The 69,569-nt window shown below is 44.3% G+C and overlaps 4 protein-coding genes across 9 annotated transcripts in view; 2 read left to right on the forward strand and 2 right to left on the reverse strand.

Annotated features, from left to right (window-relative positions):
- The first annotated feature begins 5,185 nt into the window (after window positions 1-5,185).
- On the forward strand, window positions 5,186-11,236 carry LOC104051008 (opsin-5). The gene is made up of 4 exons (XM_009511964.2): window positions 5,186-5,264; window positions 8,522-8,815; window positions 9,420-9,751; window positions 10,565-11,236. Exons 1-4 carry the CDS (start codon window positions 5,192-5,194, stop codon window positions 10,910-10,912), a joined length of 1,047 nt encoding a protein of 348 aa, XP_009510259.1. The 5' UTR covers window positions 5,186-5,191; the 3' UTR covers window positions 10,913-11,236.
- Window positions 11,237-17,283: 6,047 nt separating this feature from the next.
- Window positions 17,284-41,472, reverse strand: MMUT (methylmalonyl-CoA mutase). Of its 3 annotated transcripts, none has more exons than XM_064448217.1 (13): window positions 41,385-41,472; window positions 39,013-39,424; window positions 36,502-36,869; window positions 35,562-35,719; window positions 34,015-34,186; window positions 31,525-31,773; window positions 30,950-31,061; window positions 29,538-29,653; window positions 28,767-28,882; window positions 21,947-22,078; window positions 19,302-19,449; window positions 19,019-19,186; window positions 17,284-17,717 (listed from the first exon to the last, which is right to left on the reverse strand). In XM_064448217.1, the coding sequence occupies exons 2-13, from the start codon at window positions 39,389-39,391 to the stop codon at window positions 17,589-17,591; spliced, it is 2,247 nt and encodes a 748-aa protein (XP_064304287.1). In that variant the 5' UTR covers window positions 39,392-39,424; window positions 41,385-41,472; the 3' UTR covers window positions 17,284-17,588. The 3 variants fall into 3 exon arrangements, with proteins under 3 accessions (XP_064304287.1, XP_064304288.1, XP_064304286.1); XM_064448218.1 differs by lacking the exon at window positions 41,385-41,472 and adding an exon at window positions 41,190-41,372; XM_064448216.1 differs by lacking the exon at window positions 41,385-41,472 and adding an exon at window positions 41,084-41,182.
- On the forward strand, window positions 41,436-50,071 carry CENPQ (centromere protein Q). Of its 4 annotated transcripts, none has more exons than XM_064448219.1 (9): window positions 41,436-41,564; window positions 42,660-42,815; window positions 43,527-43,584; window positions 44,295-44,409; window positions 45,251-45,319; window positions 46,586-46,715; window positions 46,996-47,115; window positions 47,380-47,457; window positions 47,891-50,071. In XM_064448219.1, the coding sequence occupies exons 1-9, from the start codon at window positions 41,478-41,480 to the stop codon at window positions 48,017-48,019; spliced, it is 942 nt and encodes a 313-aa protein (XP_064304289.1). In that variant the 5' UTR covers window positions 41,436-41,477; the 3' UTR covers window positions 48,020-50,071. The 4 variants fall into 4 exon arrangements, with proteins under 4 accessions (XP_064304289.1, XP_064304290.1, XP_064304291.1 ...); XM_064448220.1 differs by having other exon boundaries at window positions 43,530-43,584; XM_064448221.1 differs by lacking the exon at window positions 41,436-41,564 and adding an exon at window positions 41,853-41,953.
- A 12,242-nt stretch (window positions 50,072-62,313) lies between these two features.
- The window catches only part of LOC135312689 (cytochrome P450 2K6-like), an 8,128-nt gene continuing 872 nt past the window's right edge, over window positions 62,314-69,569 (reverse strand). Inside the window, exons 2-9 of the mRNA XM_064448223.1 lie at window positions 68,584-68,752; window positions 67,102-67,251; window positions 65,847-66,007; window positions 65,009-65,182; window positions 64,412-64,553; window positions 64,056-64,240; window positions 63,685-63,826; window positions 62,314-63,466 (exon numbers count right to left, since the gene is read on the reverse strand). Of these exons, the coding sequence (XP_064304293.1) occupies window positions 63,291-63,466; window positions 63,685-63,826; window positions 64,056-64,240; window positions 64,412-64,553; window positions 65,009-65,182; window positions 65,847-66,007; window positions 67,102-67,251; window positions 68,584-68,752 (1,299 nt within the window). The 3' untranslated portion in view covers window positions 62,314-63,290. The remainder of the gene's footprint in view (window positions 63,467-63,684; window positions 63,827-64,055; window positions 64,241-64,411; window positions 64,554-65,008; window positions 65,183-65,846; window positions 66,008-67,101; window positions 67,252-68,583; window positions 68,753-69,569) is intronic.

Here is a 69,569-nt window from a genome sequence, read left to right on the forward strand (position 1 = left end):
AGCTCAGTTAGAGGTCTCAGCTCAAAGATGAGCTTCCAAAATTAAGACTGCAGAAACAGCCTGATAGTTAAATGGAAGGAAGTTGTAGGAATTCCTGGAGAATATGATGAAGTTGTCTCCTCCAAGGAGTGTGAAAAAGGTGGGATTTTTTAATGAAAAATCTTGAGCGTGCATCACGGCAGACTTGTTTTGAAGCAAGGAGAAGGGGCTCAAAAGGGACTGCCCAAATAGACTGTCTGCAGTACTCTGCTCAGCTTGAAACCTTGGAGTCCTCACAGAAGAGAAGATCTGGACAGCGCAGCCAGAGATAAACAGGATAGCGAAGCCATGCTCCTTTTCTAAATAGTACATGGCTATTTTTTGTAGACATGAATTCTGTGCAGATATGGACATAGATTCATAGCCTTCTCCAGGTATCAGGAGATATAAATGATATTGATGTACGATACCAAACCCAACCCAATATTCTTGGCAGAAACAGCTCCAAACATTGAGACATTTTATCTCTGCAAAATGAACTACAACATCCTGGCACACTGATAATTCAGAATGATTCCTTTGCTCCTACAGATTCAGAGCCTTTCAGGCTTTCAGAATACTCTTTTTACCTTTTTTTTTTTGTTTTCCTGTGGAAAGGAAGAATGAAGTTGTAGGATGTTCTAACTTGGTAGCTTTGAGTAATTAGTCAGCCCATACCTTGTTTTTACATAAACAATAGGAACTTGGTCTATATACATGTATATATATTTACATCAAAAACGTATGTATGTATGATTTCATGGTGAGTTCAGTGTTTGTTTGAAGTTTCACATAACCTGTCTGAATTGAGTAGGTAGCGACTTTATTCTTCCGTCTGTTTAATTTAAAGAGTACTTCCTTAAATTGAAGGCAGATTTCACAAAACAATTCTACAATATGATCTCCAAAAATCATGTCTGTCAAGATGTGTAAAATTTGACTGTGCTTTGGTTGTAAACAGATGATCTAGATTGATCTGAAGTGCAGAAAGATAATGCTGGGCACAACTTGCTATTGTTAAACGATACATGAATAATGCACTGGGTTTGGGATCAGTCAACTCTTCTGGTTTTAATCATTTATTTTCTTTTCTTCCATTTCATAACTGAACTGTTGATGTAATCCCGCTCCATGTGAATGCTAAGTTCAGGGTTTCACAATAAATGAAATGCCATCTAAACCAGCATGAAATATCCACACAGTGTAATCTAAGGTGCCCACAAAAGTTGGAAGAGGCCTAGGCTCCTGATGTAGCCAATGGGGTCTCCAGGGAGTAATTAAATTCTCAGCAAAAAGTTTTAATCTTGCCTCTGGTTTGTCTTTGCTTGCCTGAAGAAATTTAATATCTTATTTCAGTAGTGAGAGGATAGACCATGCGACAAGTGGGAAAGCAGGAGATCTGTCTTGGATTGAGTGACATCAGGCTCCTTGGACTGAGCCCTCTGTTGTGTTTTCACTGAGAAAGGCCAAAAAGACATGATAGGTGAGCTGACTGCATAGCACAGGCCAGGAATCTTTCCAAAGAATTTCCTTTCTCAGAATTATAAGCTCTATTTGAGCACTAACGATCCTTTAAAACAGTCACTTCTCATCTAACAACTGTACCTTCAGAATCTCAACTAAATGTTTGCACCCGTGATAAGAGCAAAACACTGGGCAACATCTCTATCAGGGAACTAAGCAGTGTCACTTTGTCTTCAAAATCAATGGCCTTACTGCCTACTGGGCATGGTCATGAGCCTGTTTTAGCCGACCTGTGCCTGGGAATGACTTAGGACAGTGCTAGTTGGCCCAGCCCAAAACACTGCCAGCAACTGTTCTGTGAATTTAACAAGGTGAACAGTTGAATTCCAGCATCTTTGTGGTGATCTGGCATTGTTTGATGTACCAATATTATGGTTTTGTGTGCACTGTACTGGATTAATTGCCAGAATGCAGCAATATTTTACTTTCTGTTACAGAATTTACTGTGTCTTTTGCTGACTCTAGCAGACATTTCTTCCCCAAATGGGATCAAATGGTAACCTTTTTTTTTTTCTTGAACAGACTATACTGATTTGATCAAGCTATTTAAGACTCTCGTTATTAGGCATGTTTTTGAGACATCGTATCTGCCCCTTTTTAGCCTTTTCTGGTATAAGAACTTAATTTTATAATAAATATTGTATGTATCCTACCTTTCTAGTCCAAACGGATATTCATTTGCTTATACACCCAAGGCTTGAGAGGCATTACAGCAAACACACACATTCAGCTGACTATCCACTGCCAAGGAACAGAGTTTGAAGGTGAAGGTGAAGGACATCTGCACTGAACAGCTAATAAGTAGGTGCTTGATTTCTTGAGTTAGGTGGTGTCATTGTGCAAAAACCATATGAGACTTTGAATGAGACCACAGAGGGGCACTGGAACAAGTTGCCCACAGAGGAGCTCCACCTATTGTGAAGTCTCCATCCTTAGACATATACAAAACCCAAGTGGACACAGCCTTGAGCAACCTGCTGTAGCTGATCCTGTTCTGAGCAGCGGGCTTGGACTAGATGATCTTCAGAGGTGCCTTCCAGCCTCAGTGATTCTGTGATTCTGTGTCCTCTTTTCATTGGGTTGAGGTTTGGAACATCAGTCTCTCTTCACCCAGATAATAGTCAAAGTCCCTCCTTATCCTTTGGTCTTCCCTCTGCTCATAACTCATCCCTTCCTAGATGTCCAGTGTAAACAGGAACTTTGCAATCTTTTTGTCTTCTCTGCTCAGATTTCTCAGACCAGCAATTTCTGTCATTGAATTAGAATTTTATAAGCTCTGGAGAAGAACTGGTGGACTGTTCTATCTCCTAGTACTTAATCTATGCCACGAATACATGCAGACTCTGTTGAGCTTCTACTGACTTTGGAGCAACACGAGATGGGTTGGGGGAGTTTTTCAGAAACACTCGGGCTGACTACACATAAGCCAGCCTCAGTCAAGAAGTAGTTTAGCACAGGAAAATGGTTTCTGAGGATGGGAATCACTAGGCTGCAGCATCTCTTGAAACCACTCTGATAAAACTAGGAGGTACCGTATCTATTCTCTGATAGAAAAATAGGCATTCCCTCTAGGCTCTCCTCTGCCATATCTTGCCTACATCCAGCTCCTGGCAGCAGGACTTGGGAACTGGAGCATTGCTATGGGCTAATGAAGCCACCAAACTCTTAGTAGTGCTCACTCTCCTTTAAAAAAAAAGTTTGTGTTTGTGACAGCAGAATTAGTTCTGAATTTTGTATCCAAGTTCTCTCTTCGGTGCTGGAGGCAGATTTAGTAAGAACAAAACTCGTAAGACCCAGCATGCTGACAATGGGGAACCCTGATGTGGGGCCACGGCCCCAGATACAGGGATTTTATTTCCCAGAAGTGGTAATTATACCCTGAGCAACACCTCTGTAAGACTGGCTCACTTTGAAGCTGTAGCCAGTGGCCAATACTGATCGTCATTACCCCCACATATTTCTTTATGCTATAGCTGTTCATTGGAAAATATATTAACAACTTTTGGAGCAAGAGCTCCCCTCAGCATCAGAGAGTGAGATACCATTCGTTTTCTCTCCCTCTAATGAGACTTAGGTGTGGTGCAATCCAGCTTCAAGTGGAGAGGAAAGCACCTTTCTCTAATGGCATTTTTCTCACCCTAATGCATCTATAAACTGCAGAATAAAATACTTTTGCAGGAAAAACAGGTGTTCAAGTCTCTGAAACCAGAGGAGGGAACCGATTTCTCCATTTCAAGGAGGATGGCTAAGCTTTTAGGATAAAAGTGCTCTGAGAAGGCTGTGAGTGCTACTGGGCCCCGTGCTATATGTGTGTTGCTGCATGTACTTGGTTGCTGAATTAAACTCCTCAAAGCCTTCAGTGCGGGGATCCCTGGTGTGTAAGTCCCAGACAGCGTCAGCAGGGAACAAGCACAGAGACATGCAGCAAAGCTGAGGTGGCAGTGTATCTGTGCACGGCCAGTTTTGCTTTCTGGTGAAACTCAAAGCTTTTAAAGCCTCTCAGATTCCTAAGGATTTCAGAATTTAGGCTGGTACTGCTATACTTAAGTGCCTAAATTCCACCTAGGCTGCGCATGAGATGCCTACGTGCTCTTGGGGATCTTAAAATTCCCAACGTCTGACCAGAGTAAAACAGGCCAAGCAGAGAATGATGCTAATGCAGCTTAGCATATGCAGGTACCAGAATTTAATAATTTAGAAGAGATCAGCTCTTCAATGTGCTGGTTGGGTGCTGCCCAGGCTAAAAGCCAAGTTAGTGGCATTGCAACTACAGAGCTGTAAACTCTGTGCACCAAAATCAAGACCTGCATATGTAAATTGATAGATGAGCCTGTAACACATATTTGGAGCCTGGAGCAAAACTTAGCATTGTTTATAAAGACCGAGAGAACATTTTGATGATTTTAGGCTCAGATATTGTAAGGAGAATGTAAACTTGGATGTGAGGTGTTGCTCGTGTTGCTTGCCAAGTAAAAATACTGGAGTGTCACTAGAGTGAGCAGAGCTTGGTTCTGCTGTGCGCAGCGGACTGAGCATCCTCCAGTTCTGCCCTGGAGCAGCTCTGCACTCCTGCCTTCGGTGGTGCGACTTTGACCCATCTGAGCCCCTGCAGCAAACAGCTTTCCTCTGATACTTCAACACAGAGATCCCCCCACCCCAAACTTGTATTTCCCATACGCAGCCATAAAGCTGGAAAACAAAACTCCCAACCTTCCTTCCCCTGCCTGGATTTATTTTCCAAGGCTGCTGATGGTTGAGCGACAATTGTTTTTGCTCAGCAATGGTAGTCTGAAGGGATTTGCATTGTGAAGTTGCTTGACAAGCCAAGGAGCAGAGTGGTGTGAGAGGAGGGAGTGGGTGGAGAGATGCTCTGCCAGCCAGGCAGCCGGGCAGGCGGGATCGCTCTGGCAGTGGCTCTGCCTAGCTTTCACTCTGCCTCCCCAGGGACGGAGCTTTTCTCTCACTCCAGGCTTCTCCCCTGCCACACAGAGGGAGGGAGAGAGGGAGAAAGCAGAAGGGTCCTTTCGCACAGACAGCACCCGACTGCCTGCCTCCCATCTGCAGCAGGCAAGCCTCGAGGAAGGGTCTCGTTGCCCCTACGGTCACTTCGCCTTTGATTTAAAACTTTCACCCACTTCCACAAGGGACAATGGAGGAGCAATACATTTCCAAACTCCACCCGGTAGTGGATTATGGGGCTGGAGTCTTTCTTCTGATCATAGGTGAGTTCTGCCTTCTCAACCTGCTTGTTTGCTTCAAGCCTAGGAGTGGACACACCGGGGCTGCCCTGTCTGTGCTGTGGTCAGCACCAGCAGCCCCAGAGGAAGCCGGAGGGAAACGACAGAAAATCTATTTCCACACAGGTTCCTGCTTACCGCCTTCGAGTCGGTTGGATGCCAGGATTAATCTCCACTCTCAGATTTGCAATGTTTTGTTTTGATGCTGAAGGCTTGCCAGCATAAGGTTGCCTCTGCGGCATCACAAGTACTCAAAATAAGTTGTCTGTGCTTATGTGCTTATCCTGGCATCGCAGCCCTGTGAATTGAGAGATGAGGCAGCCCGTTTCGTGAGACTGATCAGGGGAGAGCAACTTTGGTTTGGCCCTTGCAGGGGGGATGGTCATTAGGCATGGAGAGCAGCTGTGTGTTGGTAGGATAAACTGGTGTAAAATAGCAAAGGGTTTCCAAACTGCAGTTTGGTTTTTCCTAATGGCATGTTTGCCCTGCTGAAGGCAGATTTGCAATGAAATATAAGTGGGGATATGTACCAGGCTGCTCCAGCGTGGCTTTAGCAAAGCATTTTCTTCCTTGACTGTTGCATGTACCCAGGTGATTTGTTTACCATCGGTGTAGGTTTGGAGAGGAGCTGAATTGGTTTAGGCGTGCAGTCCAACTGAATTTTGCTAAGATGCAAGTACCTTCCTCCCCTCAGCTGATTTGAAAACGCTGGTTGAGATGCATTTAAGAAAGACAAGCATATATTTTTATGTGCTTTAATAGAGAGGCTTTGGGCAGCAATGCTGGGCTTTAGCATTTCACATCTCGCCCCTGTCCCTGCACACTCTTCCCTGCACTGACTGCACTGCAGAGCACTGTGCTGTCCCCTCAGTTGTGCTGGCAGCAGAGAGTGCGACTCAGGGTGAGGAAAGTCACTATCTGCAAAACAATGAAGGGTTTTGCTTTTAATCCATGTCAGCATGCCGGCTCCTTTCTCACACAAATGTAAATATGTAGATGCCATTAAGGCGATGGGATGGGGCAGCAACAAAGGGCTGGAGGCTGGGGCTCCCCTTGCTGACATTGCTCTTGTGCCACCATGCAACAGCATCACACCTCTCCTAAAGGGCTTTTAGGCACCTAAGCTTCAGGCATAGCTTCCAGCATCGGATCAAGGGCCCCGTGTGGCAGCCAGGCTTGCTACATCCCATATATGAAGCAGTGAGCTTAACTGGAAACCGTGTTGTGTTTATCCTTAGCTTTGCCGCCTCACTGTGGGCTGCAGCAAGGCCTGTTTGTCCCTTGAAATTATGTTTTATTAGGAAACAAGGCCAGGGCATGGGCTGCAGCACTCACCATGAGTCTCTCCACTATTAGATTACTAGCCCACTCTTGCACAGCTTCGTCCCGCACCATCCAGCAGCCTCGCAGGCAGTGGGATGGAAGGGAATAGTGTCTGTCAGTGTAAAGGAGTGGGTGGGCCTGGATGTCCGCCCCTGATGGTAAGAATAAGAGCTACTTCCCCCCTCTTGTGTAGCCATTAGGGCTCTCAGAAGAAAGTGAACTGGGTTCATTTTCCTCCTGAAGCCGGAGGATGTCCCAGCCTGCGGCTGTCGTTTGGCAGGAGGGTGCTCTTCCCACCCAGCCACAGGTCACTCTCTGTCAGCAAGCGGTCCCGTGCCAAGCCACCGTGGGCGCCTCCGTGCCTGCTGGCACACAGCTCTTGAGAGCCCAGGGAACTCTTCAAGCGTATCCAGAGGTGACAAGTGAACGCGTGTGGTTAGGAAGTGAGTGAATGAGGAACGTGGGGTCTCTGATTTGTACCTTTGTCCTGTTTAAGGCTTTCTCTTGGCACATCTGCCCATCCTTGGATTTACGCCAATGTATTTATTCCATTTTGTTGCATGTGCCTTTATTAATTCCTCTCTGGGCACTTTATTATGGGCTATCTGAGAGCAAATGCAACCTGTCTGCTTTCACAGTGACAAAGGAACATGCGAGAATCTTTTTCTGTTTCCCTACTTCACTTCTGACTCCAGAGGACACCTTCTCGGGAAAACCTTTGACCAAAACGTAGCTCCAGCACAACGTTCTCTTGAAAGAAAAGAGAAAATGGGTTGTTTGATTCGTGTACTTTTGACACCGTGGTCATGAATGCTTCGAAGCCATATGGCGTATCTGAATAATGTACATCTGACAGGTCCTTTTGCCAAGCAATCTCTGGTCTGTTGCACGCCTCTGGCTACACAATTTCTATGGTCTGTCTCGCTGCTCTCAGAGACCACCGGAGCAGCGCGCGTGCCTGAGCGGCGGCACATAGGGATTCTCAGCCGCTTGACCAGGCAGGACCCTGAGCTGCCCAGCCAGCACATGCCAACTCTCAAGGCAGCTCAGAGCCCAGGAGGCTTGTGCTGGGCTCCAGTGGAAGATACACGGCGAAGAGGGAAGGCTTTGGGAAGTGGAGGGCACCAGATGAGAGGAGAGGACAAGCAGGCGGGACAGCTGCGGTTCTTCAGTAGGAAGGAGAAGTAAGTGGGGCTACTACCAGAGAAAAATGAAGGTGGATAGGCCCATTTTACTTGATGGTGTGTGTGCAAGATACTGTAAGAGAGTGGAGCAAACGGGTGTGGGCTACTCACATGATGGCAGCCTCAGGGAAATGGGTGGGATATAGTGCTTGGAGAGGGGGGTGTGACATGGAAGTGAAGATCTAAGGTGTGGTGATAGCAAGCGGCAAGATATGGTCTACTATTAATATGACAAAATTTCCCAGTCGGCGAGGCTGGCCAGCACTGCAGGGGGCTGTGAACAGAAATCTGAAGCGCTCTTTCCATTAGCAGGTCCACAGTGGAAGCACAGCCTGACTGGGAAATCCCTGTCTAGCAGGGAGGCAGGAAGTGAAACCCAAGAGCTGGCTGAAGCAAAACAGCGGATGCGGTGGGGAGGATGCTGAGCTGTGTAGCAGCTCTTAGAATTGGTATTTCCCACCTGCAATCTAAAAGAACAAGTTTCATCAACAGCAGAAGGACAAGGTTTCATAGCAGGGCATAGCAGATACACACCTGTGTGTTTTCAAAGCATCAGCACAGTACTGTGTTGGTCTGGGAGATGCTGAATTCTGGCTAGTCTCCCTGCCTGTCCTGTCTTCTGGACTTCAGTCCCAGGCTAACGACTGGCATTTTTCACACCCTTTTTATATATAAGCATTTCACAGGTGTGCTAACCATTTGATATCATTGTCTGTGCTGATTCTTCTCTTCCAGCCATCCTGACAATCCTCGGAAATTCAGCCGTCCTTGCTACAGCTGTGAAGCGCTCTTCCCTCCTGAAGTCACCGGAGCTGCTTACAGTCAACCTGGCGGTAGCAGATATTGGAATGGCAATCAGCATGTATCCGCTGGCCATTGCATCCGCCTGGAACCACGCCTGGCTGGGAGGAGATGCGTCCTGCATATATTATGCCCTGATGGGTTTCCTTTTTGGTGTCTGCAGCATGATGACCCTGTGTGCCATGGCCGTGATCCGATTCCTTGTCACCAATTCATCCAAATCTAATAGTAAGTAATTAGGTTTCTGGTAGCCTTGTAGTGGTGCGTTTGGGCTGTTGTGTTTCAGAGGGGTACTTTGCCAAATATGGCGTGGAGTATCAGTTCAATAACTGTAGGAATAAGCCTCAACTTTTACTCCAATATCAAACCTCTAATGTTCCTAGAAGGATCTGATTAAAATCCTTATTGAACAGTGAGGTTTCTCACTTCTCAGGAGTACCACTGAAACTACCTGAGGGTGCAGAGCCCAGATTTTTTGCTGGACCAGACTGTCCTATCTTCCCATTTGTGTGCAAGCAGACATACTGAAACTTGAGAGGAAGGAGTGTCCTCCTGGCATTCCTGGGCTGGGAACACGGTCCATATTGGGTCAACTTGATCTTGTAAAGCTGCCTGATTTATCAAACTTTAGATCAGCACTGAGGGCTGGACTCAGGTGTCACCCAACCCATGGACCCTCTCTGTTACGTTTCTCAAGAAGACCAAAGATTTGGGAACTGCAGCAGCAGCCCAGGCATATTTGTAGCCACCATCCTTCTGTTGGAGAAGTTATGGCAAAAAACACGTTGCTGAGATGATGTCCATATATGCTTGCTCTTCCTCTTTGTTGCAGGTAACAAAATCACCAAGAACACTATTCGTGTCTTGATTACTTTCATCTGGCTCTACTCCTTGCTCTGGGCCATCCTGCCCTTGGTAGGCTGGGGCTACTATGGTCCTGAGCCATTTGGCATCTCCTGTACAATAGCCTGGAGCAAGTTCCACAGTTCCTCCAACGGCTTTTCATTCATCCTGAGCATGTTCCTCCTGTGCACAGTCCTGCCTGCGCTGACCATCGTTGCCTGTTACCTGGGAATTGCCTGGAAGGTTCATAAAGCGTACCAAGAGATCCAGAACATTGACAGGATCCCTAATGCGGCTAAACTGGAGAAGAAGCTGACACTGGTGAGTTATCCCAGTGACGAGAAGAGTCTGCAGTAGTCAGGAGCTTGCAGAGAATGGGCTCTGCTCATGCGTGGTTCGTGATGACCCTTTATTGCTTTTGTCTGGTATTGACCAAAGGTGGAGATGTGTTTCCAGTCTCACCCATACTCCGCACTCCTCAGCGGAGCAGGGCGCTCCTGGAAACCTTGTCGTTTCAGTAGCTTGATCAGGATTATATGTTGTAGGTACAACACAGCTTGCTGAACCTTCTTTAGACAGTTGCACCCATGATTTTCATTAACACAGAGATTTCCATTCATGCTGGAATAGCTGTTGAATCCATTCATGCTGTAGCTGGGGTGAAGGTCTTGTTCTGTCATCCTATGTATATTGAATTGATTGAGTGGCTATTCTGAGTGAGAGCAACACAGACGTTCTGTATGGAAACGGGATTTTTTAATATAACAATTTTTCAAATGAGCACTTCAGTTGCTCATTTCTTGTGGGAAAGCAGAATCGACCCGAGCTTTCTACAGGCCAGTCTATTGGTTGCTGTACTTCCTGGCTGGTCTGTGTGTCTCCCATGACATATTGCAGCCAGCGTCAGGGAAGGAGATGAAATCGACTGCTGCCTGATAAGAAACGCACAGCGTGGATCTGCTAGGTGGGAATAAAAGCATAGATGCACTGTCTAGCGTTACCTGTGCTCCTGTCACAGCATAGCAAGCATACAGTTTCAGGTATTTCAGCTGTTTCAGGTGTGGTTTCACCCACACACCATGAATCAGACCCAGCCAGTGCAAGGTGAGAACTGAAGCCCTGTTTCCCTTTCAGATGGCTGTGCTCATCTCGGTCGGCTTCCTGAGCTCGTGGACACCGTACGCAGCAGCCAGCTTCTGGTCCATATTTAACTCCAGCGATTCCCTGCAGCCCATTGTTACGCTGCTGCCCTGTCTGTTTGCCAAATCTTCAACGGCGTATAACCCTTTTATTTACTACATCTTCAGCAAAACTTTCCGTCGCGAAATTAAACAGTTGCAGTGCTGCTGTGGCTGGCGAGTTCATTTCTTCAGCACCGACAACTCTGCTGAAAATCCTGTGTCGACGATGTGGAGTGGGAGAGACAACATACGTCTCTCCTCAGCTGCAAAGGTGGAGAGCCAGGGAGCTGCAGCTCGCTGAAACGCAGCGATGGTTTCACAACATACATCAAAACCTGGGCTCGCTCAAGGGTCCGAATGAGTAGGAATGCAGCACACGGGGCTGTCACTGCATAGCTTATGTCAAATACAGAGGTTTAAGTATATATTTTTAAGCAACTCTCAAATATTGTCCTTAAGCTACACAAAAAAATCCTGCTATTTTTTTCAAGAATTTCCACTTTATAGGAAAAAGATAGATTTATGTAGTAAACATAAAACAACGTAAACTAAACTTATTTTCAGGGAAACAGCTATAACTAAAAAAGGATTTATTATTTTGTGGTTGTTTTTTCTTTACACTTTATACTTTTTAATGCAATCTCTCTGCAAACTCTTGGCTCTACCAGTAAAACAGCCACCAGAGAAAACCGTAGGTTGAACACAAAGTGTTACCGAATAAATACAGCTGAGAGCGTAGATTTCCAGCAATACAGACAGAAAAACACATGGGTAGCAAGAAATATTCACTGCCAGGAAAAGATGATAAAGTGGCTGCCATCAAAATATCTTATAGATATTTACAGTTCCTTGCTCCGACGGAAGTATAGTTCCAACTCCTCAAAAGACAAGCTCGAGAAGGAGCGGAGCAGCCTCAGCCTGAAGCGGTTAGGTGGGAACGTGGCAGTCTGCGAGGGCCGCCTCCCGCACATCACAAATAGCACAATGAGAAGCGAAGGAATCTCTTAGCACAAGGAACCGTGCACTTACGCTGTTGCTTGCCGAGGTGTAACAGCTCTTCTACCGTGAAAGCTGTCGGAGCGCTTGTCTCCTGGAGGAGCACTGTGTGCAGCATGCCAAAGGACCTCCCCAGGATGACCCGCCTGGCAGTAAGCAATCGTGCAGGTGCAGTCCTAGCCCTCGTCGCTTCAGCGGGAGCTCCTGAGGGACCGAGCTCCCCCCTGGCCGCAGCACTGACGCAGCGGCAACTGAGAACAGAGTTTGCCGATTCAGTTTAAAGCCTACGTGCAACCGTAGCATCACCCTGCTAGCCAGTTTTAACAAAAGAGATTCAGAGGTGGAAATGATGAGCTCCTACGGTTTAAATCTCTCTCTCTGACTTACTGCTTGTGATTTTAAAGAACATAAACACATAGCTTTAGGGTTTGAGATGTTGTACAAAATACAGCTTGATAGCTGCAGCAGTTCTTGCTGCCCCTGCTTGCTCAGCTGACCACATCTCTCTTCGCATTAGGTTCGGTGAAGACGAGAGGAATTAAATCACAGGCAGATTTGGCACAGATTTTAAAGAACGATCTAAACCAATAGTGACTGGACTCTGAGTTCTTGAAAACTTCTACCACGCTCAAACCCTAATAATTAGTTTCATTTTATAAACTACAGCTAAGGCCAAGAACAGGGCTAAAAGACAGGCTTATGCACTTCTGTGGTTATGAGAATTTCTGTTCCTGTGGAGCGTGGATTACAAAAGAACAAACAAAATGAGACACGAGCTGTAACATACACCAAGGCACAAATTAACCTCTAAGTCGGGGGTTAGGAAACATTAGGGAGCTTGCCTTCTCCTGAACTCCAGCCACTGGCAGCGTCGCCAACTCCCATAAATATTCCACTACATTAAACTAGGTCTATTTGTAAAAAGTTGTGAAAAATTCCTGAATTAAGTTGCCCTCCAGGGTGACATTATCTTGTCCTGGGTTGTCACTCGCAGATGCTCCATACGGAATGAGTCTGCGCTCAGTCTTCTGCCCCAAATATGAAGAGGTCAGGCATCCTCTGGGGAACAGTCACCTCCGACAGCCCAGCACAGGAAAATGGGGAAAGGGCAGAGGGATGTGGGGAGCAGGAGAAAACACCAGTAACTGGGAGGGGAGCATGTGAAAGGTGAAGGAAAATATTTGTGAAGAGGAGGAGAGCGTTATGCAAGTGTGTCTGTGGGGAAGGCGAGGAGATGGCAGGGGGAAATGCGAAAGTGTAAAACAGAAGAGGGGTCAGAGGAGTGTGTCAGCGGGGGAGAAGGTGGTAACATGCTGGAAAGGGACTCGTTACAGTAAATGTCAATTATCAGCCTTTTTGCCAGCTTTGAAAAATGACCTGATTGATAGGAAAATGAAACTGTGTTTTATTAATCATGATGCACCTCAGAGTTTTGCTTTCACTTCCTCAACTGCTTGATGCTTAAAATAAATCGCAGAATATATATTCCCACCTGCTAATTGCAGATTTGTGAGCGGAACAATGAGACGCACATTAATAGTGTCATGTAACATGAGCTTCCTCTGTGAAAAATTTAGGAGCAGAACAGGTCCACATCCACTTGTAAATGCTTTTAAAGTGTATGTAATATGGAAAATACGCCACTCTACAATACAGACAAAATCACTGTAAAACCAAAAGATCTGTACATTGTTAATGTGTAATACTTTAATAGCCTGATTTATTACCTGTTTATGTACTTCAGTTTTAAAAACCAAAGTCCAGGTGTTTGTGTATCAAACTCAAGTCTCTTTTGGTTTTTCAGACTCGGTGAGAAGCAAATCAAAACTTCCTCCGTAGAGACTCTGAATTTTAGATGGTTTTATGTTACATACAGAAAATTTAAAAAGCTGGGCTACCCTTGACCAGAGAACTAGGAAAGGAAGTATCGCGTTACTATATAGGGCACTAGATAGTTTTTCTTAAGTTTCATGAAGTTGATTTATGGTCAAATCATAGCTCTAATTTCACAGTACTTCCTGCCCAGCCCTGGACTGTGTTGTGATCTGCTAAGACACTGAAGCAGAATGCAAGCACTTACCTCAGGAGCGAATCTGGGCTGCTTACGTGCGCAGACACCAGCGCAGTCATCCCAGGAAAAATATTTAAGGTCAAAACTCCAGAGGCCTCTCTCCTGCTCACATACCAGGGGTTACCTCACCAGCCCGTGGAAGTTCACAATGCCGACATCCACATCTGAGCGAGCCACCTTCCGCTTGCTTTCTATTGAGGGTAAATGGAGGTTCCCCACCCAGATGAGGACGTGTAAAGTTAAATAACATAACTAGCGCCCTGACTTGCATTGAAATAAATTGGAATTCAGTGCCTTACTTAGAAAAACGAAGGTTTTTCTAGGCAGTTTGTCCATCTCAGCACAGGAATAACTTACAGAACTAGATCACCTCTATTAACGGTCAATTTTCCACAGGTAAAATTAAATGTGACTCATTTCAGAACAAAGATCACTTATTTGAGGGAAATAATTGTTTTAGCAGTTAAAGCTTGAGGCTTCCACTGCGGAGACCTGGGTTCTACCCCGTTACTTCGCCAGTTATTCCGTGAGACTTTGGGGAAACCAGTTAAACTTTGTCTTGGGTTCTTCTCTTATCCACACAGTAGAGATGGCCTTGCCGCTCATCGCTGTGAAGCACCAATTGTCTGACGAACAATTTACTACAAGTTTAAAAGCACCAGTCCCGAAGGTTGTGAAACACTAAGAATGAAGGATGGATTGCCTCTCCCTTAGGGAAATCTGCCCTCTGCAGGGCCCACCTACCATGCTCCGGAGGTCACTTCACAACTGGAAATCAAGAGGGAAGCTCATTTCACAGTTAGGGCACCGGCCCGGGACAGTGCTACGCGCAAGTTCTTGCTTTATCATAGCTTTTTTTCATGAAAGACAAGGCATTGCAGTATGACAGTTCCTATGCGCAAATCAGGATCGCCCAATCTCCAGCCCTTTTGTCCTGCCTGTATCCCTTGCATCTTTGCAAAGCACGTTAAAAAAACCAAAAGTCTATTTTGGAACTTCCTGAGGGAAGTGACTTAGCCATGCGCTAACCTGCTGCTTCCTCGCGCATTCCCGTTGGAAAGGCCTGAATACGTAGTCCCTGGGTTTACGGTCATCATTGTCCTGAAACCAAGCCAAAAATACTCATATTGAAGCAAAGTTTTTCAGTATATTTGCAGAATGCCTACTTGATTTTGCACTAACCCGAATTCTCACTAGCCTGAACAGCAGCGCAGTTTTAAAGCAGCCGGGTTGGTGAGGAGTGTGTGCAGCAGCTGAGATTTCAGCTGGTAGCCGTTCCCCGTCACCAGCGAGGGCCGGCGGCCCGACACGAGCGTGTCAGTAAGCACCGTGCTCACGGCTGTGCTGCTCCAGCAGCAGAGGACACATGGGAAAAGCGTGCTCCATCTTAGCTTGTCACCCCATAGGGAATCTCTGCTTAGGCAGCGAACTGACGCCGGGTTTGAAGGGAAGTCTGTTCTCCTGAATGCTTTCCTCCCTTAAAGGGCCTAACACAAACACTGTGCGCCAGGCGAGAAAACCATTCTTTCCCTAGACTCACCATTTTGTTTTCCAGCCTTGGTATGACAAGACAGAATCAATGCAGGTTAGTCAGCCCCAACCCAGAGCTTTAAAGGGCCCTCCTTCAAGCATTGAAGGCCCAGAGCAATTCCGGTGGAAGCTGGTGGGGATTTTTTTTATTTAATTCAAAAAGAACAAGATGCAGTTTTTAAAGATGAGAGTTAAAAAAAAAGGGGGGGCACTCCGTAAGGCAAACACAGGTTGATGACATATATTATCAAAGAGCAGGGAAAGCACAGACAGAAAGAAATGATTGAAACCAGTGCCATCATGAAGTTTAGAGGTCACCAACACCGTGACTGTGTATTTTTCCAGTTGTCGGGCAAGAAGGCTTGTGAAAGGACATAAGGGAGTATCTTTACTGTTGTTACTTTCTGCATATCGTGGTTTGAACCACACCAGCCTCTCTTGGAGGGAATCAGATACTTATGAATAGTTGAGGATAAACCCCATGGAGTTTTGAAGGCAAAGGTCTGGCTTGGGATCAATAATTCAAACCTTAATTAGAACAGAGAAAAGAAAACAGCAAGTCAGTTAACGTCCCTGTTTCTGAGCAGTGTGAGACTACGGGCACATGCCCCATGAAATAACCTTATTTTAAAGGAAGAACTCATCAGTTGCAATCTTTGAAGTGAGGATACAGTGCTCTTAAGTGGATCTGTGATTTCAGGTCTACTGCAGAAAATCTCATTTTGAATACAGTATGATGGCACTGAAGCTCTTGGAAGCGTGCTGCAGCCTCTTCCACCTTGACGCAGACACAAGCGTTATCCCAGCGACGCTGTATTCTCATTTTACAATGGGACGCAATGAGCAGCAAGGCAAAAAGAAACCAAGTGGGATAGGGCTGTAACGCCAGGGACTTTCCCCAAAAGACCCTCACACCCCATTTGCCCTGCAGGGATTCCACAGAGCACTTTTCACAGGTATAAATCAAATTCCTTCTGGAGGGGAGATAAAGATGGTGAGAATTTAGGATCAACTTACCTGAAGAAAGCCCAAGTGCTGAATAGACAGGGATAGCAAGAACAACACAAGATCAAGTGCCAGGTCCTGCCCCTGGGGAGGAACAACCCCCCGCACCAGCACAGGCTGGGGGGGACCTGCTGGAGAGCGGCTCTGCTGAGAGGCCCTGGGGGTGCTGGGGGGCAGTGAGGTGACCCTGAGCCAACACCAGGCCCTTGGGGCCAAGGAGGCCAGCAGTGTCCTGGGGTGCATGGAAAGGAGTGTGGCCAGCAGGGCGAGGGAGGTTCTCCTCCCCCTCTGCTCTGCCCTAGTGAGGCCACATCTGGGGTGCTGTGCCCAGGTTTGGGCCCCGCCGTTTAAGAAGGACAGGGAACTGCTGGAGCAAGTCCAGCAGAGAGCTACCAAGGTAATCAGGGGCCTGGAACATCTCCCTTATGAGGAAAGGCTGAGAGACCTGGGTTTGTATGTAAAGGGTGGGTGTCAGGACAATGGGACTAGTGCCCAACGCCAGGCCAAGGGGCCACGGGCACAAGCTGGAACACGGGAAGTTCCCCCTGAACATGAGGACAAACCCCTTCCCTGTGCGGGTGCCAGAGCAGGGGCACAGGCTGCCCAGGGAGGCTGTGGGGTCCCTTCCCTGGAGACATTCACCCCCTGCCTGGGCGCGGCCCTGTGCCCCTGCTCTGGGTGTGCCTGCTCAAGCAGGGGGTGGGATGGGATGAGCTCCAGAGGCCCCTTCCAGCCCCCACCAGTCTGGGATTCTGTGAATACTGGACAAAAGTACAGAACTAAGTAAGGGAGAATGAGCAGTAAAATGAACCTCATTTGAAAAACAGTGGAGTATCAGGTTACTGCCAGATACAGAATTTGTATCTTATTAAGCAAAGCATGAACTTCGAAAAGTTATAGTTTATCTACTTACACATTACTAAAGAGAGTTAAGTCAGATTAACATTAACATCAAAGCGCTGCTGGATTCAATCACATCTTCACTGAACTTTAGTGATTTTGCCTGAAGACTTCTAGGTCTACAACGCCTGCCAAAAAATTCAAAAGAAGTTCTCTGCGTGCGAAAGAGATCAGCCAAAGAGCCAGAACGGATATTTTATTTACCAATGTATCTGGAAGAAAAAAAACCAAACCCACCTACTGAATTCCCTTCATTCCCTGAAGTCATAGTTCTAGTGATAAAATTTTCTTGCGGGTACATATATAAATAATCCTCAAATAGAACAAGCAGAGAATGTACAACTTTCTTAGAAAGCACAAAACACCAGGCCACAGGGCGGTGGAACCGAAGGCATGTGGCTGGCCATCCCTTGCTGATGGTTACATCCTGTAAGCGAGCAGTATAAGGCTGGTTGCGTTGTGTGACATTTCAGCACTACAGGGATTGCTGCCTCTTCTCCAGGCACTTCTCGATATCATCCAACACTTGGACAGCTGCTTTTGGAATACGAGTCCCTGGGCCGAACACATTGGTAACGCCGGCTTCATACAGGAAGTCGTAATCCTGTTCAGAAAGTAATTTAAGATTTATTTATTAAGATAATAGTGCAACAGAAAATCGATAAAGAACTTCTAATTGGTGTGTGCTCTATCCTGTGTGCTGGGTCTGAGAAATTGTTTGAATTATTGTTGTTGTACATGCAACAAGTCCCAGAGAGAGGCAGCGCAGCATCAAGGGAAACGGGAAAAATACGGTAGTTAGGAGGTGAAAAAGAAATATTTAAAAAACATCCAGGGGAAAGATTTTATTTGTTTAGAATCAGACTGATGTCAGATCATTGGAAAATATTCACAAGTCAACTGGATGTGACCCTGAATAACCTAATCTAAATCTGATCTAACTTCGAAGTTTGAAAACACTGCTTTGAACAAGGGCCTGGACCAGATGACTCCCCCTGGTCTCCTGCAATCTAAGTTACTCTAATTTTATGATTGTCCTGAGATTTCAAAAAGACGTGGGAAGCAGTTATGTATTCTCTCTTACTTCTATATAGGATACATTTTTCAACCATGGGTTAGTAGCATCCCATTGAGAGATACTGGACAGAACACAGTTTGTCTCCTAGAGAAACACTACAAGTTTTGTTTAATTTAAAAGTGTGTCACTCCTGAACACTCAATTGATTAGGAAAGGAAGAAGTCTGGGAAAAGGGAGTAACAGGAGGTTTATAGACAGAAGATGACCCCAAAGGTGATACAGCCAGGCAAACTGTGGATGAGCTAAGGAAAATTTTAAGACAAAAGCACAGATCTGACTGCAAGGGAATGCAACAGACAGTTCAACAGTTTAGGGGAGAGCAGAGGGAATGAGAGGCAACACTGAGGCTTGATGACGGGGAACAGAAGAGGCTAAACACTGAATGAGATGTGTAGCCTATAGGTGTTGGGACCCGCCAGGTGTCTTGTCACTAGATGTGGCTCTTCCGAACTATTACTGGAAGTCATAAAGTCTCTGAAGAAAGGAGCTAGCCTTTACCAGTAATGTGCAAGGTACTGGTAATCTGAAACAACAGAGCATAAAGAACATCTCCCTGGGGGTAATCTTTTCACAACACAACTTAATATTCCATCCAACAAACACTGTAAGTTAAACCAGGACACAGTGTACAGAAAACCGGATCAATGAGACCCGACAGCACTCTGCAACCATCTTGCAGATCTGCGCTGACCCCGGCAATGGTACACAGCAGCCTTCAGCACTGTAAATCCCCTCTGACATGAACAGAATACAGGAAATGGCTAAAAACAGCACGGACAGAAATAAAGCAGTCTCCTAGTCTTTATGAAAATGATGTTGACCCGTACCTGAGGTGGGATGACACCTCCACATATGACAAGAATGTCTGGCCGGCCAAGGGCGTTGAGTTCTTTGATGAGTTCGGGCACAAGAGTTTTGTGACCTGCTGCAAGCGTGCTCACGCCAACGCAGTGCACGTCTGCATCGACCGCCTGCTGGGCCACCTCTCGAGGCGTCTGTACGGAAAGAGGATTACGGGACAAGTAATAGCCCCAGCCTGGCTGCTGAACAAGCATTAGAGGGAAAATCACTGCACTTGAAATACATTGGACACCACTCAATCGGTCATACCTGGAAGAGGGGACCTATGTCCACATCAAAGCCAATGTCTGCAAATCCTGTAGCAATAACTTTGGCTCCTCTGTCATGGCCATCTTGACCCATCTTTGCAACAAGTATACGAGGCCTGCGTCCCTCACGATCCGTGAACTTGTTAACTCTGATTGAAAACACATATTGTATCATTGTAAGTCACTGAGAATCAATAGAATTATTTCCACAAATAAAAAAAGCACTGGTTGCAACTGTAGCATCAATTCTGTACCTCAAAGCAAAAGATCTCTAAGTCATGGCTAGTCTGTGTACTTGGCATACTATGTCAACATTCAAGTTATATGATCACTAACTGATTTCTTGTAATCACTATCTTGAACAATAAAACGTTCTTTTTTAAAGAAAACCATTCCACTACTTTTCTGCTTTGTAACAGACAAAATACTGAATTCTCTGAGGGTTTAATGAGCTGAATTACAGCTAAACAAAACACACTTTTTAGATTTTAAGAATAATTATGACCAATTATTTCAAAAGTACTTGCATGGACACAGGCTATAGAGACAGGTCCTAAACATCATACTGTGCGTCATCATTCACCTGGCACAAGTCTGTGCAGAAGAGGATCACTGTATCCCCCATTCTGTGCACTCGTCCCATGGCCTCCCTTTTTCTGGTTAGTGGCAGTTCAGATTTCTGGTGAGTGAAAGTGACGGTGTAACCACAGCCTCAGAGATTAATCTTTCATCTTACTTCTCATTATCCATGTAACACCAGTATCACAGAATCACAGACCAGTGGGGGTTGGAAGGGACCCCTGGAGCTCATCCCGTCCCACCCCCTGCTTGAGCAGGCACCCCCAGAACAGGGGCACAGGGCCGCGTCCAGGCGGGGGGTGGATGTCTCCAGGGAAGGGACCCCACAGCCTCCCTGGGCAGCCTGTGCCCCTGCTCTGGCACCCGCACAGGGAAGGGGCTTGTCCTCATGTTCAGGTGGAACTTCCCGTGTTCCAGATTGTGCCCGTGGCCCCTTGGCCTGTCGCTGGTCCTTGAGTGGGACACTAGGAGAACCACTTCTCATAAATAAAAGGGGTATTGTTTTTGGTTTTTAATATCGTACTGTTCTGGGCATTCTGTTAATGATGGAGTTGTCTGGTTTTGGTGCGCCTTGAAACCATATGCTGACCTGGCTGGGAGAATCGCTGTATGAACCCAGTGCCGTAGTTTGGGGGAAAGAGTGACTCTAGATAAAGCATTTATCAGCACAGATTTGAACAGCCTCAGGAGAGGATTCCAGGACAGGAATATGCATCATGTAAAAAGGAAAAAAATAAGAACTTGGGCAGCTTAAAAAGGGAATTATGTCAAGAGAGCCTGAAGAAACAGACTGACAAAGCTTCTGTTTGAGAATGTACAGGGGTTGGGCCTGCCTCTCTATTCCTAAGGACTGCTGAGAATATCAGCGAAGCAGGTACTGAATTGATTTGTGATATCTTAAAATGTTTTTCTCTGTATTGTCTTCTGTTTCCATATTCTTGTTTTCTTACTTCCTCACCCACAGGCTCCTTCCCAACAAAACCAGTTCTCGGTGCTCCGAGCCTGCCAGGCTCAGACCACCTGCATTACTGCAACAGGGCTTGGTTTAAGTGTGGGCAAGTGTGAAATCACACTTCTGATGGCCTGGGCAAAGGTGACATGTAGTAAATCCAGTTTCATTACCATGTTTACTAACTGGCACACATGATCTTGGACATAAAGGCAGGTATGTAAAAATGGGAGATACATCTTGATCCTTAAGGAATCAGTTCAGTTCAGTTTCATGTAAATGCATAATTACAAATACTTAAATTTAAATTAAAAAATGATGGTGACATCCCCCAGCACAACTACTTTCAAGTCAGGCTAATTGCGAAGCCATCGAGTATGTCCTTTTAAGACATCCTGTAACTCATTAATGTATAAGCCCCAACACGGCAGGGACTGATGAGCATCGATGCACATTACACCACCACCTGCTACGGCAGTTCAGTCTCTTCACCCAAGAGGACAGCAGCAAGGGCAGAAGCTGAGAAAAGGCACGAACGGGCACTGCTTTCACACATACTACCATCTTCTGATGTTTTCTCCCTTGTGATACGAGTAAGTAACACCCGTAAACTGGAAGCTGTATGTGGCTATCCAGGCAGATTTTAGCCTTACAATTTTAGGAACAGCAAGAGTGAAGTTGCAGGGGTGCCTTATGGGCAGAACAAAGCCAGGTTTTGCAAATATGAATTGCTGGAAATATCTGTAGAGATTACTATTAGAGGTCTTCAAAAGAAGCAACCCAATGTATGGGGATTTCAGGCAATGTTTCTCAGCTTCTCAATCTCACAGCTGCCTAGTCTATTTGGACAAAATCCTCAAATCGTAACATCACCTCAGCAGATTTTGTTTGCAAGAAAATACAAGTTCAATTAAGTTTTGACTATTCTCTTCTTGCACTTATTTCTTGCACTTATCTTCTCATTCTGCTTACAGGGAGGAGAATGACTGTGCAGATCTTTTGTTCTGGGGATGTCATTCAGGTTTGGGGAACGCTTTTTTAGGGCACGTGTGAGTAGCACATGTATCTAATGGATTAAATATGAGACTGTGTTCGGCTTCCTGGGAAGCTATTCTCACCTATTGATGGCATGAAGAATTTCATCACTCTCTCCAAACTCCTGGCGATAAGCTCCGCTCACCATTCGGTCACTGGCTTTATGCTCCCCAAACACCTTCTTCATGGCATCTGTTATTTCTCCAACAGTGCACCTAAGATACAGAAATAAAGTATTAATGCTATCAGGAGGCTTATATGAAAACAGAATACAGAAATCACTGGCAGTGGCCCAACTATTTGCCTTGCTGCAGGACAAATTCATTTACACTCGTTTCCCCTTTGGTGCTACAACTCTGAACATCTGACTCACCCCACTGTCATCCACTAATAGATCATGCAAGAGTATTTTTCAATAAAATACTGTTTGGCTGATGTAAGAAGTGATTTTACAAGTTGCAAGGCAATGGGGACCACTTCATGGCAAAATATTTCAGGAAACTTAATCAAATTTTCTCAACCGGGAATATTTTGGGGCTCGTACTGCAAGATCTTGCATTTGGACTTGTTACTAAAATACAAAATACAAATCAAGAGGGGGAAAAAAAAAAGGAAGAACACACAGAAGAGACTGAAGCCTAACTTTTTAACTGTTTTGTTTGCCTTTCCCTTGTTGTTTTTATTTTAGAATTTCTTCTTCTCTACTCCTGACATAGCTCCCTTATCCACCAAGATGCGGAAGAATCTGGGAGATTCATTTACATGCACATTACATGCTTTGTTTGCTACTGGAGACACTGTGCATGTTAGAAGTAATACACATTCTACTGCTGCAGCACAAGTTCTAGAAGTAAGCTAGGATGTGCTGTGTTCTTGTACAAACATCAGAAATAACAGCCTCTGTCCCAAAGCATTTAAAAATCTCATGCTTAATGGATTCCACCTTTCTGTGTAAAATCTATAGTGCAGACTGCACCAAAAAACCCCAGCGCTGTGCTCTAATTACAGTTGAACCCCCAACCATATACTTGATGAGAGGAACCTGCTTGGAAGGGAAAAACAATTCATCTGTGGAGAAAGATTCCACACCTCGAGTACTGTGTTCAGGTTTGGGCCCCTCAGGACAAGAAGGGCCTTGAGGGGCTGGAGCGTGTCCAGAGAAGGGCAGCGGGGCTGGGGCAGGGTCTGGAGCACAAGTGTGCTGGGGGGCGGCTGGGGGGGCTGGGGGGGTTTAGCCTGGAGAAGGGGAAGCTGAGGGGAGCCCTTCTCACTCTCTGCAGCTGCCTGAAAGGAGGTTGTAGCGAGGTGGGTGTTGGTCTCTTCTCCCAAGTAGCAATTGATAGGATGAGAGGAAACGGCCTCAAGCTGTGCCAGGGGAGGTTTAGGTTGGGTATTAGGAAAAATTTCTTTACTGCAAGAGTGGTCAGGCATTGGAAGGGGCTGCCTAGAGAGGTGGGGGAGTCACCATCCCTGGAGGTATTTAACAGAACGGTAGATGTGGTGCTTGAGGACATGGTGGACTCGGCAGTGATAGGTTAGCGGTTGGACTCGATCATCTTAAGGGTCTTTTCCAACCTTAATGATTCTATGAAAGAGCAGTGCGGCTAGTAGCTCCATCATAGCAAGTTTCTTACATCTGGTATGAAATTAACTGGGATTCGGTACTGTGTAACAATTTTGGAGGTATGATACTGAGCTCCTGATGAAATCTTTCATCAAAAATATTTTGATGAAAATATTTTAGTATATGCTTGGATAGGAACAGACTAGAGAATTTGTGTATACTAAGAAATGAATACAGCTTGCTGCAAACTTTGTCAAAGGAAAGAAAGAAAAATACTGCTCTTATAAAACGCTTCAGAATTATGCTTAGAGAGACCAGACCCCATCCATTCAGCTACTGCTCAGCACATTTCAAACCCCTGGAATTCACATTTTCTCCTGTCATATTGCATTTAACTATAAGCTACTCTGAGGCAAAATAAGGTTAAGCATCCTCGAAAGCTTTTACAGAAAAGTCCTCAAAGGATATTTGGACAAGATACAACTTCTAGTCCACACTTGTAGAAGGGGATGGCCAAACGACCTGTACTCAGTTTTCCTTCTGCTATTCACAGCTTCAGTAGCTATTATCTGTTTCCTACCGTATGCAGTGTGCCACACATCCAATGTAACAGAAAATGGATTTCTCCTGTATTAACTGAATCCTTCAGTAAATTTCAGAGATGTCACGTTACTGACACAGTCTTGGACACTTCTTGTCATCACTCCACCCCCGCTTTCTGGATTTATATTTTTAAAGTTTCCTGCTTTTATCCATTTTCTTCCTCATCACACTAAGTAGTTCAGATCTGGATTTATGAGGATCATAGTCTAGAAAAGCAGCTAACGCAAAGTAATACCAAATTTATAATATCATAGAATCACAGAATTGTTTAGGTTTGAAAAGACCTTTAAGATCAAGTCCAACTGTTAACCTAACACCGCCAAGTCCACCACTAATCCATGTCCCCAGGCACCACACGCAAAAGTCTTTTAAATACCTCCAGGGATGGTGACTCCACCACCTCTCCGGGCAGCCTCTTCAAATGTGTGACAACACTTTGGTGAAGAAGTCTTTCCTAATATCCAATCTAAACCTCACCTGGTGCAACTTGAGGCCGGTTCCTCTCGTCCTGTCACTGGTGACTTGGGAGCAGAGACCAGCCCCCCCCTCACTCCAGCCCCTCTCAGGCAGCTGCAGAGAGCGAGAAGGGCTCCCCTCAGCCCCCTCTTCTCCAGGCTAAACCCCCCCAGCCCCCTCAGCCGCCCCCCAGCACACTTGTGCTCCAGACCCTGCCCCAGCCCCGCTGCCCTTCTCTGGACACGCTCCAGCACCTCAAGGGCCTTCTTGTATCTGTATGGCTATGTGTGAACAGGACTTATCCTGATACTTTCTTTGGATTTATTTATTAGCAAGGATTTAGAAAGCATTAGTTATAAAGCAAACTGTCCACGATTGCACCAGAAATCATTGACATCGCTATGTAATACTCTTAATTTTAACAGCACCTGTAAGATTTCAGAAAGCTTAGCAAGCACTACCTGAGTTACAATAGTTCTCAGACCTTACTCCTATATAATAATTTTTTTGTTTTTAAGGACATCTAAATAACCTTATTAAGATTACTGTTCTCTGATATTACTAACAAAAAAATTGAAAAGTAAACTGCATAAGTGCTAGGTTAAGAGACTGCACCAAGGTTACAAAGCAAGTTTGCAGCAGACCTATATCTATGAACACTGACTCCCTCTCAGAGTGCTAGACCTCACAGACTGCAGCCTGATGCAGATACATCCCACGCATAAACATTGACAACTTACGCCTGTGTAAACACTGCCTGCTTGCTGAAGGCTTACAGTGGCATAATATGTGTCCTCCCTTCTAGAGAAAACTAAGTTTAGATCAATCTTTCTCCTCCTTCTCTTTTGCAGAAGCAGCATCTGAGTGTAACTTCAGTATTAAATCAAAGTGTAGCACACGTAGATATAGCTGTATTGTGCTTTTCTGTTCTTATTATGTAAAAGGATGAATGAAAGTTTCATGTAATAAGTGAAAATAAATGGTTTCGACTATCAATTTTATTGAAGAATAATCTGGTGGCTAGGATTAAATTTTTTTGTGTACTGCACAAAATACGTAACATATCTCTCTCTTCCGCAAATACTGCTTCAGCAATCCCTTTAGAGTATTTTGAGAATTCCGCCCCAGGTCTCTGCAATGCTTTAAATCTAAAGTTCCTAAGTAACAATAGAGTTCAGCTTTTAAACGACTCATGACTTTTTTCTTACTATTTACCAGTAAACAATTAAAAAAGAAATAATATCCCTGCTTAGTCCTGCTGCATCAGTGGGTGCCATCTATGCAGCCACAGTGGAATAGCTCCACCTGGAACCAGGAAAACAGCCTCTCTTCTTAACAGGAGAGGAAAAGCATATTTTTAATGATGATTACACTTTTCTTTAATCAGCTAGTCGTAACATTGGACAAGTTCCTTAAAATCTGGATATATAAAACCCCTCTCATTTCTGCTTATCCTTACAGCAAAACTTGGTTCTTGAGACAATCATTTTCACTTCATTATTATAAAACTTATGTAGCATAAGCAACAATTCTTATTATTAATTTACAGTTTTTTCAATGCATGCTGATAAAAACCTACTAGACAATTATGCAAAATTGACAGAACAGAATTCACTTTGCCTTTATTGTATAAATTTGCGTTTCCTTCACATTTATCTTGTGTGGAACTGCATGGTCTTTTAGCACCCTGTATTTTGGGATAGCAGGTAATTTACAACCTAATCTGTGGTTTGAAGTAAATTTAAAATTTTGCAGTGGAGACCAAAGATAGCTATATTTACCATTTTTGTGTTGTATTAGCCTACAGCCCTTACAGCATGTCTTGTGGCAAGGACAGCATGTTTGTACATAAACTACAGCCTGCATCCTAGGAAATTCTGCACTGCTCAGAACTACTGTCAACCAACTGTGCTATATCAGAGCCCTCAACCGTTCAGAGATTCCCTGAGCCTCCTCAAAAGCAGGGAATTTCCAAATAAGAGGAGCCTGGCTCTTTGCTAAGCTTTTGGGCAATACAACAAGGGACGAAATACAACCACAGCTGTGATGGCCAGAGAGGATATCGTTCAATTCAGTGTGTCCTACTAGGCACAGGATCTATCTCCGCTAGCAATCTGTGCTATGACGCTCTCCCAGTGGTTCACAACCGGCTGTAGATGCTATGCTGCACAAATACAAGCTTGAAGAAAGAAAGTCAATGACCATAATGTGCCTGTTAGGACTGTCACCTTCTGTCTGCTCAGTCTCACACTACTGCCGCTGCTTGTCGGCATTTCACCAGTAACAAGAGGTAGCACTGAGTGGTCAGGTGACAAAGTACCATGAGGACAGAGACTGGTCAGACAAAGAAGCAGCTCTACGTGCTACATTGCACTTTGTGCCTTCCTTTTCCATCACTCATAGCGGGCACAGCAGGAACAGCAAGTCTGGAGAGGGACAGAAAAACAGCACCGCAAATGAAGGAGATGAGGAAGAACTTAGCATAATCTGTCTCATAGCCCTACCCAACTACCCCCGTTTTCCTGGAACATGGCTTCTCACGAGAAAGGAGGCACAGAAGGGAGGTAGTACTGTTCCTATTCCCTACCACCTTCAGCCTGCCTTATTACTTTGCTTACAATAATAAAATGACTTTTCTACTTGCACTTGTCAGCGCTGAAATCTCCATTTTAGTCCCTGGAGTCTTTTCCATAGTTCAGTACTGAAAATTCTGTGCTACTTCTTTTATTTCAATTGAGTTATGTTACCTGACTTCATGCTTAAAACCCATCATTTTCCATTCATTAGGAGACAGGCTTCTGTCACTCATGTGCTGGTTATACTGGCCTACTTGTCTACTACCAGTAAAGGATGAACGTGATCACTCGAAAATCTTTTCCCACGTTGCCCTTAACAGAAGGGCTCCTGTAAATGTTCAGAGACCTCACAATCCTCCTTCAAACACTCTTTATCAGATGCCATGACAACTTCTCTGTGTGGTCATGTCCCACACATAGTTTTGGGGCAGAGGTAGGTTTTGCATTTGCAACTTACAAAGCAGATCTGCGGTCCATTAATGCTTTTACAAGTAATAAAACCAAGGTCACCAAGGAGAGAAACTAGCAGTTAACTGGTCAATTTTGATACAGAATATATGAATCCCTGGTGAATCCAACACTCCCCTCCCGTGACCTTTACAGTTCAAAGACAGGTGTAAACATGCTGCTGGAAAATTGTTACAAGCTCCCCGTGGGAGAAAATGTATCAAAATATGGCTGTTAAGTGTTCATGGAATGGGAATGAAGGAATTTGAGACATCACAGTAAAAACAGGAGAGCGTCCCAATAAGGAGAGAATTTGGTTTGCTCAGTTTTGGGGCATTTAGTTAATTAAGGAACAGACAAATAGGGCACCAGAGGGAAATTTTTCACAGTGAGGACAGTCAACCATTGGAATAAACTCCCCAGGGAAGTGGTTGACTTGGCCGCGTTGGACACCTGCAAGAGTCATCTGGACAGGGTGCTGGGCCATCTTGTTTAGACTCTGCTCTTCCTATAAAGGTTGGACCAGATGATCCCTGAGGTCCCTTCCAACCTGGGATTCTGTGATTCTATTCTCGAGACTGACGCTTACTTCCAATTCTCTCCCCTGTCCAACAGGGGTGGGGGGAGTCAGCGAGCGGCTCTGTGGTGTTTAGTTGCTGACTGAGGCTGAACCACTTTGAAGCAGGAATGAAAATAGTCTTAAAGCACCTTAGGTGAAAAAAGTAATTGTTCCACTGGACTCGAAAGGATGACTCACTGCTCTACTCAAGAGCATCTTCTACATCTTTGCCTGACTAAGCAAATGTATTTCTCCTTCAGTCAAAAAATGCTTTCACACCAATCTGTGGTGCAAGAAAGGATGAAGCAACAGACCATGATAAGACTGTGAATATCCATTTTCACACCTCAGACACTTCTTAAGCTCCCTGACCTATGAAACAGCAGGGTGACGGAGAAACCTAGTTACGTCCTGAAACTGGTAAGAGTCTGAGTTGTAAACAACACGAACAGCAGAATTTCATATGACATTCTTTGTAGCCATACTGTTCTTTGTGAGAAATTAAAACACAGCCTTATGAGACACTAAAATGTAACAGTCTACGTTTCAATGCCAGCTGTGGCCATCTTTCACTTCCACCTCTGAAAACAAATGGAAGACACCAACCTCACTGACATCGTACCCAAGAACAGTTAAAATGTGAAAACAAACCACTGACTTTTCAACAGCAGTTGGATATTCACCCCCACCCTCAATACCTTGAACGTGCTGCTTCCACTGCAAGCGCAAGTAAGTTGCCTTCCCCGGTAGCAGCACACTGTGTTAGAGCAGCGAGACATTGCTGGGCTGCTGCTTGATCTCTGCTAGCCTTCACCTACAGTGGAGGAGAAAAACATGAAGTTAAAACAAACATCAAAGTGAGCTGGGAAGTCAGGCTTGTAAGACTTTCTGATTTCAAATATTAATTCTGAAGGCGTGGAATTGTCAACTGACAATACATGCTATATATTTCAACGAGATCAGAAGTAAAAAGGTATCTCAGACCTTCAAACATGTGTACAAGCCCATGAAATAACTCTAAAACCATTTTATCTACATTTTTACTAATTATGACGGTGGATGTTGATTTCTCGTTCTATAACCCTCTCCCTTAATAGCACTTGACAAGCTACACCAAATAGTCCGAGCGATTAAGAAACGTTATGTGCTTTTAGAGCAAAACATTGCATAGCTATTTTCTCTGATTTTCCGAAATGCAAAGTTCTCAATTTTGAAAGGTTAGCCATATATTCATGAGACTATCTGAAATACAATGATTAAAACCAAATGAACCTAACAAAAACATTCGTTTAGATGCCAATATTGTGTTTCTGCCAACCTCCAAGCAAAGCTGAACAGAAATCTAGCTTCCCTGCTAAAGACTAGAGTGGATTCTCAGAAATTTGCAGGTCAAGTTCTTGGCAAGCCACCTTTACTCAAGTTCTATCTGCAATTGTAAGAATTTTCATTTTTAAGAAGGCAGTTCCCACCTTATTAATCTTCTCGATCTGCTTGCTACGGACTGAAGTATTATCAATAGCCAGAACTTCGACTGTCTCCTCTTTTTCTAGCTGATGCTTGTTTACTCCAACAATTACTTCAGACCCTATTTCCAGTGGAAACACCAGAAACTCAGAATACATTTGCAAACTACTGTAAAAAGACACAATATTAATAGGACAAGAAAACTTTGAGCTTTACAATGCAGTGCTTTGCTTTATAACTATATATATTTCAAATACTTAAAATTTGTTCTTTTAGGAAGGACTTAAGTCTGTACTTTCCATATTTTAGGATGAGAGAGAGGATTAGCTGCATCAACATTCAAGTCAGTGAACACTGGGCCAGAGAGAAGATTTCAAATAGAACAATACTTACCTTACAAGCTGATTTAGTAATGAGTCACCAATATACGTTAGCTATTTTTCTCTTTTTAAGTTTACATAACCTAATCTCACAGAATTAAACTGAAATGCTGGTCTCCTGCACTGCTCTGCATTTATTTTTCTGATGTACCAGATAAATAAGAATGTGGAGCTCCTACCTAAAACTACTCCATGTGAATAAACATGAATTTATCATGCTGGAAAATTGTATTTTAGCTTTCAGCCAGTATGAACTTAACAACCATTTCTATTTGCAGCGCCTGATAACATTACTACACTCTTCAAAGCAACATGAAGTAATTTACCTTGGGGGAGAAAACACAGAACTTGATTATTATTCTTTACTGGTTTTTAATTAGAGACCTGCTTCAGATTTTCAAATTTGAATTCAATTTTGTTTGGAGGATCCAAATCCTCCAAACAAAAAAATTCATGTAACTTCTTTCATGTTCAAGTTATCCCTAGTTTCTGTTACTGGACTGCTACTGGAATGCAGACTAGAGCTATGAGCACACATGAATACACATCTCCACATATAGCTGCTATATATGTACACATGCATATACACATATATATGTATCTCACAAAGAAAGACCTGTATCCGAGATGACTGCATTGGGCAGCTCTGAGGCAAAGCCAGGCATTTGGCCAGATACATTCAATATCGCCACCTGCTGGCGGTCATGCTTTTGAATTCAGGAATCGCAGTTTCAAGTTACTATCAGAAAATAAGCAATTAACTACTAAAGGCCCAAAACACTCCTTTAAAATCGTCTTTCTAGAGCTTTGTCTAATCTAGTCTTAAATATGTCAAGCAAGGCTGTTTTCATACTGGTACTGCTATCTCTTTCCAGAAGCCTTCACTGACATAAAACTATCACCGATTTATCACTCAAAATATGCTACTCTTAAACGACGAAGGAAAAAAAAAAAACACTGAAAAAGTGTGTAAAAAACCTTTATACAATGGTATTCTATTGGCAGTTTTCCTCCTCTTTCATCTCCCTGCTCCCTACCCGAGTCAATCCTGGCTTGTCTTCGAGCTGCACACTCTTCAATACGAAGTTTGGGAATCCCCTCGGCGACAGCTTTGGCCATTCCACCCATTTCTTCTATCTCCTCAACAAGCTGAGAAATTAAGAGGATTGAGAAACTGCATAGTAACAAGGTTCACAAAACGAACTTTGCACTTGTACTACCACCCAAATTGTTATTATACCTATATATACAGTCCTGTGCTCTAAAAGCATGTTTCCTATCTCCTTGTCCCTGACTCCAGGTTTTGGTATAAATTAAGAGACATCTCAAACAAAAGACTATTTTTGTTACCAGAACTCCATTAATTCAATAACAGTGCATGGCATATTGTTCAACCAGTAACACCCATGGCTGAAAAGACTTAAAATTTGAAACCTTGACTGTGCACCGATTTCTGTGGGGCAACCAGCCCTTATGGTTACATGTATGAAAATACAAAGAAACTGAAAAAAGCCATGGTCAGTTCTCTGAAAAATATGCCCTTCAAAGACATTTCTCAAAACTCCTATACCTAAAATTCTCCCACAAAGCATAAAAGGTTATGCAAACTGACCTTTAAAGCAGCTTCATAGACATCGTTGGTGAGGCACTCCATGAGGTAAGACCCCCCCCAGGGGTCCGCCACTTTAGGAATACCTGACTCCTCTTGAATTATGATCTGCGTGTTCCGAGCAATGCGAGCACTCTTCACCGTAGGTAAACCCAAGGCTTCATCAAATGAATTTGTATGCAAAGACTGTGTACCTCCAAACACTGCAGCCATTGCTTCAATTGTAGTACGGATAACATTGTTAAAGGGGTCCTGGAAGGAAAAGGAGGGCTCTGAAGCTCAGCCGTTCTGCCACGGGGCTGAGGCAGAACATATATATCACGTATGTTCTGTCATATCTGTTCAGTCACACATATACTACTGCAATGAAATGAATGCAAGATTCCCAATAGAAACACTGTAATCATAACACAAGCTGAAAAAGAAAACCGTCAATAATAAACATCCAAACTGATATATCATTTATCAGTATCTCAGATAAAAAAATTAATCCATAAAGAAAACCAAAAATATCAGTGTATGAGTTACAAAGCAAAGCCATATTTACTGGTGTTTCAAAGAACTTCATGAACCCAAGTTGGAGAGGATGGAACAGGTAGTCCCGATGTCCTCCATCCTGGGATTCCTGAAGCCTTGGAGGAGCAAATAGCATGCCTGACGGACAGGTTACTAGTCAAGATGTGTTTTCGAACTAAAAGTGCGTAATATTTTCATTAATGACAGCATTACACAAAGGTAGGAATTACTGTTGAAATTTGCTGGTGCTGTAAGATTGAAAGATATCTATGGGAGAACTGGGATATCAACCAAAACAAACGGATAATCTGGAGTACAAGGTATAGAAACAGAGTCAGCATTAGAGAATATAATCTCAGCCTTTAGGTCAAAATTTTTATCTGCTCTTTTCATACATCTAGATAGTTGAGTTATATATATGTGCCTTTACAGTCAAAGAAGAATTGTCATTATCTCCAGAGGCTGAGTTGTGTTTTGAGATGGAGTGAAGATTCACCCACTGCATCTTATTTCATTTTATTATTAAGGGAACTTAACAGTAGCTCGGACTGCATACCTAATTCTTGACATGCTTAGTTCGGGTTAAATGTCCCCAAAATAATTAAGGGTTACCTATGTAATATGACCTTCAAGAAGGCAAAAGGAATCATGAGATCTGTGAATTAAATTATTTTCCATAAAGAAACTGAATTAATATCACTATTTTACAAGGACACGGTAATTCTACCCATACTGGAGTCTATTTTTGGTTCGAGTATTCCATTTAAAGAATTACAGGAAAAATGTGATTTGGATAAGCAAGAATGTAAAACCTAATTTATGAGTGGATACCTACCTAAAGGCAGGCCAAAGGAAAATATACTTGTCCTTTGAAACCTATAAGGAGCAAACACTGGTCACTGAGGAGCTATATTAATGTTTAGGCAGGAGGGCTATGGTCTGGCCAGAAATATATTTACACTGGACACTGGAAGATGGTTGATCATATTTTTTGTAATATTAATATTTTGCACTCATACAATACTTTTGATTGGAGGTCCTGCAAAGGCTACTGTTCAAAAAAATTCCATTGTTTTAGTTTTAGTGCATTCCTGCAGTGTAAGTAAGCATTACATTTGCTCTGAAAAAAAGAATAAAACCAAGGCAGAGAAGTCAAACAACGATTGCAATCACAACCTAAAAATAAAATGAAATAAGACCTAGAATCCAGCTCTGACCTCACTTGAGAAACTACATATCCAGTCTAATGATTTATTTTCTTGTTATGAAGTGATGGAACTCAACAGGAAAAGGAGAAAGTGCACCCAGTTTCAAAAGAGCAGGCAAGCTGTAACCATTACTTCGCTCTTCAGCAGTGAGAGACAGGGGCATGAACAACTCCCTTGGATGCTCAAACGAACTCTCAAGCCAGTGACCTTGAGAAAAAAGGAGTCTCTACTTCCTTATTCAGCTGCATTCTGAAAGGATAACTTACAGGACAAATCCAAGAGAGAGCTTCATGTTCATGCACCTCTCTGCAACGCCCTCTCTAGTTAGTAGGTTTGGATCCTATTCTCAATTCAGTATCCACCAGACTGAGAGAGCACATGCTTAAGACAATGATTCCAGAATGAAAATGAAGCCAGACAATGAAAAATTAGGCACTGAGACTGCCTACCACCATACTGGAATCCTTTTGTGAATCCAGTCTCGAGACTCTAGTTTCTGCCCTTTACCCAAGTGGTACAGGGCAGTCCAGAATACTGAGGTATTTCTTAAACCAGCATTTTGGGAAGCAATGCTGCTAGCACGCAACAAGACTCTTTGTGTTGCGTAAGCAAAAAGATGTATCCAGTGCTAGCATGTGCATTCGTCAGAGTAAGACAGGTTGTCTCCTTCAGAAAGCTACATTTTTATGAGTAAAACCAGCAGCTCCCTTTAAGATATACACCATGAAAACATTTAAATGAGGAAGCTGATGACAGTCCAATTTCTGACCTGCTCAGTGAGTGACCAGCCCGAAGTCTGACAATGAGCTCTCAGCAGAAGAGATTTGGGATCCTTGGGCTTAAACATTTTCTCTACCAAGTGAGCCCACAGCCTCCGCCCAGCTCTCAGCTTAGCTATTTCCATATAGAAGTTCATGCCAATTCCCCAGAAAAAGGAGAGCCTGTAATAAGAGCACATGAAGAGGACAAAACATTAAACCATTCTAACAACTCTGTTTCAGTAAAGGAGAAGTCCTACAGCAAGGCCTCCAATTAATTTACTTTTACAGATATAACCCAGACGTAAGATGATGGGAATGTTCCTGGCCACCAATGCCAATTGCTACAGAACGACAGACATTCATGCCAGTGAACTGCCACCAAACAAGGTGACTGCAGGCAAACTGCCAGAGACAACGGTCCCTGGAGCTGCTAAACTGTCCCCAGGGTCTGTTTTGGGGGAGCCCTAGGTCAAGCAGTGTTCCAGCAAGTCACTAATACAGACAGTGACACTCCAGTGCCAGGGAATGCTCCTGGACACAATCGACCAGTGTATTTACACCCACAAACTACTAACCGTCAGATGACATTACATATTATAAGCATGCTTTCATCCTTTTCCTGATGTTTTTAATCAAAATCCAAATTAAACATCAGTTCAACGCTGGATAGCATATCAGGGAACAGACTGATCTACTTTCTCCTACTTACGGCTTCTGTGATTTACAAATGTAAACTTGCATCGTTAAAGCCTGTGAAACTCATTATACTAAAGATGTACTTTTAAAACAGTGAATTAGCTACTGAAACAATTTGCCAAAGGCTCTTACAGATTCTCCATCACTAGAAAGTCAGAATCTTTGTCTACGTGATCCACTCTGATTTTAACACAGATCTTGGAAACAGGTTAATTCAGCTGACTCCTACAGATTGAATATGAACAGGCTACGTGAACAACGCCGTTTGGTTTTCAGACTCGCCAAACAGTTAGGGAATTTGTAAATCAACTAGACCACTGAAACTGTGATTCTGCTTTATTTGGCAGTAACTATACAAAAATACAATATTCTGCTTAAAATTAAATTTTATTTTTAGAAAATTTGCTACTGTAAATTGAACTACCTGAACTTGCCCTTGTTAAGCGTTTTTCTCCAAATATTTCAAAATACTACTAATAAAAAAAAAATTCAATAATGCTATAGTATAAAAGAACTGTGAGAGCTCTTGTTGCATTCTGCAATCCTAAAGCTACAACTGTATTAGATATAAGATCTTAGGGATCTTCTTGCTGACCTAGAGACCAGCAGTCGCAACAGGCCGTGACAATGCTTGGGCTTGTGCATGAGCTTTATTCAGTTTATTAGCATAGATGTAGCCTAAGTGTCTGTTGGACCAAGTATTTTCCTACTGCTGAAACTGTAAAAAACCAAAACCAAACCTATCTACAATGTGAGCATTGCCAATATTGCTTGTATGTGCAAAAATACTGAATTTGATACTAAACTCTAGAGGTTTTACCAAAAGTGAGTTTTACACCTGCAAATTTCTTTAGCTCACCTTGGTGCAAATTCATCAATGGTAAGGCCAGCTTTAAGTCCAGTTCTGCAGTACTCCAAGCCATCTGCTATAGTATAAGCTAATTCCAGAATGGTATCGGCTCCTGCCTCTTGCATATGGTATCCGCTGATTGAAATAGAATTAAATTTTGGCATATACTGCAAAAATAAAAGACAACATGGTATGACATTGGAGAGGGGTTGGACTAGATGACCTTTAATGGTCCCTTCCAACCCAAACTATTCTGATTCTATGACAGAAGAAGAGGGGAGGATCAGATAACTGTTCTACCAACATTTACAATCTATTCTTCGTAGACTGCAAATACAACCCACCTCTACTGAACAGTGTTTGCAGATGTACACTTTACGTGCTTTTACCTTTCTGCACTATTCACTGTGCTTAAACCATCACCCACCATGATAAGTCTCCTTCTCGATTACAGGCTGTGTTCCAGCTCTCCAATGAAAACGCAGCTAAGAAAAAAACTGGTAGTACTGAACTTCCACTCATCAGTTCAGGACTTCATTCCTTTCATTATCTGCTTCTCATGCTCACTTTTGCAGCATAAGTCCTTCAGGATTTCTCACCTCTTCACCCCTGCTTACATGATTAATGCCTGAATTACTGAAAAATGCTTCTTAAGCGTGTGGCTTCTTCCTTTCTAGGAACTGCCTGTCTGTTTCTCATCTCCAAGCTTCCTGCTGTCCTTTCAGGCTGAGGCTCATCTTAATCTGACTTTGATTTGTATTGATTTAAAAATCTTAAAATTTAGGCTGTAAGTGATTTGGGATCTTAACTTCTCCTGCCGGCCCTTTCCACAACCACATCATTCTTCACTATGACAGGTCTTCCCATCTTCTGCTTTGCTCTCCGGAGTGCCTCATAAATAGTTAACTAGATATAATAACAGAAGTAAGTATATTTAAACAATGAATACCTTTGAGGTGTACTGGAAGATGTCAGCAATAATCCTCATGGATGGTTCTGGGGGGAAAATGTATGTATTTCGGACCATGAACTCCTTCAAGATGTCATTTTGGATTGTCCCTGTCAGCTTGGCCTGAGGCACTCCCTGTTCTTCTCCGGTTACAATGAACGTTGCCAACACGGGAATGACTGCCCCGTTCATTGTCATAGAAACTGACATTTTTTCTAAAGGAATTCCATCAAAAAGGATTTTGGTGTCTTCCACTGTATCAATGGCAACTCCAGCCATTCCAACGTCTCCTCGAACCCGTGGATTGTCTGAATCATAACCACGATGAGTGGCTAAATCAAAAGCAACAGATAATCCCTGCTGGCCAGCTAAATGAAAAAGGAAAAAAACAAAACAAACAAAAAAAAAAAAACAAAAACAAAAACAAAAAAACCCCAAAAAACAAAGAGAGAGGTTCAGAAGTGTTAAACAGTTTTGCATTAGGATCTAAATGTATTACTTCTATTTTACATCATCATCCAGTCATCCAAGCTTGGATGACAAACCAATTTCTCATGTTAAACACTGTTCCCTCCCCAAACTTGTCCAAGGTCTTCTAGTCTTAAACTTTAAATGAAAAAGCTTTGAACTGAGAAAAGAAAACTATTGTAGTTCTTCTGGTTCAGCCACACAATCAGCTTACTGTGCTTAACAAATTACTGTAGACAGACAGTATCAGGGCTTATATACAGGAACTCTACTTAGCTTAGCTGGAAACAAAAGTGTGATAAACTACGTCACGTTACCTTCTCTTTATCACAAATTAAACACATGCATACTGATTGTTACCCTGGATCCACTGACATACGTTGTTTATTCCTAAAGTGAAGTGATGCATTACTAAATCTGCAGCAAAATTGTTCATATAAAGCAGGGAACAGACAGGCAGAGCTCCTGACAGACATGCTGCTCTGACCTGAATGCAATACCTGAAACTCTGCTAACACCAGGTGTTCACCCTCAACCAGAACTGCTGTTCCTGAAGTAACCATATCCACTGCATTTGCAAGTCTGCTTCTCAACATCAGCAGACCTCTTAATTGTCAGATACCAGCTACTGCCTTTGATCTAAAAAGCTAGGTGTTAGTTCTGAAGCACAACAACAAAAATTTAGATTTCTGCCTAGCTTCAAGCAATAGAAATTTCAGCAATTATAGGAACTGGTAATTAATTATTTTTTCAGCATTCCTCTAATTAGAGAGAGGTTTTAATTGAATTATTAAAAATGCTTTACATATAGGTCAGATTCAGAAGCTATGCTAAATGGTCCAATATTAATACAACCATTAATACAAAAACAGAGATTAAATTGCAATATCACAATTTCAAAACCTGAATAAAGATGAAAAACTCCCGTCAGCAAACATTCCTGAGTAACTGAGCTGTGCTACCAGCTAACCTAAGTGTTAGCACTTCTGCTTCAGCAGCAACGCTAGCAGTAAGAGAGAGTATATTCAGAACAATCTTTCTATTGAAATGCTTGTTTGCAAACCTCTCCCTGTATTTATAATTTCTTAATTTACTGAGTTTTATAAATTGAAAGAATCAAGAATACTTGCAAGAACACTGCAGCAGCTAACACTGCTTCATTTTAGCTAACCATGATATGGCAAGAGGTAAAAATCCCCAAACAACTCTTCAACTCTTGTCCCCTGCCCTACATAGTAATGTTTTGAGTAGGAAGGCCTCTAAAATGGGAAAGAAAAGCATCACAGATGTGTTACTCAGAAGGCAAATTTCAGTGGTCTGTTGTGACTGGTAAGGTTATGATTAGCCTCAAACAATTGCTAAGATGTACGGCTTGTGTCAAACTAATGCATCAGTCTATCAAGAACAACTTTTCAGTAGTGGTTTTACAATGCCTAACTCAATAGTATATTATGATGACACTCTGGCTATTAGTTAAACAACTTGCTGCAAAGTGAAATACTCTGCAGAAATATTGGGAAAAGCACTCTCAAATACGGAAAATACCGATACTTTTAGGAAGATGGGTTTACTAATAGACCATGAATGACACTATTCGTATGTATTTACTTGAGTTCATTTAAAATTTACAACACGAGCTGGAAACCCAAAATGTTAGAATGCACTAACACCAGAAGTACTAAGTGACAAAGTTCAACAAATTTTTCCACTATAATCTTCTCTCATAGTCCCACAATGAGTGTGAAGTGCTCCATGATCTCTGCTGGTTGGACTCTGGGATGCAGCCAAATTGTCTCAGTCAGTATCAAGGCAGAATAACTAAAAATAGCGTTTAACATGTTATTTTTCCACCTCAATAGCAAAATGAAACACGGACAGTTTCAGAAATGATCCAGTTTCCCAGTACTAAAATAAATACTGGGAAAAGCCTATCAGAAATCAAAGCTCACACGGTGGAATAATCACATTTGCCATGAAATTCATCATATGAATGCTCCCCGTTGCTTTGCAAGGCAATGTTGTTTCCCATATCAGCTGCCTCACCTTTAATGTTGTCCTTGTAGAACTTGTTGCTCTCCTCCACTGTACTGAAGCCAGCATATTGGCGGATAGTCCACGGCCTGTATGTGTACATGGTTGGGTATGGTCCTCGAGTGAAAGGTTTCACCCCTGGCAGCTCCTCAGGGAGGTCTTTTGTGTCCCTTTTGGAGTACAAGGGCTTGATGTCGATCCCCTCTGGGGTATGCCAAATTAAATCCTTTGGATTCTTGCCCTTCAGCTGCTTTTCAGCGAGGGCAGCCCACTCGGGGTGCAGTGGCTGCCTGTGCAGCAAACGCCACGCGAGCCTGCAGGCTGGAAGTTGTGCCAGGCATGTGCACTGGTGGGGCTGCAGGCGCAGGACAGCATCCTTGGCTCTTAGCATGTCTGCTCCACTGGCTGGCAGGTATGCAGTAAGCTGAAGAAAACAAAAATATGTATTTTGCATTATCATATAAATCCAATATGGAAGAAGTGAGCATGGAGAGGTCAAGCAGTTTACTGAAGCCAAAACAATTACTCAGGAGAAAACCTAAGTGTATTTACTCACTTACTGATTTCACAGCCATCCCTTCCCCTTACCTTTCAAGCAGACAATGCATAAAACAGAGTTCAGAAAAAATCCTATGTTTTCCTCTAGCTAAGTAAAACATTCCTGCAACTCATCTATATCCATATCTGAAACGTGTAACTGTTTTCAGTCCCTAACCAGCACTTATCCGCCACTGAAAGTCAGTGTTATGCATGAAGATGGCATGCCTAGCTACCTTCTCACCTTCCCAACTCTCTCTCATCTATATATTCCTTTATATCAAAGGAGGACCTTCAATATCAGAGACACTCTGAAGGAAGTGGACTGTCAGAAAACTGCTGACACATCATACGCTTTGGAAAAGGTGGCTTGGGCTGGATGAAAACCAGAGCTATACTAAGAAAGAAAGGAGCAAAAAATGTGGTATGCAAGAACACAGGGATAATACAAGCTTCAGAGCTTGTCTCACGATGCGTAAGATTGAGATGGTGGATAACTGAGTAACTCCTGGAAGCTGTAAACCCCTCTGCTTCTGCTCTCTCTGTACCCTACCCCTGCACTTCCTCCAGAACCTTTAAAGCTTTGCTCCAAGGGCCAGTACCTCCTCTCTGCCTCATCTCCTTCACAACTCCCTGGAAACATACGCTTCCTTAACACCTTTATGAGAAAGTCTGCATAAAACTGGAAAGCATCTCTATCACTGTTACAGTGGTGCAGCAACATGCTCCACACAGCTGCTTTAATGACATACATGCTATATATGGTATACATATCATCTGACGAGCATGAAGGAGCGAGCACCAGAGGCGCACTCCGGTCCCTGCAGAAAATCATAGAATCGTTAGGGTTGGAAAAGACCTCTACAATCATCAGGTCCAACCATTAACCCAACACCACCTTGTCTCCTAAACCACATCCTGAAGTGCCAAGTCTACACATTTTTTGAACACCCCCAGGGACGGTGACTCCACCACCTCTCCGGGCAGCCTCTTCCAATGCCTGACCACTCTTGCAGTAAAGAAATTTTCCCTAATATCCAATCTAAACATCACCTGGCGCAACTTGAGGCCGGTTCCTCTTGTTCTATCACTTGTTACTTGGGAGCAGAGACCAACCCCCCCCTCACTCCAGCCCCTCTCAGGCAGTTGCAGAGAGCAAGAAGGGCTCCCCTCAGCCCCCTCTTCTCCAGGCTAAACCCCCCCAGCCCCCTCAGCCGCCCCCCAGCACACTTGTGCTCCAGACCCTGCCCCAGCCCCGCTGCCCTTCTCTGGACACGCTCCAGCCCCTCCAGGCCCTGCTTGTCCCGAGGGGCCCAAACCTGAGCCCAGCATTCGAGGTGGGGCCTCCCCAGGGCCGAGCACAGGGGCCCCATCCCTGCCCGGCTCCTGCTGGCCACACCAGTGCTGACACAAGCCCGGGGGCTGTTGAGACTCGCGGTCCTGCAGCCAGGACGACGGAAGGCAGCCTCTGCCTCCGCTGCTGCGCGGCTCCCAGGGCGATCCCCCGGCCCCGCACCCCCGAGGAACCGCGACACTGCCCCCTCACCTCTCCCTCCACCCCTCACACCACAGCACCCACGGCCGAACGGAGACGGGGACCTGACAGCGCCCTTCACCGTCCCGGCAGCCCCGCACCGCCCTGACAGGCCCACCCAGTGCCCAGCGCCCAGCACCCCTCGCTGCCACAGCCCGCCCCCAACACGCCCCCCTCGGCGGCCAGTAGGGACGGGGGATCGGGACGCGGGGTTGCCCCGGGGGGTGGCGGCCCTGCCCGCCCAGCGGCCGAAAGCGCTGGGCGGGCTGCGGCCGCACCGCGGACCCCGGCCCCGGCCGGCCCCCTCCGCTACCTGCGGTCGGCCCCCAGAGCCCGGCGGCAACGCGCATGCGCACAGCGCCGCACCGCGCACCTCCCTCCCGCCGGCGGGGCTGCCGTAGTGCGCATGCGCCCGGGTGCGCGGGGAAAAACGGTTTGCCGAGGGCTGGACGGCCGTAACGGGGGAACCGGCGGGGAGCGTCGGCCGGGAGCGGTAAGTCCCGGGGCGGGATGAGGCTTTGTGGGGGTTCCCGCGGTGTTGTCGGGGAGCGGGGGGGCGCAGGAGTTTGGGGGGGCGCAGGAGTTTGGGGGGGCGCAGGAGTTTGGGGGGGCGCAGGAGTTTGGGGGGGCGCAGGAGTTTGGGGGGGCGCAGGAGTTTGGGGGGGCGCAGGAGTTTGGGGGCACGGGAGGGTGGAGACTACAACTCCCAGCATGCGTTTCGCCCGCCGGGCCCGGGCCGCAGCGGGGGGCAGGCCGCGTTGCATGCCGGGAGCTGTGGTCCGCACCGCTGAGGTAGGCTGCGACCCCTGTCGCGATCTGGCGAGGCGCCGCGCTGCCCACTGAGGTGCGCCCTGAGAGGCAGGCGGCGGACTCCGTATTATGGTAGTTACTGGAAGGGGGGAGAAGCAGGGTTTATTTACCTGGTGTGGGTCGCGATTGACGCCTGGCGAGCCGTGATGGGGCCTCTGCGTGAGGGAAGAAGTGGCCCGAAGGGATGAAAGAAAAACTCAATACATCTGAGTGGTTGTGCTTAGGAAAGAGAAGGCTAGGGGGGGTGTAATGATTACTCTCTTCTGTGTGGCTTCTTTTTCCGCCTTTCTACAGTGAGTGAGAAAAGAAAACACAGGTTTAAACTGCAGCAAGGAGCCTTATGGTTAGGTGCTAGGGTAAAAAGTTCTGGTAATAAGATGTCTGCACTGAACTATAGTAGGAGGATAAAGAATTTCTGTCGTTGGAGGCCTTTAAGAACAAATCAGGCAGTTCTCAGTGAAGTTACCGATGCATTGCCATGGCTGCTCTTTGTTGTACGGACTTGCTGGCTTTTAAGTTTGGAAAGAGATGTGAAACACTCAAAGGCTTGTCTAGAAAGCAAATGCGGATTTTTTTTAGGGATCCTGCACTTAGATAAATATGCCAGATTTAGGCTTAGGTTTAGGGGTTAGGACTAGCAGATATGAAAACATTTGGGCTTATTTAGCACTGGGTATTTCTGTCATTTTACTTGTTAGTGTGTAGTTTGTACTGTATGGATTATAGTTCCTGGATTTTAATATTGGTTTTGTTTTCTCCTGTTCCATTTGGTTTACAGATAATGAAGCACCGCCACACACCTTCCAGTAAAATGGGGGAGAGCACCAGTGGCAGATCAGCAAAAAACCCATTTAAATCACAAAATCAGCAGGGGCCTTCCAGGAAAAAAAAGGAAACAGATAGAGAAGGAAGAAAACAAGGTGAAAAAAGAAAGGTAATAATTAATTTGCATCAAACAAATGAGAAAGGGAACCAAAAAAAAAGAGGCCTTTTTTTTCCCAGTTTTTTACTGGAATTTTTAGAGAATGTTTCATTAACTAAACATAGTCCTCCTGAGGAAATGTCCAGTGTGAACAGCTCTTGTGAGACCCGCTGCGTTAGCTGCTCCCTGGGTTCCAGAATTTCTAGTTGCCTGTGATATGTAGAGGGAACCATTGCCTGATAATTAATTAAAAGGCAAGCTGGCTGTGCAGTTTTGAAGAGCTGCATAGCATCTGTTTGACCAGAGTGGTAAAATCAGCTTGGGTGATGTTTATTCAGTTCTGGAAAAAATTTTCTGCGTGTCTCGGGATTGGACTAGGCAGCTTTCTGTCAGCGAGAGCTTGCTTAACCACTTAACTTACGAGCGGCATGATCTCAAGATGCAGCTGGATAGCCACATCTCTTGTGCATTTCTTTTTTCATGACCTTGTTATTTGAAGGGGAGGAACTAAGGAGAGTGAATTGCTTTCCTTAACTTGCTTGAGATAAATTCCTGTTTCACAGTTCAAAAGAACCTTTTTTTGTGGTCAACAGCAACAGACCTCTGCCAAGCACTGAAGTGCCTTCACGGCCTTTTAATAGTGGGTTGCTAGCAGTAAATGAATGGTTGCACAGCAGAGGGTGTTTCAAAATTACCATATCTGCTGTAAATTTTTCTTTTCAGCAGGTCACTCAGGGGGTCAAAAGGAAAGTTAAGGAAAATGCGGACTATTCCCCCGCAGGTAGGACTGAATTCTTTCCTTATGTTTGTCTCATGCAAATTCAGCGTTTTGAAAAAAACACTGGAAGTAAAAATAGTAACTGCTGTGTTGAAATTGTAGATGTCTGAGAGTCTCTAAAATAAGTTTCAAAAGTTTTCTCTTGAACAGCAGCAGCACATATTTGCAGACCAGTCCCAGCCAGGGTGTATTCATATTGTATGTGTTGTACATGTACGTATCAATCATATGCTTTCATTTGCAAGTAGTGTTCTTCTCTTGTAAAATTCTACCACAAGTACCCAGAATATTTTATCTTTCTCTTCACAAGTCATTGTCTTCTCTGTTAACCTTCTGTCTTAAGGCTGGCATGTGTTGTATTGAACATAAAAATGAGACGAAGCCCCTGAGTTTCTCGCTTATGTATATTCCTACTCTTTTTTTTTTTAATTTCCTTCTGTGTTTTTTCACTTATATTGCCAAAGATCTTGGGACAGTATCTGGAATGAAACTGCTGTAAGAAATAACTTATTCTGTTTTGTGCTTTTTAAACAACTTGTGACTTGCAAATAATAAGTATCACCTAATGTGGATAGATTTGACCTGGTAGTTTTGTCACATGGAATAATCTTGACTGTTACACCTTTGACTAGGACCTGACTGAACTGAGTCACAAAGTTGTCTATCCAGGTTAGACAAATCGTGTCTTCTCCTTTTTCCCTCTGTGTTAACAGGAGGAAAAGGTTCTTCAAAAAAGGTGAAGCTAACCAGCGCTGAAATACGATCTTGGCAGACTCTCTCAGAGAGCAGTAGGCAGTTTTTGGAAACTGTGATGGATTCAGTAATACTGTAAGTGCCAAATGTCCTGGTGGTGGATCTTTGTTTCTACAAGGAATAAAGTAAAAATCATAACATTGCATGAACTGGAAAACCTTTGGAGCTTTTTTGGGGCGATAGAGCTGGCTGTGTATATATTGTCTGGTATAATATAACACTTTCTATCTGAAGTTGGGAATTTTTAGCCAGAGAAGTTCTGACTCTGTTCATTTCACTTAATGTGTTCTATGTTGTCATGGTTTTAGCTGGGATAGAGTTGATTTTCTTCACTGCAGCTGGCACAGTGCTGTGCTTTGGGCTTAGTATGAAAATAATGTTGTTAACACCCTGATGTTTTGGTTGTTGATGGGCAGTGCTTGTACAAGTCAAGGACTTTTCCAGCTTCCCAGGCTCTGCCAGGTGCACAAGAAGCCGGGAGGGGAGGGGGCACAGCTAAGAGAGCAGATCCAACCTGGCCAAAGGGATATTCCATATCATATGATGTCATGCCCAGTATGTTAACTGGGGGAGCTGGCTGGTGGGGGCAGGCAGCGCTCGGAGACCAGCAGCATCAGTTGGCAGGTGGTGAGCGGTTGTATCGCTTGTGTTTTTTTCCTTTTTATTATATTATAATTGTTCTTATTATTATAATCTTAATAATAATTATTATTACTATTTTATTTTAATGATTAATCTGTTCTTATCTCAACCCACAAGTCTTCTTGCTTTTGCTCTTCTGATTCTCTCCCCATCCCACACGGGTGGGGGCAGTGAGCGAGCAGCTGCGTGGTGTTTAGTTGCTGACTGGGGCTAAACCACAACATCTGTGCTTGCAGGCTTTGTGATGAAAATTCTGCCTTTATTTTGTTTCCAGATCTATTTTGTGCCAAGAACCTGAGGGAAAAAGTGATGTTCAGAAGCACCTCAATTTACTGAAAAAAAGGTAAGAAATTATTATTTAAAAAAACCCAAACAACCAACAAGGGAGAGAAGGGGTTTAGTCACAGTTTGCCCTGTTGTTTTGTACCATGCTTACAGAATTGCTTCTGGGAGCAATCACATCTAGAAAATCTTGGAAGGGAGAGCTGACGCAAAATCAAGGAGGGAAGTATCTTGATGGTGCGTTGATTGAAGTGGACAAGCCAGAGTTGTTGAAAGACCCACTTTAACTATTTCTATCTGAGTAACAGACCCTAGGAGATATTCTTAAGAGCTCCTTGAATCAACTTTGTACACTTTACACGGGGTTTAAATTTGTGGGCAGCTATTTTATTTTGTTACCATTTTATGCCAGTGGCAGGAGCAGTTACAGCTAAATTTTCTTAAATGCTAATTCCTTTTCTGACTGTTGAAGTTACTCCAAAGAGAGCTGAAAATTTGTATTGGGGCATAACTTGTAGCTGTTTTATGTCTTTGTGGGAGTAATTACGTATGCTTGAGTGTCTGAGACTGTGTGTGTTGTGTTGGTATACCGGGCTTTTATCAACATGGAGCCTGAGCCTATATGTTGCTTTCTTTGTTCTTACAGTACCTCAAGATTCAAACACGAGGAGCTAGCTTTTCATAAATGTGGGTTTTTTGGGGGTGGCTTTCGTCACGTTTAATTTGTGACGTATTTAGTTTCTGAGTTGCCAAACTCCTGCAGTCACATCTGGGATGTGTGGAAATCATGGCAGTTTGGTGTATCTAACAGACAGCTCCAACCTGGAGAATTCAGGTCTTCCTCAGAATCAGAAGGACCTTTGAGAGCAAGCTACAGCTCTTCCTCTGGCATAAAACTATATATGATGTTTCACGAAAGCATTTTACTAAAATGGTCTTTGTTTGGAAGCAGTTAAAAATGCTGCTTTTACATCTTAGTTTTGCTTTGAAAAGCAGAAAGGTCAGAACTGGAAAAATATTAGTTAACATCTCTTTAGAGTCAGGGAGTGTCCAGGCCAGTGGGATAGCAACCATACAATGTCAACGTAAGAGCAAAGGTTAGAATGGTGGGATTTCTTATTCCCGGTTCCACCCTTAGGCATCTGTTCCATGTGTTTTAGGAAAACAATTAAAGACGGCTTTTCTGCCTGTCTGGATCCTTTTACTTCTCTGGCAGCAATTGGGCTAAACTGAGTTTAGTTTTTCCCCAGAGAAGTCATTAGTCAGTTTTCTTTTTGTTTTGCGAAGAACTCTAAACAAGTCATGCTTTATTTTTTCTATACTAAAGGGTGCTGAGAGTTTTCAAGACTTTAAAGGTGCCTCCTGGGAAGTTGGACAACCTGAAGAATATCCGGAGTCTTCAAATGGCAGAGAAGCAAATGCTTGAGACAAACAAGGAGTCTTTGGTACATTTGCAGGTATGAAAGGCAAGGAAGGGAAGAAAATCTCTTACCTACCTGCCTGCTGCTGCTCAGTGTGTTGTAACTTTTTAGTAGACAGACTGGTGGCCACGCCTGTGCTGTTGCTGAGGAGTTGCCCACTGTTCATCACTGTCACCCACCTTCCCTACAAAGCAATGTATCGTTTTGGATATTTCTTCAGTGACTCAGCTGATGCTGATTACCAGTACCTTATACGCACAAGGCTTACCATCTCTAAAGTAGATTTTGTTCTGGTTTTCTGTCTCTCTTGTCTTAGGAAGCAATAAAAGAAGCTGAGCAATCAGCAGAACGCATTGAAGAAACTGTCCAGCAACTGCAGCACAAAATCCAGGTGCTCAAGAACCAGTTAGAGGAAGATGAAGAAAAGGCCAGGAAGGTATTTGCAATGGATGTTGCTGCATTCCTCTAAGGAGAACATGTTTCTAGAGCTGCCGCACCCAAGCTGTTCCTGCAGAGAGAGTCCTCTAAGGAACGCTTATCGGCCTTTGGGAATGTATCTTTTCAATCTTTGCAACTTCAGTTGCAAAATTAAGAAGCTTAATTTTCAGAAGTTGGGTAATGACAGCCAGCTTATTTTCCTACTTGTGTGTCTGATGTTTGAGTTTGTATTTTGTTTTTTTCCTCTCTTTTCCCCTTCTAGGTATTCCAGGAAAATGGTGGTGGAGCACTCCACCTTCCAGAACTCCCCAAGCACAGTGTACAGGTGCCCACTTTGCAGGTGAGCGTGGAATATATTTTCAGAGACTCCTTGGCTATGATAAGAAAGGCAACAGAATGTACTTTTCTCACTTAACCTCTGTCGGGGGGCAATTCAGAAATTCTGAAACATCTGAAAGTTTTCTCTCTTTTTTTTCTTCTTTGTTTCATTGAGAACTAGATGCTTATGTTTTAAAAATAGAACAAAACCTAGAAAATCTGCCATTTAAAGTATCGCCTGTATTTTCCTAGGAACCCCATGGTCCTAGGGAACCTGTAATCATTTCTGAAATATCTCTCTGTAACTGATAGAAGGAAGACTATCTCATTCTGAGTCTTTGAATCTTATTTTATTTTATTTTAGCTGTGTTCAGGTACAGTGAAGCTGCGTGGAAGTAAAATTTCTGTTGGATTCACTGAAAGCTGTTTTTTATTTGCTGTCTTTCATTCTTTAGGAAGAAATTTTGAAGATAAAAAATCAGAATGGTCTTTTAAAGGATTTGAACACTATTCAGCAGTCAACTGACTTGAAGAACTTGTTAACCCTCATTGAAAAGACCTATGAGAAGGTGGACTTCCTTTGAGAAACTGAAATACACGGCATCTCCTTTGCAGAACGTAACCTAGGCCAGCACTCTGTGTTAATGGACAGCAGCAGGATGGTGACTGTGGAAACTCTTCCTAATGGCTTTACTCTTGTGACTGATGAACTTCTGTTAAAACATTTTCTGTGGGTATTGGTATATAAATCTGTAGATGCATTCTGGGACTCTAGTTTTTTCAGTGATCAATTGAGGTTTTTTGGACCTGGGATGATGTCTAATGCTGATATATACTGTCTTAGGAGAAGGGAGGGAAATGGATCCTGGGTTTATTTGGGCATTTTTATAGAATAAGGCAACCTATTCCATTATATATGGACTTCTATATCGCATCTGCAAATTAGTGAAGGCAGTATCTCTTACCAAACTAACTTGTTTTGGGGTTAAATCCTCTTTAAACCTGAAACGCATACTAAAAATATGATTACCTAATGCTCAGTTGCAAATCCCCTGTTGAACTTTCTTACCATTTGTAATAAAAAATCTCTATGACAGCAAATGTTTATCAAATGTACAGGATTTTTTTTTTCATTTTTATATTCACAGCTTAAAAAAACCCATTCACACCTGGTTTATTGAGATGGTTGGGGAAAGCAGTTAACGTTATAGAGCAAAGCTCTAATCTCAGAGTTGTGTACTCATATTTCATGAGCTGTCAGGTATTCTTCAGCTTCAGAGGAAGAAAATTAAATCTAAAGCATTTGTTACATCTAGGACCAGGAAAACCAGACAAAGTACTTGCTTGCTTTGTACTGAATCGCATGAAAAAGTGTATAAATATTCAGAAATATTTCTCAAATTTTTGATCACTGAGCAAGTGTAGCACATACTGGCATAGCCACTAACCTGAAGTAATTTAATCCTGTTTATGGGTTAATGATTTTCTTGCATGCCAGCTATCTTAATTTTTAAGTAAAAATATGCTCCTCGTTGCTTTTCTTAAGGGTGACTTACATAGGAGTAATTTACTATGTGGGTTTTGAACTTCGTGAGCCACATCGTAGATACTGTTTTTTAAAAAAAGAAAAAAAGGAGAGGAAAGTGTGGAGAAGGGCAGTAAGAGCCAGCGATGTGATATACCTTCCATACAAGGAAAGCTGAAATAGTAACTGAAGAAGGAAATAAAGATCTAAGGCATTTCATGAACGTGTTGAGAAGGAATTGGTTACTTGCTGCTTTTTACAACGTGGGGATGAAGGAATAGCTGGTTTGACGGCCAGACAGCAAGTTGTTAAAGTAAGGTGCTGTGTGTAACAGTGCCAGAAGATTCTGTCTAAGCCAAAGTGTACAAACAGATGTGAAAAAGAAGTAAACAAATCTGGGAAGCGTATGTGCGTCAGAGACAATGAAATGGTTTGGACAAGGTAGTGATTCATTGCTGATGTATCTCGAATCGTACGTGCTGACCCTCGGAAAGACAGGGTACTGGAGGAGGATGAATTTTTGCTTAGCTATTTGCAGCATTTTTTTTGTGTGTTCTCCCAAGAAAGGCTGTAATCACAAGCCCTTTTGCAATTTTTCCGATGGGGTCAGCTCCTGGCATTGAGATGTGTGGTCTCTTCCCTTCCTTCGAATTCTGGTTGCTTAGATTGTGATATGTTACGCTCAAAGTAGCGTTTAAATGCAAAGAGGAAGCACTCCTTGCAGGGAGGGTACAGTGCCTTTTATGTCTGTTAAACGCCATTTCTTTGTGACTCCTAAAACCACTTGTGTCCAGCTCTGGGTCTGTGTTTCCTGAGCTGATTGTTGGTCACTTCGTAGCTGAGGGAACTCCCGTCCGAAGCCTTCTCTCTTGTCATCCTCATCGCTCTCCTGTGCCACATTGCTTGTTACCCTGTACTTGTCTGCACCGCATCCCATGTCTCCATTTATCAAGGCCTCTGCTCTCATACTTGGTCTGTATTTCTCTATACGCGTCATTGTATGTGTCATAAATATCTCATTTGACATAGAATAACTGCTTGTTACTGCTGTCTGTATCAAAGTGTGGTTGTACCGTACAAAGATAACAACAGTAAAATAATTATTCATAGACACCTCGTCAGTTAGAGGAAATGTGAACTTACACAGCGAAGTAATACGTTCAAAGAGCACCTGATGAGCCTCAATTCTGGGCCCTTGCAATTGCAGCACAATTCTGTCACTAGCAATGGAGGCGCTGCGTTACTGGGCTAGATACTTACGGGAGCGAGCTGTAATTATTTTAAATTAATATTTTTCTGTCCTGACATTGGGTGATTGATGATAGGCTGGCTGGCTGTGGGCGTTGTTACTTTGAGGCTGTCACACGCACATAACGAGGGCAACATAAAACAGGAGCAAACCCAGACTTGTAGGAGGTGGTCTTAGCTCAACCCTTCTGATGGTGGATACCCTCTGATGAGATTAGGGGACTCTTCTTGGAGAAGGTTTACCGTTCCGTGTGCATGGAGCTGTGAACTTGTGTGATTTGGCTGGGGAGCACCTGAAACTCTTCAATTTCACACACCTTGGCTTCAAGCAGGTAAGTTACAAGCTACAGATTTCTTAAGAATATCAGTCCATATCCTGTATTAGCTCTTCCTCGTGGTCAAATAAAGCATCTTTGGGATTGTGCTCTCCCATAACACTTCAGTGTTTCTCTCTACTGACCCTTCTCTACTGACCCTTCTGCTATAGGTTATCACGTCCAAATCAAAAGGGCAGGGTGGTTTAGCATCATCAGACTGGACTATATTTATGTGTCTGAATTTGTAGCTGAATCCTGCCAGTTGCATGTGCTTTTAACTAACAGCATGTGTCTTGAGATACTCCCAACACAGTAGCATGGGACGAGCAGCTCTGAAGATTTTTCTTGCTGGAGGTCACCATCCTTTGCTAACCAAGGCAGTTGATTCCAGAGCACATTCATAACTTCTAGTGTTTCTGTTGGCTCCTGGTATTGTATAAATGACTAGCCTAGACCACCTCTTCCTGCACCTTGCAGAAAATAGTTTAAAATGGGAAGACTCTTGTTTCACAGGGCATCTGGTCCAGTATGCTGATTATCTTTTACATTTTCAGAATCAGGAGAGTGTTGTTTAGTCAGTATTTCTTAGTTTTCCATGTTACAGCATGTCTATCTACCTCTCCTATGAAGGCAGGCTGAGAGAGTTGGGGTTGTTTAGCCTGGAGAAGAGAGGAGAAGGCTGCGGGGAGACCTTATTGCGGCTTTCCAGTACTTAAGGGGGGGGACTATGGGAAAGATGGGGTCAACCTCTTTAGCAAGGCTTGTTGTGACAGGACAAGGGGTGATGGTTTTAAACTAAAGGAGGGTAGATTTAGACTGGATATAAGGAAAAAAAAATTTACAGTGAGGGTGGTGAAACCCTGGCCCAGGTTGCCCGAGAGGTGGTCGATGCCCCATCCCTGGAAACATTGAAGGTGAGGCTGGACGGGGCTCTGAGCAACCTGATCTGGTTGAAGATGTCCCTGCTCACTGCAGGGTGTTTGGACTAGATGGCCTCTAAAGGTCCCTTCCAGCGTAAACCATTCTATGATTCTATTTACCAATACATCCCCAGAGGAAAGCAAAGTGGCAACGTAGCGGTGGTTTTCTAGTGATAATTAGTCTTGTGAGCAATTTGTCACTTTTGTGGAAACTACTTTCACAACAACACACCGGTGCCTTCTGCTCATGGAAAAATGGAGCAATAGGCATCATGCCGTGCAAGCTCATCTAAAGAGCCTGAACCTCAGCCTGAGATATGTACCAAAATTAGATCTCCACTGGAAAATAGAACAGTGGGAGGCTTATTATGCCATCTTGGCATTTAACTTTGACCCAGAGAGGTACTGTACTTTCTATTACACCTATGTATGTCCAAAACTATATTTGGATACATCTGGATTCAAAATCAGATTGGATAAAGCCCTGCTCAGTCTCATCTGACCTCATAGCTGCCTCTGCTTTGACCTCCTGCAGTCCCTTCCAACTGTCTTATCCTGCAGTCCTGTGAGCCTGTGAATCTACTGTGAGAATCCAAGAGTGAGAACCAGTTTTGGCAGTCCTGTCTGGCAAAGGAAGGAGTGCAGAAAGGTTAGGGACAGACAAAGGCAGAAGGAAGAATCCAGGTGGTGGAAAGGGAACCCTGTAAAGCTGTGCAGATTTGTTCCTGATTTTGTCTGGAAAACAGCAAAAGATGGAGAGAGAGAGACAAGGCATGGGGGGAATTGAAAGAAGAATTGAGGGGTTAACCTGTTGGAGAAACAAGGTTAGGTCGGTCTCTACTTGAGAGAATGAGCCATGAGCTTCAGGGAAAGGACCTTAGAGAACCAAGCCTACAGAAAGGCTCTGAAGGGACTGGGGAGGAACCATGGGCTTGTTGATTATGTTTTCTGCCTATTTCTTCTGATACTGACAGCAAAGGTGTCCTTAGTCCTATATGAAACCTAAGTAATTGGCTCCATTACTGTGAAGGTTTAATGCAAACAGCATATGCCCAGGAGGTGTATTATAGAAAGCAAGAGAGGAAAAAATGCATTCTACGCAGATTCACGTAAAAAGTAGATTGGTTAATACCCAAGGGACTGTTTCTTCCTCCAAGGTTTGTCTGTCCTCTAAGCTGCTGGCTCGAATTATGTCAACACTGTCACTTAGCTCTTCTTTAATTCAGACAATGTGGATTAGGAGCATAGCAGCAGCATATTGCTGGCCAAACAGCTGCCAGGGAGCCTCTGAACAGCAGCTGTCAATCTGCTAAAAATATAAATAATATGAGCTCTGGCTTCACCTAGTTTCAAAGCTTCATGAAGGACAGAACTGATTGGCTTGCTGATTTTCTTCCTTGCATCCTTTGGCATCACTAACAATACAACCTAACGGGTTAAGTAACAACAAGCCATGTGAGTGAGTAAGGTAAATAGTTTATATACATAGACCTTTGGAAGGACCGGATGCCTGCAGGTGTGCAGGAGGCGATGCTCGACATAGTCATGGGCTAGTTCTAGTGTAACTTGACTTGCAGTGTGTACCTGATGAGATGATATTAATGGAAGGCCCCTCCAATTGCTAAATATATCTGTCGTGCATGGAGCAGAGTAAGAGGCATGTGTCCTTTTAGGGTACAGAATCACAGAATGGTGGAGGTTGGAAGGGACCTCTGGAGCTCACCCCGTCCCACCCCCTGCTTGAGCAGGCACCCCCAGAGCAGGGGCACAGGGCCGCGTCCAGGCAGGGGGTGAATGTCTCCAGGGAAGGGACCCCACAGCCTCTCTGGGCAGCCTGTGCCCCTGCTCTGGCACCCGCACAGGGAAGGGGTTTTGCCTCATATTGAGGTGGAACTTCCTGTGTTCCAACTTGTGCCTGTTGCCCCTTGGCCTGTCGTTGGGCACCACTGAAAAGAGCCTAGTCCCATCGTCCTGACACCCACCCTTTAGATATTTATAAGCATTGGTGAGATCTCCCCTCAGTCTTCTCTTGTCCAGGCTGAACAAACCCAGGTCTCTCAGCCTTTCCTCATAAGGGAGATGCTCCAGTCCCCTCATCATCTTGGTAGCTCTCTGCTGGACTTGCTCAAGCCGTTCCCTGCCCTTCTTGAACTGGGGGGCCCAAAATTGGACACAGGACTTCAAATGTGGCCTCACTAGGGCAGGGGAGGGATTACCTTCCTCGATCTGCTGGCCACACTGCTTTTAATGCTGTGTAGTGATTGCTCAGTAAACAGCAACTCCCTTTGCACCTGCACTTGGCCGATGAGCCCTGATGCATCTGGTTTGCACCCTGAGGATGCTGGGCCTGAAGCAAGAGTGCCACTCGACTCCCACGCTGCCTATGGGGGCAGAGCAGATGCAGGGGCTTGAATCAGTATCAGCCTAGGGCTGTTTTGGCTCCCAGTCAATTTTAACTTCCGTTTGCTGTCGCCAGGAGGCAGAAGCCATCTGACAGCTGGAATTTTGTGTTTATGCAATGTTTAGTAGCAAGTCAGAAGGTTCATTACAGGAGTATCAGCTATTTACCACAGGTGCATGCTTTAGTTACTGAGGTTATCCATTTACAGAATATTCAGGAAAAACATTTATGACCTTCTGGAGTCAGGTCATCTTGGCGTAAGGTTTTTCATGGGAAGTGATTACTGTGTTCAGCTCTGGGGCCCCAAACATAAGAAGGACACGGACCTGTTGGAGCTGGTCCAGAGGAGGGCTACGAAGATGATCCAAGGGCTGGAGCACCTCTCCTGTGAAGACAGGCTGAGAGAGTTGGGGTTGTTCAGCCTTCTGGGAGACCTTATAGCAGCCTTCCTGTACCTGAAGGTCTGGTTCCTTTGAGAAGAAGGAATGAGTATCTTACTTCAACACCTACTCTCAGGAGAAATAGCAGAACAGGCAATATTGTCCTTCTAGAGCCAAGTAAAATAGCCAATCTAAGAAAAGCTGAGCTTTAAGGCATACCACAGAGGGGCATCACTGATTACTGCCCAGGCAGAAGCAGGGACTCAGGGACTTGAATGCTCCTGAAGAGGGGAAAGATTAGGGAGAAGAGCCAAGGGGAGAAGCCGCAGTGAGGTGTTGAGGAACATTGGTATATCCAACCCAGCTTCAAACCCATCTGCCTGCCGAGACCAAACCACCCTTTTTGTTGTGAACAGAACAACAAAACTCTGCTCTGAGACAGAGCTTCTGACCTGAAGCTCTCAACACCCCACATTCACCACAGAGGCTCTGCAATGCTTATCTTTAAGCGGGATAGTAGAAGCCAGGCACAACTTCATGGTCCATATGTCTCTTTGGAGAAGGCTGGACTTGGGAGCATTTCTAGGGGACATGCTTTCAGCAAACATACGTTACCAAGTGAAAATGGAAGTAAGAAAGTGAAAGCTGAGGGTCTGTATCATTTTGCACGGATTAGGTGACCTAATAGGTTAATCCACCAGTCATCAATTAGTCCACACTTTTGGTCCACTTCTCCTTTCCCCCGATAAACAAAAAATAAAACCCCACCACTTTGTTTTAGAAGTCCTGGAAACCTTCATTAAGATGTAATGTTGTGAATTATTTTGGCCAAAGAATTAAGAAGGCAGATATCATGAAAAAGTAATTTAAACATTTTTTAAACAAATTGATACTTCTTAGAGCTTTAAGAACTTATTACAGCACACATTTTACAGGGTTTGGGGATGACGTTAAATGAAATATCAGGGCTGAGTTCCAGGTCTGAGATAGAAACTCCAGGGGTAGGTTGGAAGGTGAACCGCTGCACGAGACTGGTGAAAACGAGGAAGAGCTCCATTTTGGCAAAAGTCTCACCATGCAGATCATCTGCCCTGGAACGCAATGGAGAATGGCCATAAGAGAGTCAGTGGGAGCTGCTTCTTCAATAGTTGGAAAAAATAAAAACATCTGAGCAGCCTTTATTCTGAGGAAGATCAGTGGGAATCCAGAACATGAGAAATACCATATCCTAGCTATCAATAAAAAACACAGTAGCTCTTAAAAGTCTAATGACTACAAGAATCATCTGAGAGAGAGGATATCTGATCTTCAGAGATATAGATAATAAAGCTACCGGGTGATTTTTTTTTTTTTTTCTTTTGTCTAACTGTTTGCATTTGAGGAGAAACATATGGAAATGCAATCTGAATTCCTTCATTCCAGTTTTCAATGAAATTTTTATTTTTCTTAACTTTCAGATTTTCCCTCTACTTCATTCAGTTTTTGGATCCCAGACCAACTTTGGCTGGTTTAGTCTAGACTTAGGCCCTATTAATCCAGTTAAAAGCAATTTTTTAATATTAAATTTCAGCAATTTGTAAAGTGCCTTAATCAGAGCATGGTGATTCAAGGTCAGAACTAGCAAAAACCTGAACTATGATGTGGTTTTAACTCACTTCTATGACAGAAAGTGGAAAACGAAGAGCTATTCCATGGCTGTGCTATGGAATAAGCCCTCCAGGAAATGCCCAGACCTGACACTCCCTGGATGTGCTTTCAGCTAGGACATCTAGACTTAAATCCAAAAAAGAAGAGGCCTGTGAATTGCAAGCATCATGAGCCCTTTGATGAAAAAAGTATTTGCTTTATGTTGGATGGTGAGTATAACAAGAAAAAGCCCTATTCAGTTATCATGCAGAATTCAATATACGCAAATAGGGTCTGTAAAAAATGTAGAGCACTGTGGATATGATAGAGCAGGTAGCCAGAGACTGGGGTGCAGGAACTTAATTGAGCAATGACAGAACCTGCAAAGCAGCAGAAATGCCAGAGAAGGAGCAGTCGTCATGGGGGCCTGAATCTCCCATGCTTTGGCAAACAGTGCAGGTGCGTCAGCTGAGGTGATCATCACGCTCTGTGGCAGCCTCAGAAGGCAACCCCTTTCTTCCTTTGGTTTTACACAGAATTCAGGTTTTTATATAAGGCAACTCCTCTTTGTTGGCACAGTATATGAAGTTTGATCCCAGCCGACACTATCTGTGACTTTTTTAAAGGGACATGCAAAAGTGAAACATAGTTCCCCAGGAAAGACACGGAAGCCACCTTTCCTGTGTGCTTTATGAGTGGTCATAGACAGTGCACCTGGGTATGGAAAGAGTCAGAGACAGAGCAGCCCAGGTCATAGAGCAGGTGTGAGCTACAAATTATACCGGAGAAATGTCTCATGGAGTTTGCTGAAAACCTTCCTCATATTCAAGAAGGCACTACAAATTCTCATTTATAATCATTGTATACTAACTGGGAAGCCAGTAACGTCCAGTGGCTGGAGGAATCAGCAGACATTTGTGAGTACTCTCTCTTATGAGAAGTGTGTCCTGAGAAATCTGTGAAATATGGGTTGTGAAATGGTCCCTTGAAAAATACAGTGTGGAGGCCAGGCCTCAGTAAAGATAAAACACTGACACAAGTAGTTCTGTACTTGCAACAGCAGTAAATGGAAAAGAGAAGGCACCTGCTGGAAAAGGCAGACGGTGAAAGCATCTTTCTTCACAGATTTTCCATTGGCATCAAGAAAATGCTCAGGCTAGACGTGACTGGTTTCTCCCAGTGTGATTAGTCTTGCAGAAGAGAGGTCAGTAAAGGGATGATGTAGATTTAGTTTCCCTGTAAAATAAGACAGTGGTGGAATTAATCCATGGGCAAATATTGTGGTGGCAGTAACGGCAATAAGACTTCAAGATTGTCAGCCTGGAGAAGGAGGTTATTCCGACTGCTGTTATGTCACTTCATGAGAGAGTTCACGCTCGTTACATTAACTGGGCTTGAGAAAGCAGAAATGCTGAAAGAAACAATCCTGTAGGCATCTCACCTTGAGAATGAAATAGCCTTTGAGAGTGACATCTGCAGCAGTCTCATGAGGCAAATCCAATGGCAGGATATTAGCGAACCTCTGAATTTCGTGGACGACAGCATCCGTATGTAACGTCTGAGGTCAGTGCTCAGTCTGTGGGGGTTTGACTGTATCAGTTGCCCTATCTCTTCTTGGACTTCTCCTGAGGAAAGGATCAACTACAAGGCAGAGCCAAGGGGTGATTCACCCCTGAGACATACTGTGTTTTACTGATATAAAGTATAAAACACCCTGAGTGAAAACCATACATTCTCCCAAAATCTTCTTTTCCTCTCAAAAATAATGGGAGGTGGACAGAACTACAGTGTTTGATCATTTCTTTACCAATAAGACACCTGAAGACTTGTATTTTTCTGCCCACTCTTCTGCCTAAAGTTTCTTGCTATGACCAAGAGGTGTCTCAAAACCCCCACTTGATTCCCAGCAGCCCTGTACCATAAACCGGAATGGAAATGTCAAAGAGCAATTCCCTGAATCTTCTCGGGTACTTAAAGCATCTGTACAGTCCGCTTAACATCAGGACAGTCCTTTGGTTTATCAACAGCCTGTTTCTGAGGGAAATCTGGATCGATTTCCTTGGCCAAGACAGGACAGCTCTCTTCTTTCTATTAATGAGATTTCACCGAGCAAAGGACTTGGCCCATGTGAACTCTGTTTATAATCTACTGGTAGGCTGACTAGAGTGCCCCTCACTGGGTCTGAGCCACGGGGCACAGCGATACCTAGACAATAATTAGCTGGAAATCTTGGCTTATTAACAGATATGTTGACCCTCCAGGTTCCTGTTCAGTTCCTAATGCACGGAGTGTAACAGCATCTGTTGTAAACAGCTTGCTCCGAATTTCAGGGTACTTTAGCATCAGCAGAAATCTCCAGTTTGGTGTGGTAGAAATTGTGTCAACACCAGCAGCAAACAAATTGCTCACCAAGCTTAGCAAGTTGCCTTTATGGAAATAGCCGTTAGTAGTGGATTTCTCCTGAAAGAAGTGGTTGAGGTAAAAGGATAAAAACTTAAGGCTTTCCATGTGAAAATGTGTGAAAATGTAACTAACTATTTACTAAGAAATACCTCCTATATTTTAAAAAAGTGTGGAAGGCAAAGGCGAGCTCTGGGCTTGTACCTGGAGAAGAATGTTGACGTAGGTTTTATGCTGTGCGTGATCTCTGCATTTACTGGGGCCGGTTGCAAAGGGAGCTGGTTTCTCTGAAGAAGGGAACCCAGAGACCCCAAATAAGGATCCCAGTAAAGCCCAGGTAGCGCTTTGGTTCGGTAATGTATTATGTTTTTGAAAGGGCCAGAAGGACTAGGACAACAGAGAGAGCAGATAAAAAGATGCAGCCTCTGTAAATGTATGGATACAGTCTGAAGAAAAGCACAAACAAGGCTAAATGTTTGCTGATTAAAAGGGGTTGGAAATACAACGGAGTGAAATATCTGCTCAACTCTACCAGTGCGTTATGTGTGTTTTGTCAAAGATAGATTCCCTAAGGAAATCTAGCTGTAATTATAAGGACTGAAAGGGAAGTGTAAATATCTTCATATAACGATAAAAGTTAGAGTAAATGAGAAAAGATCCAGTTACCTGCTGCTGTTTAACCAGGAAAGCATCAGTAAATCTTCTTTGATCATTTTTGTCCAGGGTTTTGAGATGTTCTCCAAAAGTAACTTGTACCTAAGCATGGAATTCACCTCTGCTCTGGAGGCGCCTTGTGAGCCCTTAGGAGGGACCCAAGGTGCGGGACGATGTTGTACACGTACAAGAGTAAAAGACGTTAGAGAGACTTTACCAGCCAGAGGTCTGAAAACACTACGGAAACAGATCAATAATGTTGTGCCCGCTTTACAAAAAGACAAAGACAAAGTCAAAGAGAAAGATTTAACATTAATGTTTTGTTCTTTAGACCATGAAAAAGTGACTGGACGAATTTGTGGTAGAAAATCCATCAAGGACCACTGAATACATGGAAAACTCTCAGCCCCAAATTACTCTTTTGCAGGAGTAGTGTGGATGTCAGGTGCAAACACCTGCAACTTGCCACCAGGGAGACGGAAATGTTGGCCAGCAACTTTTTTTATTGTTTAGCCAGCTCTTCCGCTAACACTTTTTTCTGTGTCAAAGCCTAAAGGAACAGAGATTAGTCTGGCGTGCGGCAGCATTGCGTGTGAGTATCAAAGAGTATTTATTACTCATTGAGACATTTGAGTGTACTAGAAGAATGGGCAAATGGATTTTGTATCAGGGCTCCTTGTACAGGGAGACCACGTATGCTATAGCTTCTCCCTGCCCCGTGTTCTGAGAGTGTACTGTTTTGCCTGGTCATTTTATACATTTGAAACATTTTTGGGGAATGCACTACGCGGTCTTATTTCTTCAGTCCAGGTTTAGCACTCTTCGGACTATAGCTTAAATATATTTTTGAGAGTCTGGGGGCTTGATTGTTGGCTTCAAGATTCTCAGACTGTCTCCCAAGCTTTGTTTTGCCCCCGAAAGTGCTCGTAAGCCTATTATCTCTCAGCGTCTCAGATTTTTCTGTCTAATAGAAGCAATTGACTGCCAGTATTACTGCATTCCAGTGGAAGAGCAACATAAAAATGTTTATCGTAACTGTAACCAAAGGTTTCCCGGCAAGCCTCATACCCGTACTCCCCCACAGTGCAGTCCTTGGTGGCCCATTTTCCCATTCGAAAGCCTCATAAGGCTGTGAGAGTGAATCTGCGCATCGCCTTCCAGTTTTCACCACGAGCAAAACCAAGCCCTTACACAAAAAAGAACATTTCAAGGTGGCAGAAGATTTTAAATAACTAACTTGTAGACAAATAATGTAGATATTTAGTAGTAGTGACTTTTAAAACAAGCTGAATTGCATCTAGGCTGAGGAAAAACCAATTTTCTCTTAAGTATTTTCAGGCCTTGATACCCTGAGAACTGAAATCTCAGTTCCAGTGCCCAAGTGATGAGTGCACAGAGATGTATTTCTTTAAAGCACTTAGGAACTGGTATAACTTTGCTTCCCTTGAGTTCATTGGGAATCACAGAATGGTTGATGTTGGAAAGGACCTCTGGAAGTCGTCTGTCCCAACCCCCCTGCTAAATCAGGGCCACCGAGGGCCAGTTGCCCTAGACTATGTCCAGACAGCTTTTGAATATCTCCAGGGAGGGAGACTCCAGAGGCTCCCTGGGCAACCTGTGCCAGTGCTTGGTCACTCGCAGTAATAAAGTGTTTCTTGATGTTTCAGAAGGAACCTCCTGTGTTTCAGTTTGTGCCCGATGCCTCTTTTCCTGTCACTGGACACCACTGAAAAGAGCCCGGCTCTGTCTTCTTTGTACCCTTCCTCCAGGTGTTTATACATATTGATAAGATGCCCCTGAGCCTTCTCTCCTCTAGGCTGAACAGTCCCCGCTCTTTCAGTGTTTCCTCATATAAGAGATGCTCCAGTCCCTTCAGCATCCTCACGGCCCTTTGCTGGACTCTCTCCAGTGCGTCCATATCTCTTTTGTACGGGGGATCCCAGAAGTGGACACCGCACTCCAGGTATGGCCTCACGAGTGCTGAGTCGAGGGGAAGGATCACCTCCCTTGACCTGCTGACAGCACCCCTCTAATGCAGTCCCGGACACCAATAGCCTTCTTTGCAGCAATGGCACATTGTTGCCTCCTGTTCAACTTGGTGTCCACCAGGACCCCCAGGTCTTTTTCCATCAAGCTGCTTTCCAGGTGGGTGGCCCCCAGCATGTACTGCTGGTTGTTCCTCCCCAGGTGCAGGACTTTGCACTTCTTCTTGTTGAACTTCATGAGGTTCCTGTCAGTCCATTTTGCCAGCCGATTGAAGTGCCTCTAGATGGTGTCACAACCTTCTGGTGTATCAGTCACCTCCCCCAGTTTGGTGTCATCAGAAAACTTGCTGAGGGTACACTCTCTCCCATCATCTAGATTGTTTATGAAGACATTAAAGAGGACCGGACCCTGTATTGACCCCTGGTCAATTGACCCTGCTACCTCCTGGCTTCCAGCTGGACCTCATACCACTGAGCCTCTGGGCCTGGCTTTTCAGCAAGTTTTCAACCCACCTCACTCTCTGCTCATCCAGCTCGTATGTCAAAAACGTGCCTATAGGGACCTTAGGGTAGGTAGTGTCAAAAGCTTTACTGAAGTCTAAGAATACTTCTTGTGACTAAGTTCTTGTGACTAAAAAGCTGCATCAGGGGTGTATGAGAAAGAAATTTGAGAGGCCTAAGCGGTGCCACAGAAGGACTGGTTTGCTTGGTTCCTGCTGGGAACACAGCACTGATTGTCTCTTCTAGGCAAGGATCCCTCCCCAGAAGCCATTTCAGGTGTGAAGCAAGATCTTTCCGGCTTTGAAGACAACATTGGCAACAGTTGGATTTGAAATGGAGAAGGACTTTTTATTTTTTCCATGCTTTTATCTTTACCATTAGCATGCACATTATTCTGTAGTAAACTAATTTTGCCTTCCAGACTGTGTATAACCACATGGCATCACCTGAGAGCCCTCTATGCATCTGCACTCCGGTTCTGCATCCGGTGAACGTCTCACATTTCCTTGTCTCAGGTTGAGCTGCTCAGTTATATTTCTCTGTGTGTGTGTGTGTGCATGCATTTAGGGCACTGGTGCGGGGATAAGTTGTGTAATGGACCATTTTTCTTAGGTAGTTTGGATGCAGCTGTGCTGGAAGTGAGGAAGGTGAAAGCCCCTGGGATTTTTTTTTTGTGTGTGTAGGTCAGTGCAGGACCTTCTGAGGTCTGGCCCAAAGACTGGCCCCAGCCTCTTTCATCGAGGGTGTGGTGGGTTGACCCTGGCTGGATGCCAGGTACCCACCAAAGCTGCTCTGTCACCCCCCTCCCCAGCTGGACAGGGAAAGAAATATAATGAAAGGCTTGTGGGTTGAGATAAGGACAGGGAGAGATCGCTCACCACTTACTGTCACGGGCAAAAGAGACTTGAAATTAATTAAGTTAATTAAATCAGTTTAATTTATTACCAATCAAACAGGAGTAGGGTAATGAGAAATAAAAACTAAATCTTAAAACACCTTCCCCCACGCATCCCTTCTTCGCAGGCTCAGCTTCACTCCTGATTTCCCTTCCTGCTCCCCTCCAGCAGAGCAGGGTGATGGGGAATGGGGGTGGTGGTCAGTCCATCATATGTTGTCTCTGCCGCTCCGTCCTCCTCGGGGGGAGAACTCCTCACACTCTTCCCCTGCTCCAGCGTGGGGTCCCTCCAATGGGGTACAATCCTTTAGGGAAAAACTGCTCCAGTGTGGGTCCTCCTCAGGGTCACAAGTCCTGCCAGCAAACCTGCTCCAGCGTGGGCTCCTCTCTCCATGGGGCCACAGGTCCTGCCAGGAGCCTGCCCCAGCATGGGCTTCCCACAGGGTCACAGCCTCCTTCGGGCGTCCACCTGCTCCGGTGTGGGGTCCTCCGTGGGCTGCAGGTGTATCTCTGCTCCACTGCTGACCTCCATGGGCTGCAAGGGGACAGCCTGCCTCACCATGCTCTTCACCACAGGCTGCAGGGGGATCTCTGTTCTGGCACCTGGAGCACTTCTTACCTCTCTTTCTTCACTGACCTTGGTGTCTGCAGAGTTGTTCCTCTCACATATTCTCACTCCTCTCTTCTGCTGCCATTACAGTTGTGCAGCAAGTTTTTCCCCTTCTTAACTGTGTTATCACAGAGGCACTACCACCATCGCTGATGGGCTCGGCCTTGGCCAGCGGTGGATCCAAAATGACCATCAACTTCCTTTTCAAAGAGTGTCTGCATGTCAGGACTGCCGCCTGCCGTAATGGTGGGAGAGACATCTCAGGCTATAAGACAAAGTACGCTTGGGCTAAAAACCCCCTACTGGATTCAGAAGTACCGAACTTCTCACATGGGACAGGAGACACAGATTTCATCTGGGTGTTTCAGGGAAAGGACACGACTAAGAAAAGCCTTAGGAACGTGGCACTGCACAGACTGGGGGGATGGTGAGCTCGAAGGAGGGAGAGAGGTCCAGGTCTGAGATGGAAACTCCAGGGGGAGGACGGAAGGTGAACCTCTGCAGAAGGCTGGTGAAGAAGAGGAAGAGCTCCATTCTGGCAAGAGTCTCTCCAGCACAGATTCTCCTCCCTGGAACAAAATGCAGAATGGCCATAGGAAAGTTAGTGGGAGCTGCTTCTTGAGCTGAGGAGAGAAGAGTTGAGAGAGGAGAGGAGGGGAGAGGACAGAGAGAGGAGAGGGAGAGGAGAGGAGACCTCTGGTAAGAGTCTGAGAGGCCATCTCCAAGGGGAAAGGAGTCTTCGATGCCTAGTTCCCCTCAGAACCCCTTAAAACAGAGTGAAAGATACCTGCTGAAAAAGGTATGAAAGCTTCTTTCTTTACAAACTTCCCCTCTGAGTCGAGGAAATGCTCAGGGTAGAAGATGTCTGGTTTCTCCCACTGGGATTTGTCTCGCAGGACAGAGGCCAGTAAAGGGATAATGTAGGTTCCCTGCAAACCAAGGCAGAGCAGTTATTGCACTGAGGATGGTGTTGCTGTCATCATCAGAGGGATGGCAAGTGTTGGAGCTCAAAAGACCCACTTCAATAGGGGAGCTCCTACCAAAGTGCCTGTGAGAACCCCAGGGTGAGGAAGCACCCTTGGGTGCAAGCAGGACTTGAACGGGAGATGTGTTACGCTGGGGACAGAAGGAAGAAAAATAGGGCAGAGGTTGTCTCACCTTGGGAATGAAATAGCCTTTGAGGGTCACGTCTGCAGTAGTCTCATGAGGCAAGTTCAATGGCAAGATATTAGCAAACCTTTGAATTTCATGGACAACAGCATCCGTGTATGGCATTTGAGTTCGATGCTCGATTCGTGGTGGGGTTGACCCTATCACTTGCTCTATCTCTTCTTGGACTTTTTCTGTGAAAGAAATAGGGATCATCCATAGATAGATCACTTGAATGTCTCTCCCTCCTGCTAGGAATAGGTGGGTGTGGTGAATTCACGTTTTGTTCAGCCCTGCCTAATGTGAAGTCACATTTGAGGTGACCCGATGAGAAGGAAGCTGCTGATTGCCTAGTTTCCACTTACTCTGAATTTCAGGATATTTCATCATGAGCAGAAGGCCCCAGCGCAAAGTTGTGGACGTGGTCTCCACACCAGCTATAAACAGATTTCTCACAACCTCAATTAAGTTTTCATTACTGAAATATTCATTGGCCTTTCCATTCTCCTGGAGATACAAAACAATAATAATATGAGCTGATTAAAGATTCAGGAAGGCACTTTTTCATTGGAGAGCAGGGAAAAATTTTCACATACAGCCCTCAGGGAGGAGTTAAGTGTAGGAAAAGTGAGTTTGCTGTCAGAGCTGGTTTTTGACATGACCTCAAGAGGTACTAGGGATCCGACCCATCATGATATTTACCTGCCACTAGCATCAAAAGAGACTTTAGAAAGGTGGTTCATGTTTTTTATTTTCCTGAAAAATTACTGGGGACACATAAAATACGCTTGTCTGTGATCAGTTTATCTCCTAGCTGACATGACTGCACAGTCTTTTAGCCTGACCACAGTGTCTGCTAGGAGTTTTGCACATGCTACATCTCTGCCGAAGACCATTTGTTTATCTACCAAGCCTTGAAAGGAAAGGGAGGAGAGTTGAAGAAGCTGCTGATATTCAGTTACCTCTTGTTGTCTCACGAGGAAAGCATCAATGAAGCTCCTCTGGTCATTTCTGTCCAGAGCTTTGAGATGTTCTATGAAAGTCACCTTGATAAAAGCACTGATTTCTTTTTCATTCTGCATAAAAATTTTGTAGTCCTTCAGGAGGAACCCAAGGAACGGGAACATGTTGTATATCTGAAGATGCAGAGATAGCGAGGAAGAAAAAACAGCTGCTAAGCAGGTGCACTACAGTTCAACAGCATGTATTAAGAAAAGACGTTACAGAAAGTGGTGTATAGCCTTGTACTCAAGACGCAATACGTTTCTCTGTCCTCCTTTTTCCCTGGCCAACTGTGTAAAATGGTCGAAACATATTCCCTCTTACACTGAGTACTAATCACAGTAGTTGATGATGGCCTAGAAATCCCATGTTTGTGCATATGTCCTTGACAAAGTTTCCTACCTCTCCGCTACTACAGAATTCATCCCTCCCTCTACACACTGGTTGGAATAGGGACTCTCAAGTTTAAGAGGCTGTTGCAGTCATTCCACACTGATTTTGACCTTGTTTTTTTGTGATGGAAGATGGGGAATAATGACCACCTTCTATTGCTAGGGGACACAATCCTTGTATCGTATTACACGTTATTCAATTCTTCAAGAAAGGAGGAACTTATAATTTCCCAGGCTGTGCTGCCAAGAGATATCCATAAATAACATCAGAGGTCCACCTTCTGCCATTTCAGGCTGCATTTGTCATGCACAGATAAACGTGTTGCAAAGATCAGCATTGGAGAGGTGTACCTCTGTATACCACCATCATGCTTTTGAAGAGCAGTATTCAAACAGTATGAATTACCGAAATTGATGGAGCTCCAAAAATCCTGGCATATTCATTCACCAATAACAGGAGCCTTTTGAATGTGGGGTCTTCATAGTCATATCGCTTTCCAAGCAATATGGATACGATGACATTAGCGACAGCGGCATTCAACATCAGATTAATCTCAAGGGGCTTCCCTAGCATGGGAAAAGGAGGTACAAACAACAAAGTCAATAGTTATTCTAATTAATTAAAGCAGCATGCAGAGGCTCAGTGAAGTCCGGGACATGATAAGCATGGAGCAGGCAGGAGGAAAAGCTCCCCCATCTCAGGGTTCTCACATCCCTAACAGCATTTAGACAGACGAGAGACTGAATGCAAGTCTTTTGTGCTCCCTTCCATTTTCTCCAAGACTATTGCAGCCCTGGGTCTTTGTGGCCCTTCCCCAGGCTGCTCTATCTGGGCATACATGGTCTTAAAATTTCCAGGAATAAGGGAAAAGCTGCCTTGACACTTCCCCCATCGGCGCTGTCCTGGGCTGTCCCTTATCAGCACTCTTCTTTGAGGGTTGGACTGTGTCCGTTTAGGCCCTTTAGGTCCAATCTCTGAACTCAGTAGCTCCTGGTCACTCAGTCTTTCCTGCTGGGGCTCGCACTTCTACAGCTTCTAGATCCCTCTGGTGCATCCCCTTTGCAGCTGGATACAGCTCTTGCTTTCAGGGGTTCAAGGTGAGGACTTGAAGCCTGAACTAGAATGATGATGTAGAAATCTGTTTTTATCCCAAGTCTGCTTGGTCAAAAGAGCTACCTACTGAAGTCCTGTTGTTGGTAACAGCCTCATGAAAGGATTAGTCTTGGACAATGCTGGTGAAATGTGTAACTGGATGTTCTGCCTCCTATTGGAAAGGGTTTTGCAGACATGTGCCTTTAGCGACAATCAATTTTTTAGTATAGGTATGCAAGACCTCGCAATAGCCTTCTGCTCTCCCAGTGCCACTAAATCGATCAAAGACGCTGCACGTGGAGGAGCAATTACTCTTCTCAGATGTGCTGCTTGATGTCTGACTCCACATTTGACTTGCAGTGCCTCAATGAATGCTTTTCATTTGCATGTCAGGCAATTGCCAGGTAGAGAGGCAGAGGCAGACAGCTTGTGTAGACCCCTTGGAGCATGGAGGCTGGAGAAAGGTAGATCTCTGAAAGAGTTCAGAGACTCTTCTTCCTTTACTATTGGCATTTTTGTGGGAGGCTTGAGGAAAATCAGAGTGTTATAAAGGTAAGATTCCCCCCACCTTTCTGTGCCTCGATGGTGTCTGCCAGGCATCTGTACTCTTCTACAACACGATCCTCTATGGCCTTCTTGCCCATTCCAAAGTCTCGTAAGGTTGTAAGAGTAAATCTTCGCATCACTTTCCAGTTTTCTCCGTAAGAAAATACAAATCCTGAAACAGAAAACGAAAACACAGAAACAGAAATTTCACCATGAGAGCAAAGGTTCCTCATGTACCCTGAATCCTGGTAAAGATCAGTGCTGGAAGAAAACCTGTCAAGCTCTCAGGACATGTTGTGTCCCCATGTAGAATGAAATAAGACAAGAAAGATATGTCAGGAGAAAGCTCTGAGGGGAGCAGCCACCATTCTCAGTTCATGAGGTGTCTGATGTGCCCTGAGACATGAGGGCTTTTGTTCAGCTTTATTTAGAACAAAGAGTGAGATTTGTGCCACTGGGACATCACCTGGGATGATGAGTGTGCTCATTAACCTCAGATGTCTCCCTTAGGTGATAGGCATCCTCTCTCAAAAGCACCTGTGTTCTTACCTAGACAGCAGAGGGTAAATGAAACCTCAAATATGGGCATCTGTCTGTAAAATCTCCCCACTAGGTGGGGGTAATCCTACCCCTTGCACACTAGAAAAGCTGCAGAGACTTGTCCGTGGCATCTGCAGAGAAGTTTTGGTCAAGCTGGTGCTGCTATTTACTCTCCTTGCACCTCTCATGCTCTCTTAGTCTTGCTCAGAGCCTTGTTCAAGAAACTGTCATTAGTGAGGAAAGAAAACAATTGCAGATAGGTGGCATTTGACAATATCTGGGTTACTCAGAGCTGGTCACAAGATAGAAATGTGCTCACCCTTGCTTTCCTGTCAGAAGACGACAATCCCTCATGTCCCTACTTCCACGTATCCCATCAATATTTATGGGTCACAAAAGATCAAGTTCAGTGTCTAACACCTGTGGAGGGCGCAATCTGCACCAGAAGGACTCAGAGCAGGAGTGAGCTCCCTCTGGGGAAGCAGACTAAAGGCTCAGGTTATTGTTGATTCTCTCTTAAAGAGAGATTTATTCTCAAATGCAAATTGAAATAATATCAGTCTCACAAGGAGTATTTGGAGATCGTGCTGCTGAGGTAGTAGACACTTCCCTGCCGACTTGTTTTGGGTTTATGTGGCAAGGTTTCGGTAGCTGGGCAAGTGCAGGGATGGCTTTTGTGAGAAGAGTTCAGGAGATGCCCCCATGTCAGCTCCTCAACGTGTCATCTTTAAGGGAAGACTCAGCTGCAGATTCAGGCCTTTAAATTACATGTCTGTGTAAATTAAGAGTATCATCTCTCCTTACCCCTGATGAATGTCACCACACATTGTTCAATTTCTACCTCATTTCCATTGCCTAACATGCTGAGCAAACAAAAGTCAGACGTTCTGCATTCTCCTCTCCATGACGAAAGTCTCATTCTTTGCAGAAGGCAGGTGTATGTGGAATAGAACAGCACACTCACCTTTTTCTCTTCCTCTTCCTGCTTTTTCAAGGATTGGTATTTTAGGTCTCCCTGCAAATGCATCCGCCTGGTTCACCAAAGCTTCTTTCACTGTGTCATATCCTGATAGCACCACCATTTTCTTTGGTCCCATCTGAATGCTGAAGACTGGGCCATAAGTTTTGGCTAGCTAATGGGACGAAAGGGGACAATAAAAGAAGATGATTTTCAGGTGATTTTTGGCAAGCTCCAAATGCTTGTTGTTCAGCAGGTTTAGTGTTCTCTTTCCTTCATGGCATTGGCTTTTCGCTCACTGTCCAAAATGTGGAGGGTTTGTCAGAAAAATGTTGGAGCTCTTTTGAGAAAAAGAATCACAATGGCTTCTGTAAATCTCTGGGGGTTATCTGAGTAAGAGGCTTTAGACAGGCTAAAGGAAAGGCTGAAGAGCAGACGGGCTTGGCCCTGTGTTCCTTTGAAGAGACAAATGGAAAGTGAATTTCTCAGTAATCATGGCAAAACGTGTTCAGTTCCTGGCATACAAATCTTGGGGAGGTACAAATCAGCTGGAATCACGAATAACAACTTTTAAATAGCCTGAAGTTATGCTTTTAGGTGCATCACTGCCTTTAGTGACAGCGTGCAAGAGCTGCAGCCACACCCAGGCAGGAGTAGACTGCATGGCTCACATGGGAATGAAATCTGGGAAAGCAGGTTGAGAATGGCTTCATTTTGAGTTGTGAGGTAACTGTGTCCACTACACGGACTCGGTAGGTAACTTTTGATTGAGAAGTTGAGAACGCATAGGGGATATGTTGGAAATGTTCCCCAACCTAGAAGGGGACCAGTTTTCAAGGTGGTACTACATCAGGGCACAGGAACTGTCTGAAACTCTTAGGTTTGCTCTTCATGGCTTTGAGGAGTAGTGCAGTGAGAGAACCCCAACATTCCTACACTATCCGACTGTCACAAACCATCTTCCCTGAAGTCACGGAGTTTACTGACACCAG

This window comes from Phalacrocorax carbo, chromosome 3 (genome assembly GCF_963921805.1).
Source record: "Phalacrocorax carbo chromosome 3, bPhaCar2.1, whole genome shotgun sequence".
NCBI classification, from domain to species: Eukaryota; Metazoa; Chordata; class Aves; order Suliformes; family Phalacrocoracidae; genus Phalacrocorax; species Phalacrocorax carbo.

Excerpts from the sequence above, each read along its gene's own strand:
- LOC104051008 (XM_009511964.2), top strand. The coding sequence starts at position 5,192 with ATGGAGGAGCAATACATTTCCAAACTCCACCCGGTAGTGGATTATGGG. Across the intron at positions 5,265-8,521 it reads AGTCTTTCTTCTGATCATAG|CCATCCTGACAATCCTCGGA; the intron begins GTGAGTTCTGCC and ends CTTCTCTTCCAG. Across the intron at positions 8,816-9,419 it reads CAATTCATCCAAATCTAATA|GTAACAAAATCACCAAGAAC; the intron begins GTAAGTAATTAG and ends TCTTTGTTGCAG.
- MMUT (XM_064448217.1), bottom strand. The coding sequence starts at position 39,391 with ATGCTAAGAGCCAAGGATGCTGTCCTGCGCCTGCAGCCCCACCAGTGC. Across the intron at positions 29,654-30,949 it reads ACAAGCCAGGATTGACTCGG|GGTCTGAAGTAATTGTTGGA; the intron begins GTAGGGAGCAGG and ends CACTGGAAATAG. Across the intron at positions 19,450-21,946 it reads ATTCTTCATGCCATCAATAG|AGTTAACAAGTTCACGGATC; the intron begins GTGAGAATAGCT and ends GTTTTCAATCAG.
- CENPQ (XM_064448219.1), top strand. The coding sequence starts at position 41,478 with ATGCGCCCGGGTGCGCGGGGAAAAACGGTTTGCCGAGGGCTGGACGGC. Across the intron at positions 44,410-45,250 it reads GTGATGGATTCAGTAATACT|ATCTATTTTGTGCCAAGAAC; the intron begins GTAAGTGCCAAA and ends TTTTGTTTCCAG. Across the intron at positions 45,320-46,585 it reads CTCAATTTACTGAAAAAAAG|GGTGCTGAGAGTTTTCAAGA; the intron begins GTAAGAAATTAT and ends TCTATACTAAAG.